At 41.1% G+C, this 60,948-nt stretch overlaps 7 protein-coding genes across 13 annotated transcripts in view; all 7 read right to left on the bottom strand.

The window, feature by feature from the left end:
• Positions 1 to 495: 495 nt before the first annotated feature.
• On the bottom strand, positions 496 to 15,308 carry taf1 (TAF1 RNA polymerase II, TATA box binding protein (TBP)-associated factor). Of its 3 annotated transcripts, XM_073479158.1 has the most exons (41): positions 15,009 to 15,308; positions 14,482 to 14,596; positions 14,243 to 14,366; positions 14,041 to 14,157; positions 13,696 to 13,818; positions 13,204 to 13,445; positions 12,863 to 13,078; positions 12,521 to 12,763; positions 12,191 to 12,440; positions 11,444 to 11,551; positions 11,174 to 11,341; positions 10,821 to 10,948; positions 10,392 to 10,499; positions 10,092 to 10,265; positions 9,830 to 10,003; positions 9,480 to 9,584; positions 9,062 to 9,262; positions 8,838 to 8,979; positions 8,042 to 8,172; positions 7,863 to 7,943; positions 7,621 to 7,770; positions 7,409 to 7,528; positions 7,044 to 7,219; positions 6,724 to 6,956; positions 6,427 to 6,634; positions 5,670 to 5,835; positions 5,277 to 5,488; positions 5,061 to 5,169; positions 4,882 to 4,980; positions 4,597 to 4,774; positions 4,401 to 4,468; positions 4,185 to 4,307; positions 3,994 to 4,086; positions 3,783 to 3,867; positions 3,610 to 3,677; positions 3,011 to 3,127; positions 2,570 to 2,677; positions 2,275 to 2,370; positions 1,737 to 1,956; positions 1,423 to 1,594; positions 496 to 1,082 (listed from the first exon to the last, which is right to left on the bottom strand). In XM_073479158.1, the coding sequence occupies exons 2-41, from the start codon at positions 14,593 to 14,595 to the stop codon at positions 860 to 862; spliced, it is 5,973 nt and encodes a 1,990-aa protein (XP_073335259.1). In that variant the 5' UTR covers position 14,596; positions 15,009 to 15,308; the 3' UTR covers positions 496 to 859. The 3 variants fall into 3 exon arrangements, with proteins under 3 accessions (XP_073335259.1, XP_073335258.1, XP_073335257.1); XM_073479157.1 differs by lacking the exon at positions 2,570 to 2,677 and having other exon boundaries at positions 15,009 to 15,307; XM_073479156.1 differs by lacking the exon at positions 2,570 to 2,677 and having other exon boundaries at positions 5,664 to 5,835; positions 15,009 to 15,306.
• Positions 15,309 to 16,700: 1,392 nt separating this feature from the next.
• Positions 16,701 to 22,290, bottom strand: fam76b (family with sequence similarity 76 member B). Its single transcript, XM_073479958.1, has 10 exons — positions 21,792 to 22,290; positions 20,901 to 20,965; positions 20,751 to 20,805; positions 20,092 to 20,247; positions 19,826 to 20,010; positions 19,603 to 19,653; positions 19,417 to 19,494; positions 19,195 to 19,330; positions 19,012 to 19,113; positions 16,701 to 17,789 (listed from the first exon to the last, which is right to left on the bottom strand). Exons 1-10 carry the CDS (start codon positions 21,876 to 21,878, stop codon positions 17,700 to 17,702), a joined length of 1,005 nt encoding a protein of 334 aa, XP_073336059.1. The 5' UTR covers positions 21,879 to 22,290; the 3' UTR covers positions 16,701 to 17,699.
• A 1,265-nt stretch (positions 22,291 to 23,555) lies between these two features.
• mtmr2 (myotubularin related protein 2) lies at positions 23,556 to 30,311 on the bottom strand. Its single transcript, XM_073480148.1, has 16 exons — positions 30,079 to 30,311; positions 28,780 to 28,882; positions 28,659 to 28,682; positions 28,474 to 28,540; positions 28,239 to 28,333; positions 28,046 to 28,144; positions 27,775 to 27,879; positions 27,604 to 27,687; positions 27,373 to 27,522; positions 27,096 to 27,284; positions 26,816 to 27,001; positions 26,340 to 26,546; positions 26,161 to 26,253; positions 25,966 to 26,079; positions 25,603 to 25,779; positions 23,556 to 25,492 (listed from the first exon to the last, which is right to left on the bottom strand). The coding sequence occupies exons 1-16, from the start codon at positions 30,156 to 30,158 to the stop codon at positions 25,328 to 25,330; spliced, it is 1,938 nt and encodes a 645-aa protein (XP_073336249.1). The 5' UTR covers positions 30,159 to 30,311; the 3' UTR covers positions 23,556 to 25,327.
• A 1,343-nt stretch (positions 30,312 to 31,654) lies between these two features.
• On the bottom strand, positions 31,655 to 34,087 carry cwc15 (CWC15 spliceosome associated protein homolog). 2 transcript variants are annotated; one of them, XM_073479341.1, is made up of 7 exons: positions 34,008 to 34,087; positions 33,150 to 33,294; positions 32,856 to 32,968; positions 32,585 to 32,685; positions 32,384 to 32,494; positions 32,133 to 32,269; positions 31,655 to 32,025 (listed from the first exon to the last, which is right to left on the bottom strand). In XM_073479341.1, exons 2-7 carry the CDS (start codon positions 33,278 to 33,280, stop codon positions 31,896 to 31,898), a joined length of 723 nt encoding a protein of 240 aa, XP_073335442.1. In that variant the 5' UTR covers positions 33,281 to 33,294; positions 34,008 to 34,087; the 3' UTR covers positions 31,655 to 31,895. The 2 variants fall into 2 exon arrangements, with proteins under 2 accessions (XP_073335442.1, XP_073335443.1); XM_073479342.1 differs by having other exon boundaries at positions 33,150 to 33,291; positions 34,008 to 34,032.
• Positions 34,088 to 38,928: 4,841 nt separating this feature from the next.
• LOC141006553 (uncharacterized) lies at positions 38,929 to 44,126 on the bottom strand. The gene is made up of 2 exons (XM_073478757.1): positions 43,856 to 44,126; positions 38,929 to 42,456 (listed from the first exon to the last, which is right to left on the bottom strand). The coding sequence occupies exon 2, from the start codon at positions 42,448 to 42,450 to the stop codon at positions 41,152 to 41,154; it is 1,299 nt and encodes a 432-aa protein (XP_073334858.1). The 5' UTR covers positions 42,451 to 42,456; positions 43,856 to 44,126; the 3' UTR covers positions 38,929 to 41,151.
• Positions 44,127 to 49,160: 5,034 nt separating this feature from the next.
• plp1b (proteolipid protein 1b) lies at positions 49,161 to 52,397 on the bottom strand. Its single transcript, XM_073479803.1, has 7 exons — positions 52,358 to 52,397; positions 51,808 to 51,994; positions 51,562 to 51,718; positions 51,172 to 51,349; positions 50,832 to 50,905; positions 49,851 to 49,916; positions 49,161 to 49,232 (listed from the first exon to the last, which is right to left on the bottom strand). The coding sequence occupies exons 1-7, from the start codon at positions 52,395 to 52,397 to the stop codon at positions 49,161 to 49,163; spliced, it is 774 nt and encodes a 257-aa protein (XP_073335904.1).
• Positions 52,398 to 60,045: 7,648 nt separating this feature from the next.
• Positions 60,046 to 60,948, bottom strand: part of nlgn3b (neuroligin 3b) — a 12,336-nt gene continuing 11,433 nt past the window's right edge. For all 4 annotated transcript variants that reach the window (XM_073479471.1, XM_073479472.1, XM_073479474.1 and 1 more), the window contains one exon: positions 60,046 to 60,948. This exon is cut by the window's right edge and continues 232 nt beyond it. In XM_073479471.1, coding sequence (XP_073335572.1) covers positions 60,385 to 60,948 — 564 coding nt within the window. In that variant the 3' untranslated portion in view covers positions 60,046 to 60,384.

Here is a 60,948-nt window from a genome sequence, read left to right as displayed (position 1 = left end):
AGTGTCCACTATAACTGTTATTAAATTATTTGTTTAAGCTTTTTACTATTCAAATCTTTCTCAATATATTTGGGTTTCTAACCATTTCCTGTTATTTTCTACATTATTATTGGAAATAAATATTTGAGATTGTCAAATAAGTCTTTAGTTCATGTCAGAGCCAACATGCCCAATGCAAGGGCTCTATAATAGGCTCATTTAAACATGGCTGACGTGATTTTCCTCCACTGAACACGGTCAACAAACGTGATCATATTTTACCGTATATGTTGCTTGCTAAGTTGCTACGCGCCTTTTGATTTGTGACTTCACCTGCACACAAAGCATCTGTATTGATCACGTGTAAAATAAACTGAGGTCGTCACTAGTGGCATTTCTTCATCACTATGTAAAGACACATCTGAACCAGAATGGAGGAAGAAGTAGAAATAAAGATACTAAATTATTAAAATGTGATGTTTTTTTAAAGAAAGAGCTGTTTGTTCATTTTCAGTATGTTTAATTATTTTTTAATGAGTCAGTTTGGTAGAAACGACCAAGTCAATTAATCATTTATGAGCGCAGGGTATGAATGAATTTAAGCAGTACAGAACTGAGGACACACTGCCGTGTGAAGATACATCATGGTAACACAAAAATCACTCAACATATAAAAGGCAAACTGCAATGTACAATGTGCTGTCTTCTCACCTATACTGTAGGTACAGAAGGAAGCTATAAACATTAACCATCATTTACAAAATAATGTACAAAACATTCTTCTGAGATATCTCATTTTCTCAGTTTTAAATCTGCAACTATAAACATCGTTTTCTTGATTCTACGTATATATATATATATAAAAAAAGGGAAAACAGAACTAGTTGTCAGAGTCCATGTCGCTGTCTCCTCCTATAGATCTGAACTCTTCGCTCTCTTCGTCTTCACTGAGCTGGACCTGGGAGAGCACAGCTGGGCCTCTCCTCCGAGCTTCATCCTCTTCATCTTCCTCCTCCTCCTCGCTGATGCCGTAGTCTTCTCCGTTTCCCATGCTAGAGGGCTGCATCTGGCTCCGGCTCTCTGTCTCCTCGTAGCTGCCGTAACTGAAACAGTAGAGACGCAAGTCAAACAGGACGATAAGAAGCGTTTTAAGTTAGAATCCTAGATTCTAATGATTTTAATGCAATCACACCCCATCTTCTCTATTTTGGTTGAGCTATTAAACACCATTTAATGTATTTTTACATGATGTAATTACTTCTCTACATAGCTTGTCTAGTGACACACAGTTATTACTCATACAAACTTGTTTTACTAGATGAAGATAGAAATCTAAATGTTTACTTTCCATGAAGATGAATTCTCAAAAGAGTAAAAAAGCGCTTGTATGTTTGTGCTAAGCTTCAATGATCTGACTGTTTTTGGCTCCAGGACCAGTTGTACCTGACATTGCTGTCTTCCATGTGAGGCTCATCAGGCCCGTCCCCTTCATATGACATCATGCTCTCTTCCTGCTCCATGCCCATGCGAGCTGTGTCTTGAGCCCTCCGTGGGGGTGCAGGTCGCACATCCAACTCTCTGTCAGAGTCGCTACCGCTTTCCGACAGGTGTATGGCTGTAGAGGACACACAACGACAACGTGAACGTTTGTAACACAATAATGCAGTCGCCTTATATTCTTCTTTAATTTCCCTGTTTATAAATTGCTTTATTTTTTAGTATAGCTGTCACTGTTTCAGTGCTGCAGGTGGACTTACAGGAGAAAGGGTTGTCGCCTTCTTCTTCGCTGGCATCGTCCTCTCCGTCAGACATGAGCAGGTCCTGGTAGAGCACGCTGGCCTGAGCCGGGCGGTTCAACCTTCCGTCCTCTTCTTCCTCCTCCTCCTCTTCGTCCTGGTCATGCAACCTTCTGCGCAGGGGCAGCAACATCTCCTCTTCGTCATCATCGTCCTCTAGATCTCCGTCTGCGTCCTCTGCCTAAAAAGACACCACAGACATATTAATCATTGACAAATAATTTTGAAGTAAGCAAACTGAAAAGTAAGGAAATATGTAAGTAAATAAAATTAAATATTTTAAAGAAAATGATACAGTTGTATTTCCTAAAACTGAGTGAGAATTAAATAAAAATACACAAATCATTTTAATTAAAAATCACCCATTTCAAATGAATCAGGTCACCCAACTTTTAAATGAGAATTTTAGGCCAAGACAATTAGGCCAACTGTTTAACTGTACAGCAGTGGTAACCTTAGATCAACAACATAACCTTTCAATAAATCAATATGGCCTTACAGGAGCAGGAGTCTTAGGTTTGCCATCATCTTCCTCCTCAAAGCCTTCAATATCCACATCTGACTCTTCCTCCCCGGGTCTTCTGAGGTGTCGACCCTGATGTGTAAGATAATTAAAGTCTGAGAACACTCTTAAAACAAAAGAACTACTCTCAGTTTACACTGTAATGTTATCTGTAATTTTATTGCGTCAGAAACAACTTTAACATGAGCCTGTAATGAAGCTGGGTGCTCTGAGGATAGTTTGAGGAGGGGTGGCATATAGTTGCAAGCCTCGTTTCTGTCTCTCTCCATACCTGCCCCCCTCTCTTCTCTGGAGCAACCACTAGAGGTCCCTCAGAGAACAGGCTGCTGGGCTCTCTGGGCAGACTCCCTGAAGCACCGCTGTCAAACAGATCAGCAGGCTGGCCAACACCACACAGAGCGGCACAAACACACACAAATGGAGAGACAGGACAAGATGGCAGGAGTGAAGGAGAAAGGAAACACTACAGTGAGGAAACTAGATTGTAGAGATAAAAGTCTGGAAAAGGAAAGTTAGTGCAGAGAACAGGTGAAGAGATACAAGGGCTGGGAGCACTACAAGGTGTGGCGAGGAGACTACTCCAAGGGTAAGTGGCAAGTTAAAAACAGCTAGAGGCCTAAAGTCTATTGACAATGCAGCCAGAGATAGATACCCAGGAAACCACCATTTGCCAAGCAAGTAAACAAAAACGGGGCCCTGGCTGCTCTCCTACCTGCGGTGTGTACGGTCCAGGTGTCATTGGGTCCAAACACTCCAAGTCTGCTGCATCAAGAGCTGCTTCTTTAGCAGTCGAGATGTCCTTCTCCAGCTGGGTCAAGTGCTCATCATACTGGAGGCACAAAAACAGGCAACTATTACAACACTGACTGATGTTTTTCCTACTCATAAATATACTATGAATTATTAGAAAGTCCATATGGAATAATTTTCCAAATTTCACTCTGAAGAGATAAACTTCTTCCCGAAGCAGGGAAAAATATATGTTGTCATTGTCTGAAATTAATCTAAGCGTGTGTGCAAATTAGATGGGAATTTAATAAAATGTGTCACAAAGTAACAAACAAGTCTTCACTGCCAATGTTGCATTTTTAAAAAAACTATTTTCATAACTAATAGGGTGTGTGAAGTGTGAATTTATTATAAATGTGCATTTTTACAAAATCTCTTCACATTGCACCCAGCATTGCTTTTGAGCTGTTCTGATAACATTGTAAAGCCCATCACAAAGTAACTTAGTGCATTAAGTAACATTAATAATTAATATGACTCTTCCCCTGCTATTTAAAGGGCAAACTAAAAGACTCATCATACCTCTGCCAAAGTTTGCTTGCACACATTAACAATGTCCAGGGCTGTCTTGGTGTACGGACTGTCTGGACCTGTGAAAGACACACAATGACTGGTTGTGATTCAAACATCTTTACGACCACTTTTTAAGAGACCAACCTCAGAGGTCACAATAACAGTGATGATAACACATTTACCATTGTACTTAATACTGTTGGTGTGGATGTGACTGACATCTGACAGGAATGCATCTCGATTCTGATATTTGTGTTTGGAGATGTTCTGTTGAAACATGAAATACAAACAAACACAGAGAATATTTTCTGTTAATTTTCTTTGTATTGTTGCTTTTTAAAATATCAAAGTGAGTATTTATGTTTGAAGGATGACACCTTGTGTGACTCTTACCTTGCGGATGCTCTCCAGATCCATGGGGGTTACAATCACCTTATAATAATCGGGCACAAACTTTTTGTTGACAGGATGGTGAAACGGCCACGACTGTAGTAAAGAGAGACAGATCAGTAACTTCTTCTGCATGTGAACTGATCAGTTTTCTCAAATTGATTGTTTGAAAATGGTAAGATGGGATGACTCACATCAGGCACGACCATCATTTTCTGGGTCACGATGTTGTCAAGGATGAAGGAGAAGGCCACTTGATCATCATCATCAAGCAAGGGGTTGATGGCTTTCTCCAGCCTCACCAGCCTGTCCTCTTTCTGCACACACAAAAACAGAGGGTTAATGGTTAATGTGGAGCGAAAAGGGCAGGAAGATGTGAAATAAGACAAAACGTTCACGTTAACACTCACCTCTTTTAGTTTAGAATCACACAGGTCGAGCATGGACTGTGCTACTTGTGTTATTGGATGTTTTGCACCTGGTGGATGAAACACAAGAGTTTGTCTGAACACTTTGATGTGGGTTGATCGAAATTGATCGTCTAACTGAAACCAGTGTAAGACCTGAGTCTGTTTTCAAGACATAAACATGTACTTCTAACTTTACCATTGTAGGTGGCGCTGTTTTTGACGATAACTTCCACTGCTTCACGGAACTCCTCCCTAGATGGGTACATTCGCTTCCGTACATTCTCCCTCAGCGTCTGCAGGTCCATGGGCCGCGTGATGATCTTATAGTAGTCCTTCACCACCTTGGCATTGACTGGCGTGTGGAAGGGATACGTCTGCAGAGAAAAGGCAGAGGGTAAAGGTGAGACAACAGAAGAGTAAAGAAGACGAATGGGTACACTGACATGTTGCAGTGGATGGATGTGTGCCTGATAGATCTTACGTTGGGGTGATCCCGCATGTCATTGATGATGCTCTCTAGCACAGAAGACAAGGTCACCATGGGGTCAGTGCGTCTTCGGTGGATGGCCTTGTGTGGTTTCTGTGAAAAACAGTGATAAGATCAGCTTACGGGACTCTCAGTGTGAAGTGTGTTGGAACAGGCTGCAAAACACTGCTTACATTGAGGTAATCGCAGTGCACAGCGCTGCCTACACGTCTCTTCTTCTTTGGTGGGAGCTGCTGCTTGGGGAACTTCAGCACTAAAGACTTCCTGCGCACCTCATCAGCACTGTAGGAGAAATAAAACAGTAAAAAAACTGCAGGAGGTAGAGAACAAAGTGGACACATTTTTCTTTTTTGAATGCTAGGAGAGGAGAATTGAGGATAATCTGTTACCTCTCGATGAGCTGTTTGCCCAGCACGATCTTGGTGCCCTCCACCTTGATCAGTTCCTCATTGTCATTGTGGATGACCGTTTTTTCCAGCTCCTCCTCTTGCTCCTCTGTCATGGCGACTGGGTTAGAAGGAGGGGCGTTGGTCTGATAGTACAGCGGGCAGAACTTGTTGGTCCTCATGTGTCCGATGGCTCCACAAGCGCCGCACTTTAGCTAGCGAAAAGAGGCAAACATTAAGGAACATGACCAATAATTTGCCTGTGCTATCTGATAATGATACTGAAAGAACTATACTATACATTGATTGCCATAGGTTTGCATTTAGCTGTGTACCAAAGAGCTGGTAAAGAAAGTAAAAGAGAGTATAAAAGCGAATCAGCAGGCTTACTTTTACCTTGAGGTCTGGTCTCTCTTTGACCTTCTTGGCCTTCTTCTCTGGGGGTCCCTTGATCTTGTCTTTCTCTTGGTTTCTCTTCAGCCTCCTGAGCTGCTCCTGAATACGCCGGCGCTCCTTCCTCATCTCCTCTCTGTGCTGCTCATCGAAGAGGGCGAACTTCCGTCTGCAACCACAAAGACACAAAGTACCGGCTGTTTTACATTCACTGGGCCAGCTGAGTTTGTGATGGACCTAATTAATTGGCACAAAATAAGCTCTCTGGTTTTAGCTTTAATAAGCTTCATTCGTCTTCACTGTAGAAAATATGAGACTTCAAGCTGACCTGCTTAAAATTTGATGTATTTCAGACATCCATACTCTTTTGAACCGTTCAGGCAATTTGGACAAAAAATCGATCAGTTCAGACGAAGAAAGGTTAATTCTCAGTTGGAACCATAAACAGCAGGTAGATCCTTGACCGAAAGTGCAAACCAAAGTGGGCATATCCTATTCTACAGGTCATTGTGTAGTGTGCGACACCCTCTGTTGATGGCGCATCTTTGATTACAACAGTTCTGCTCAAAACATGTTGACATAGTACAAATAATCCTGAATGGAACCGCTTCAAGGACCTAAGCTCTTTTGGTGGAAGAGGGGCCATAGAGAGGCACAAATTAAACATTTAACAATATGTTTTTAAATGTATATTGTCAGCAGTATTAAAAGAATTATTATAGTTGCAGAGCAAACTTTTAAAAAATGTCTTATGACTCACATGAATTCATCATCCTTGGTGGTTCTGATCCTGGTGTAGGCGTCGATGACTGAAGCCTTGCGTACTGTCTCGCAGCGGACATATTCCTTGCCGTCCTCATCCCTGAAGGTACGATAGATCTTCAGTCGCCGCCCTGTGGCCGAGGAGTTTAAGCTGGTGACAGAGGACGTGTCGTCATCCTTGTGGGAGCTGGTGGATAAGGCGCTGGCTATAGAGCAAAGAGACATAAAGCTTACACTTACAAACGCAAACATTTTCAAACATGTCCTTAATGCACTCTGACTTTCAGAAACTCACACAAGCCTTTGCGCCGCTCCTTGCGCCCCTTGTTGTCACGATCGCTCTCCTCGCCCATCAGCATCCTCTGCAGCTCCTTCCGCTCCTGCTCCTCCCTCTCACGGGAAAGCTGCGAGCTGGTCTTCTTGTTCTGCAGCATGTTCTCAATGTTCTTCCCCATCTCCTCAAAGTCGCTGTCCTCTGCTGAGCTGCTGTCGGTGTCTGTGGAGAGCACTTCTGTCGACTCTAATACTCTGTGGTGGGGGTGCAACAAAGAAACAAACTCAAAGTGTGTTCAGACAGAATCCTTATTAACATATAAACCTAAATAAGTGTCTCACTTGTTCTGCAGGTCAAAGATCCTCTGGCATTCTTCCTTGTAGCGTTCCTGGTGTTCAGCAACAGAGAAACGAGAGCCTCTGGCGAACTTGCTCATGGGTCCCTCGCCTGAACGCGCCTGCTCTGTGGACATGGTTCTCACCACGTCAATCACCTCCCAACGTGAGAGCTTCTTGATCTAACACACATACAAACACACAATCACTTTAACAAGCATGAGATAAGATGAAAAAACTTTCTTGCATTTTTCCAAAACCTCCAAAAATGTGTAAACACATAACTGCAAGCAGAGCTTTTGCAGATGTTCCTGTTCGAGTAGATAAATTACATGTCCTTCATCAGCATATCACCTTCGTCTTAGTCTTACCTCTTCCTCTGGAACACCAAACTTGCGCAGCAGCTGCTTGGCATTCTTCAGTGAGAGTCTCCTCAGGTCAGCGTCTGTTCCCGTCACCGTCTTCTTGGCAGGCTGTGGCTCTTTGTCATCCTGAAAAACCGCATAGGATCAAAGATTTCACCCTCTGTACTTACACAAAGCAGAGTATGTGGTGGAAGACTATTGATTTTAGACAGTCAGACCTTCTGTTGAGTGGGCTTGTTGGGCACTTTGACGTAGGAGAAACCCTCTCCGCAGCCTGTAGGGTCAGCCACACCTGTGACCTCCAACAGGCACTTCCCCTTCATGGCAGAAATGAAGGCCCTTGTTGTGTTCCATGGAGCTGTCCGCACCTAGGATGTATGAGACAGGATTAGCATAGTGACAATCTTCAGAGCTGTTGTTTTTTGTCTCAAGTCTGGCTGAGAAAGGTTTGGATCAATACCTCGTCATCAATCTTCATTTGAAAGTCCTCCTCGTTTTCTTCCTCTGGAGCAAAGAAGGATTTCTCACCGTATCCAGCATCCTAAAGAGGTATAATAATTTGTAGTTAAGCCATGCAACAATACTCTTAATTTCAATAATACTCTTTCTTAAGTGATTTAGAGGGAAAAACAGTGTTACCTTGAGTCTCTGCTCTGCCACCAGCATGCTATAGTAAGCGCAGCACTGCTCCGGAGAGACCATGGCCCGGATCTCCTCCTCTGTAGGCAATCTGAAGTCAGGCTTCAGCACCCACCAGTTAGAGTCCATCCCTGGCAAGAGGATACTGTTAGATATTTTCTCTTACCTGCAACCTCATTCAAAGATCATTGACTGCAGTATTATTAGTATTATAGTTAATGACAACAATCGAGATTTAGATTGTATACACTAATATTTTATATTTTGCTTCCTGCTTTATTGAAAATTTGCGCAAAGATTCGAAAAAAGGTAACAATATAATATGAGTACCTTTTATTTGTTGAGTATGTAATTCAAAATGTAACAACAAAAAGGTCTTTCCGTGTGATAATTCTATATAAACTATTATTTCATTGAATTTAGAGGAAAAAGTGCCAAATCATGATATGCTTTATTATCTGAATATGAAATTACCTGTATCAGGATATTAGATTTTGGTTATATTATATTGCACAGCCCTTAATTGTTGATGTAAACACAACACATTTGTGTCCTTATACTGTCCTTAGACTACATCTTACCTGCACAGTAAAATCCACTGTAGGTGTAAAAAGCTCTTTCCCTGCTCAGATTCCTGTCTGTCAATTCAAGGCACGCACACAGCTGAGCTCACACTGCTTCAGACAACACTCTCTATAACCTCAACATTGCCCTAATACAACACAACTGGGTTAAGGGTTAGTCCAGCAATGATAATGATTACTGAATGGTGCATGCACAGGGCGGGGAGGTCTACCTGTACGTTTGAAGTCAGCACAGAGTTTTAGTCGTTTCCTGATGCTGCTCTCCGAATGAGAGGGGAAAGCTTTCTTTATATCTTCCATGCGGATTCTCCGGGGCCGATCTTTGCTCTTCCAGAACAAGCGGTAGATGAACACCTACAGAATACAGATGTGACAGGTGAGCACTTGCAACGACAGCAACTCAAGTTTCTGGGAGAGGTGAGGCAAATAAACATACCTGTAGGAAGTCTCGGATGTGAGTGTTTGCTCGTTTGGAGTTGGGCCCTGGAACCTCATACAACGGGCACTCCTGACCAACTACGATAATGTCCACAAGCTCTCGGATGTAGTAGCCGTGTCGCGTTCGCAGGACCAAGAAATCAGTTTCTGGCATCTTGTGCAGGTAGATTGGAGCGCGGAAAAGATTGTTTTCAAAAGCCTAAAAGAAAAATTGTTCATTGTTAGCCATGATAACATAACATTTTCCTCATTTGACATTTTATCTGATTTTTTTTCTTTATCTCTCGTGTTGTCTAATGTATTTATGTTCTTATATTTTAAATCTTTCTCTTTTTATACCTTGTGTTTCCTTGTTAAAACAGTATTCAGAGTGGAAGTGCAAAATACATTTTCAAAAACGTTTTGACGTTGCTGACCTGGAGCAGCTGTCCAGGATGCAGAGAACCCAGGAATGGGGATGTGTGGCAGTACACAGTCTCTCCATATTTACAGTCGGGTGCTCCAGGATCCTTTCCAGGTTTCTGAAGAACACAGTAAACATACCATGTGTTTCAACAACTCTATCCAACAAACAAGTGACAAGTGGAATATACTAAACCATTCAGTTAATATTTCTAGAAAATACTATTTGCAACAGAGAATTTCCCCATTGTGGGATTAGAAGGGATTTAAAAAAAAAAAAACAAACAAACATTTTTTTTAAATGAAAAGGAAAAGAAGGAGAAAAGGAGAAATCAAGAGTAAAAAGAACAAGGATTAGACTCACCCTTTTGTAGTAGTTTTTGATCTTGGTGGCCATGCCGACTTGCATGATGAGAGGGGCATATTCTTCACTGTACTCTGCCAGGATCAGATCTCCATCTTTGCCTGTCAAGTCCTGTGGAGTTCGCATGAAGAACATGTCTCCACCTCCTGACGCCTGCCGCTCCTGCTCTCGCATCTATAGACACACACAAAACAAATTTAACACATACACTCAGTAAACCATCTTAATAGAGTAATACTGCTAGTTGTAAGCAGGGCTCTACCTTGGCCTTCTTCTTTATGTGTTTGAGCAGCGGCTGGACAGCATGGGGACCGGGCTGAGCCAAAGCTCCAAACGAGTACTTCTTCAGAGTCGGTCGATGAAACTGCCGCAGCTTCATGGGCCCCATGTGAGTGGGGAAGAAGGGCTGCCTCAGCTCCAGCGCGGGGATGGAGTGCTGTTTTAAAGGACAGGAAATTAAATGACATTCTTCACTTCAACTGCTTACATTTCACAAGTTATGGCTTTGTTATGGCTCTCATCTACTCTAACACTATCTTTATTTTTGTGGGCCCCTGTGTACCTGAATGATGTTGCCACCGAAGGTCCCCCTCAGGCCCTGCTGTTTAGGATAGTAGAATTCATCATTGGAGAGGTTCCAGGGGTCCTTCACTTCAGGCTGGGACATGTTCTGAGTTGAGAAAAAGAAACCTTATTCAATGAAGGTAATGCGAGTCAAACCTTTTCTATCTTTGAAATGAATTATTAGAATACCAAGATTTCACAGCACTGATATTGAAGAATTTAATCGCCTCGGGCATATGTATTCTTTCAATTTCATTACACCATAATCTGTTCCTTTATCATGAAGCCTTGATCTTCATCATAAGAGACATATTTTACCATTTTCTGTTTCAAATGACCCACATCTCCACTGCAGAAGCAGCCCTTGTAATCTGCTATTTCATATAATCAAGCATGAGCCGTCGCCTACCCTGATCAGGCGGCGTACCTGCTGTGGCTCGTCTTTTATCACTCCAGTCTTCCCCAGCAGGATGCGGCTCTTTTTGATTGCCGTTTCCTTCTTGTTCTCTTTTGATGGGGAGTGTGACGTCATCTCCTCCTTTTCATTGGGAATCTCTACAATAGGAAAATAGTTTGTCAAAGTAAGCAGACTAAAAATAAAAACATGAACGTGTATGGCTTGCAGCCATGCATCTCAGTGTAGTGACAACATGATTCTTTCAGATCTTCAGAAAGGTCACGCTGTGTATTTTACATCAAATTCCAAAGCGAGATGTCAACTTTGAAAAAGCCAAACAGAAATGGATATGAAGCCCGACAATAAAGGAATTATGAATATACCTAGGATAATATTTTCATCATTGGGATCCAGTGTGAGAACAGGTGGCATTAGCAGGTGATCCATCTCCTGGTCATCCCAGATAATGTTATCTTCCCAGCGACCGTACACCAACTCCTCGTTGTCGATGGGGAAAATGGAGAACCAGGGAGAGTCTTCTTCATGAGAGGCTGCGAAGGGATAAAAATCAAAGAATTCAGAAAATTAGCAGTCAGCTTGTGAGATAAAAAGACCTGGTGAATTTATTATTTGTACTAAAAAAAAACCCTCACCTTGACTATCATGGCTGTTTTTTTCCCGCTTGGAGCCAGAGATTGAAGAAACTTTGGGCATGGGTGGAGGTGTAGGTGGCACCAACTGGGAATTACTTCTGGTCAGACCTGTAAGATTAAACACATTAGACTATGTTTTTTAATTGATCAACAATTTTATTATGTTGATAGTCTGCTCTTTGTAAAAGTCACTTTTCAAACAAAATAGGGCAAACACTGATTGTTGAAACCTCTCAGATGTGGAGACTTTCTTCTTTTCCTTGTCTTACATACTAGTGAAATGACTATATTGGTTTTCTGGACAAAAAGCAATTTGAAGGAGATTGTGATGATAATTGTATCAACCAAATTCATGTTTAAACAAATTCTATGCAGAAGAATTGACAATGAAAATAATAATTAGTTGCCAAACTGATACAATTCTCTTGATGTATAGGCTACTCCTAAACGTTGTTGTGAGTATTTAAAAGAATGATTCATTTTTGATATCGGCAGGGATCTTTATTCTCAGTCCTTTGGTCTTTAAAATGTTCGAAAATAGTTTCACCTTTGCTCTACACACATGAAATATTACAGCACTCTGCTCCACCATCATTACCACTGTACACTGACACTTTGAGAATGTTGTGAGGTGTTAGCTGCCTATGTGTTTTGCTGCTACAATGTGTTTCAGGTTTTGTACACTATTTGCATTGCAAAAACAACAACAACACTATTTAAGTCTGTATTTGTTTTTCCTGGTCTTACCCTGCTGTGCGTTATAAGCATTGGCATTGCGGGTCATGCTAGAAGGCAGCCATCCCGCCAGACTGGCTCGCTGAGTCTTGGTGCCCTTGTGTTTTATGTCCTCCCCGTTCCAGATAATATCGTCCTCCCATTGCAGTTGAGTGACCATCAGGAAGAGCTCATTCTCAAGGGTTTGTTTCTTCTTATCTCCATCTCCATCTTCTTCATCGTTATTATCATTGTCTCCATCATTGCTGTCTTGCCTTAGAATCTAGAGATATATCATGCACAATATCAGTAACACTATCAGTGTAATTTTCATGTTATGGCTGCAGATGTTCATGTGCATACCTCAGGGGCAGTCTCTATTATTTCTTGAGGTGCGTCTTGCTTCTCAGGCTCACTGGACTCCTCGTCTTTTAGCTTGAACCCGTAGTTGAAGTTGCTTCCGTCCTCAGAGACACCGAGCATGTCGTACCACAGCTGGGCTGGACCGTATCTCCATTCTGCTACTTTAGGTCGAGACTCGGCCTCCTTGTCTCCATCACCACAAGTCTGCGAGAACTTTGATTCTACTGGAGCCATCATGGTTATCTGGACAGCACAGAAAAGAGTGTGAGGTACCGGTTACGATTACATATTGACAGAATACTACCAGCTAGTAATATGAAAACACTACCATGGGATATTTACCTCATCATCAGAGAGACACTGCTCTGGGGGTGGAGGGGCGGCATACTCGTAAATCCATCCAGATGTCTTCTCCTGACTCTGCTCGGTGGGCTCTCCTTCTGGAGGAGGGGTCCCCGGCTGAGGGTCTCGGTGCTTCCGCTTCTTCTTCCTGCGGGCGCTCCTCCAAACTGATGGCATGTTCTTTCCAGGACCAAACAGCCGTAAGAACCTAAGCACCTGGTAATACATCCGACACAGTGGGTGTTAGCGAACCCCTTCATTTTCAAATGATGATGAAATAAACCTGTAACATCTGTAATGATACATTTCAGCTCAGGACTGTGTCTGTAATGATGCTTTACCCTTCCAGGCCTGAACTCTGGGAAGAGCTCTGTGACACCTGGCAGTGCTTTGGCAGCATCTTTCTGCATGATGCCAGCAAGAGGGAGGGTGAGTCTATCTGGGGGTCCTCCAGCCCCTAAGCCCTGACAGGGACGGTCAGTTTCTGACTCAGAGTCTGAGGAGCTGCTAAAGTCAACCTTATCAGCAGTAGAGGATGGCGCGATGATGGAGGGAAGGATGATGCCATCACCTTCTTCTCCAACTGTGATGAGACAGTGAAGCAACAGTAAAGACAAACAAACTTCATCTTCAGATATTTGTGATCTAAAACACTGGAACATACCATTGTTGGTAAATGATCATGTTTAGTATCTGTTCTTCAGAGGCAAACTAAACCTGTGTGATTTCACTTCCTTAAAGGCTCCAGAATAGCAGTTCTGTAAACAGGTTAAACCTCTGTGGAAAAGGGCAATTTCTCTACAGGGACTAATTATAAGTCAACATGTCCTCACCATTTGTGCTCTGAGGGGAGGGTTCATCTTTCTTAGCAGATGTCGGAAGACTTGGCGGTGGTGGAGGAGGCATGAGCTTAGAATCAATGTCCTCGCAGTCTGCATCGTAGTCGTCCTCATCATCTAAGATTAAAAAAAATCTGTACATTAAAATAAATAATATACCTTAACACAAAGTTTAACAACATTTTGAATCCTTGGGAGGGATGAATTAAAGTTATGGTAAAACTGAAATGCTACACAGTGGAAATAAATACAAAAAGAGTTGCTTGGACTAAAAATATCTTTATAAAAATGAAAATTAGTTCAGATTTCTTTTAAAAAAGAGGGATGTAGGTTGATCACCTGTTTTCCTGCTGGGCTGCAAAGTCCCCATGGCCTGACGATACTTCTTTGTCTCATCCTCAGCAACCTCACTGATGTCAGAATAATCAACTGCATCGTCAGTACTTTTCACCCAACCTAGATGAAGAGAAATACTGAAAATTAACGCCCATCCTGTGCCTAGCAAAATTACTGCAAAGTTGCCTTTTATATTGAACCTAACCTGCTGCATCCACACTACCAGAGTCTCTGCCTTCCTCTTGATCTTCCTCCTCATTAGCAGTGATCTCTGTGATGAGTGAGCCCAGACCCAGAGTACCCAAACCAGCCAAATGCTTTTTGGACTCCTGGGGTGAGAAGACACAGAACAGAATGTAGGATTAAGTAATCGTACTAAGGGTAGAAAACAGTCCTGTGTATATAATGTAAAGCATGAATTCAATGAGTTTGGTGTACACCCACATTGTCCAGAACACTGTCATCCTCCAGCTGTCCATCTTCGTTGATGTTTCCAAAGAGGAAGCCAGTTAGAGAGAAAGGGCGACCTTGGTCGTCGTCACTGTCGGAGTCCGACATCCTAGATAGATAACATTTAGTTAAAGTTTAGTCATTTGGCCTATCTTCTTATCCTGAGTGGATTTACATACTAGTGAGACATCACTGTGGTCCTTGAATGATCCTGCATGTCTGACGCACCCACACTGAATCTCACAACATTGTAGCTACAGTAGTTGTGCTTTACTAAGGTTGCACCCTACTGAGGTTTTGATAACGATATTCATTTCATGTAATTTTCCTCGATTAGAAAAACGTTTCTTAACAACAAACCTCTTGAATGTCAACGTCTGAACTTAAGCTCTGTAACGGAGAAACCTAAACATGTAACTGAGTGCAGCCTTAGCTAGCTTCGTCCGCTAACCTTTAGCTAGGTTGTAGCTATATGGTGAAAACAAACTATCAGACTTGTCTAAGATGCAACTTGCACTTACCTTTCGGGACCTGACTTCAGATATTGTAGGCTCGGGTTTTAGCCAGCTTGCTGTATCAGCTGAAGGCTAATGTTAAGTAACGTTACGATTCATTAGCAGCTCAGCCAAGCAACGTTAGCTAGCTAATGTTAGATAGACAAAACAACTTGTAATACGTTAACTGAAATCTATGTAAACATATGTTCTGCGTGTGCCTGTAGCGACTCTGTGATGTCAAAATTAAAAGACGCATAGATTATTTTTAATTCATTCTTTGCACACGCTGTTTCGATATAAACTTTTGTTTTTATTTGTGTATGTCGGGAGCACTACAGTGCCGCCACCGCCTGCTAGGCTAGTTAGCTAGTGTTGAAATGACCCGGATGAACATGGTGAGGCGTTCATGAACTCCCCGTAACATGGTAATAATGTCACGTTTAGCACAAAGAAGCGGAATATCCAGACGTATTATTTGGCAATACAGCCTAACATAACAGAGCGCCACTGCATTTGGTGAATTTCTGCCTGCAATTGTCCTATAAAGTCTTTCATTTTCTTCTTTGTAAAGTTGTATTTTCCCTAAAATCCTCCTGTTCTTCCGTGGCGATGCATTTCACGGTATGCTTTGTAGCTAGCAGTTGTGTTCAATGTCCAGTGAGTGGTAACAATTCACTGTGAATTCGTGCACACATTGGTCATATGATGGGACGCCGGTGGCTGTAACTCAGTACATTCAATCAAGTACTGCACTTTACTTGAGTATTTCAATTTTATGCTTTTTTATACTCCTACTGCTCTATATTTATCGTAGCCTACTTTTTTTTTACTCCTCTACATTTGTCTGACATCTTTACTTAATAGTCACTTCTCAGAGGACCTTTTCCATCCCTTTCTGTCTATTGAAAACCATGTATACACATGAACATCTGTAGCCATAACATGTATGTATCTCCAAATGTTGGGATGTTGAATATTTGTGATACACTGAAGGATGAAATGTTAATTTTAGGATTATAAAATTCTACTACTTCTTTAGCAAAGTAACCCATTTCAAAATGCTCTTGAGTGAGCTGGTCACATTGCTGAAAATAGGCTGATCTTTAAATAATTCATAAATGTGGTTACTGAGGGCACCCTCGTGTGAGGATAAACTGAAAACTTTTCTCGCTGGTTGTTGCAGCTTTCCTTGTCTCGCAGCTACAGTAGGGCTTCTTTTAAATATTCCAGTGAGGATATTTTCCCCACACATAAAATATAAACTACTTAAAAGATATTTTTTCCTTATTGTATTTGTGCTTGTACTTGTAAAGTGCCAAGTAGCCGTCAACCTAAATGCACTAGATTTAAAATATATTAGTTTGTTTACATAATATATATAAGAAATCTCAAATCTTTAATCCTGCTCCTTTAATTAACCTCTCTAGACTGAAGCGTACGTCCTCAAGTAACATTATATTAATTGATATTAATAGTGAGTGTATATAACATGTTTGACAGCCTATGGATCCAAAAATGACATTTTTATTTGGGAGGATTCTTACCAGAGTGCAATCTTCAAACACACATCTTAGTATTGAATGTTTGTTGTACATATTTATAATGTAAGCACCATGTTTTAACCAAAGACTTTATACTACTATATCATAACTATATTAGGTCCCAAACATTTAAAAAAGTTAAACAGCTATATGTTCAATAAAAACAAGCACACAGTAACAGTTTAGCCAGTTTTAATAGTTTTAAAACACTTGGTTTGGAAAAAAGTACAAAAGTGATCCTGGACGCCACAGTATGAAACCAGCCCAATAATGCAAGGTGACAGGTGTGTTCCTTTAAAAAGCATCTTCTACAGACATGTTAATTTCAACTGGCCTTACCATACACATACTGTACTCACTAAAACACATACAAGCAATAGTTTAAATACAATGGCTGACCCCAGTAATACATTTACAAGTGATTCTTAAAAAACTAATTACAAGGAGGGGAAAAAAGAAGTCCGACCACAATGCCAACCGGTGTCTGGCAGTAAAATCATGCAGTATTACAATCGTTCCACTAAAGAGAAACAGCAAAAATCTGACAGCCTTTCAAAGTGTTCATTGGTTGTTTTATGAATTGTTACTGAGAGAGTACTCTACTGTTGAGCAGCAGCTCAGTGGTCACCCTTCCCACGTTTGCATACATTGTAAAGTTGCGCAGGGTCTCCATTGAGGAGAACTTGTCATCCACAATCAATTTAGAAAAATATAACTAATCACTATTGAAGAAAACCCCAAAATGTGGGATATTCTCTTAGTATGTTGTGAGGAAATAAAAAAGCTAAGAAATACATTTGAATAAATAAAATTGCATGACATCCATAAAAATGAAGTGGATACACTGAGTCGACAGAATGCTATCCACATATGCACACCATGCTTTTAGTTTTGGCCCGGCAGTGTTAAAAACGAGGGCTCCATCCTCCACCTCCACCCAAAGTCACATCCTAGGATCCAGTGGAAAAGTCGCCATAAAATATCTAAAATATGTTGACATTTAGAGAAAGGTTTCTTTGATTCAACGATTGATTTCCATGTACAACATGGTCTCTTGCTTTACCAATTAAGAAATAATCGATGTAGATGGCAATGAGGAAACACAGGAGGGAGACTTTCACAGTGTTACAACAATGAAGCCGTTCTGTGTTGTTACCCGCTGGCCGGCCTATTGTTAGGGCAGCAGCAGAGAACTTCCTGTCCGGTCAAACTTTTTTCCTTTAGAGAGGGCAGCCACTTGTTTCATCAGCTCCCTGTTCTTGGACTGAGGAAACAAATGATTAACTGTGTTAGAAATGACATGCATCATCCTGAACTTATTTTTAACACCTTAGTGTGGTATCACAATGCATAGCTACATTGCAGTTCACTTGAAATGGCTGTGATTTTAATGGCAGTAAGCACACTAGCTGGCTTTAGGACATTACAGTTTGAAAGAAGTTATTACAATCACTTATGGTAGCCATCATTCATCAAACGCTACAAGCTACATGGGTTTCCTTCAACTGCTGACTGTACTTATATAAACCCATCTGGTGCGTCAAAGACAGAGCGCACATAGACCACATCCACCACAGAGTCACACTTACAAAACAACCATAATGAAAATTTACCTCTACAGAGTTTGACAGGAAATGGCTTAAATGATGCACCCATTCGTGTCCATAACAACAGACTGAAAACTTACGCAACAAGTGATTCATCCGAGTTTCACACTAACACATACATGGCACAAGTGTGATACAGGACCAGGCACTGATGATATAACTAATAATAATACAATGTGTGTTTATATACAAATGAATGTTGTACTTGAAACAATAATCTCAGGAAGGGAGATTTAGATGGGACTAGCTTTGCTTGAGGGTATCTGTACTGGGCTTTTAAGAGCAGATAAAATAGGCTGGTATTAGTTAGCTGGTGTTAGTGAATGTGAGAAATGGCCAGGCTTTAGTAATGATTCTATTACAACACCTCATTGGACCCGGCTCATCAGAACATTTGGATTCTAAACTTCTTCAAACCCATATGACCTATAACATTGTACAAAGTATATATAAAAGTATTTATAAATATAGAAATGAGTAGTTTGTAAAAACTTGGGTAAGACAGCTGCTGATTGAAATTTGATGTGCGTCTATTTGTGCTTTGACAGTTCCAGTGCTTGGAGAGGCCGAAAGAGACGCAAGATACTATATTATATTGTTATACGACATTTGTTTTAATTAATTAAGTTTAATTATATTTAACATTGAAGGAATCCCACGTGTGGGGTTTCCAAGGTTAGTGAATCTTGATTCAAACTGTGTCATAATTGTGCAGCCCTACAGTAAATACAGATTGTATGTTTTTGAGTGCAGACTGATCATTAATTTTTTTTTTCTTTTTACACCGCCAGTCCTGCACCAAAATAACACCAGATCTTTCTCACCAAATATTCTACAAGCACTTTGCGACATGTCACTTGTGCATATGTAGTTTCCTACCTGCTGTAGCTCCATAGCATCTTTGTGTGATTTCTCCATTTGGTTCATCTTCACTCTCATGTTGGACTCCTGGTACTGAAAGTCGGCTTTCAGCTCTGTGAGCTGTAGAAGAATTTAATAATCAATACTTCAAAAAAACGTAAGAAAACCAACAGTGATGACTCATTATTGTCGAGGTGCTACCTTGCGGTCCTTCTCCAGAATGGTCTGATCCCTCTGCTGCAGAAGTCTCTTCAGTGACATCACTTCCTCTTTCAGCTGGCTGATGAGGATGAAGTTGTCTGTTCCTCCAGAATCCATCGACTGGGTGATGGAACTACTGTTGGGAGAGAAGAAAGAGCTTGAGGCCAGGAGAATAAATGTGACACTTTGTGCTTTCCCAAACAATTACAATACTTATTGTACCTGTCCCCGTTGGATGGCTTCATCTCCAGTTTTGGTTTCTTCTTTGGAGTCTCCTTCTGGATTGAAGACGATTTATGGCTGCAAAGAAAATCAAAACGTCAATGTACAATTTGTGCCTAACAAGTCAATTGATGCTTTGTTTTCTGATGTATATTAAGTGGTTCAAATGAAAAGGAAAAGTTTTACCTCTGCTTCCACAGTCCCTGCTCCTGCTCAGGACTCAAGCTCCCACTCAGCCTGCGAATGATAAGTTAGCTGTGAGTTGCCTGGATCCAATTATCTAAGTTCATTACCACATAATGGCACAAAACAGACACAAATCTCTTCATTATTCTGTGCTAAAAATCAACAGTCTGGCTCGGCATCGCAGGCACTGTGAGGGGGAGAAGTGACACAACAGATGACATACTTGTGATGAGAACTGCTGTGTCTGTGTTGGTGGTGGTGGTGATGGTGATGAGGTCTGGAGTGGTGGTCTTTCTCGTTCAGGGAAGAGGAGTTGGAGGAGCCGAAGCCCTTCCTCTGCTCCTTGGTCTTCTGCAGGACACGGCGATAGGACAGAGTGCAGAGCCAGCACAGCAGTTTCCCATCCACCTGTAAGACAGGTAGGAGCCAGTGGTTCATGAGACTCGCTTTAACACACCTGCTGTCAAATTATGTGTGTACGGTTCATACCTTTCTCCTGCCCTCTTCCTTGCGGTCGAAGGCGCACTGCTGTTTGCACTGCTCACAGGTCTGTGGGGGTCCATATTTCTTCTCTGAGTTAGTACAACGCTGGCACTTTGTCCCAATAAAAGCCGCAATGATGTTACAGTACTGGCAGGGTTTGGGCTGTAAAGACAGACAGAAGATGTGATGTTAGAGAAATTTAGACAAGAAAAATAGCTGGAATTTTAGTTGAAACCATTAAAGAAAAAAATCCAACGAAAGTCATAAACAGATTTTATAGAAATAACAGTTTTGACATTATGACATCCATATTTTGTGTTGCAGATATCAACAGAAGTTAGCATGCTATCAAGCTAGCCCTAGCCCATCCTGTAAACAACAACAGTCCCTGGGGATCCGTACTCCCATCCTGGACTGCTAAATGCATGGCTAATTGCGCTAACTAACTAGCTACAGTTAGCAGCAGTTAGATATTCTGCTGATTTGCAGCCCCCTATTTGTTTTCAATATGAATTCAAGAGGAAGCCAATTCTTACATATTACACCTCTAAGTAAGCATTTTCATGCGAGAAGACAGACACACACTAACATGTGATATGTGCGACTTATATGAGTGGATGGAAATCAGAGTAAAAGGTTTATCAGGGAATAAACTTGGTACTCACGGTTCCAAACTGTTTGACATTCTGGGCACATTTCTTGCAGATTGTATTGGTTTTGCTGTAAACAATAAACAGGGGTTAACATCCAAAGAAGTTCACTTTATTAGCATAAATAAACACTGAAATTCATCAGTGGGGGTGAATATATCTCACCTCTCCTGCTGGAACTCAGATCTGCAGTATGTGCACTTCACTATTGGATGTGCGATGCGACACTCCTGTGGTGACAAAGCAAAGGAATGTCAGTGTTCTCGTGAGCGTCTGTTGGCAAAGGCTGCTGAATAAATTCCAAAATGGACACATCGGAAAACAAGCTGTGAAATATAACCACAATCTCGATGTTTGTTGTAAAAACACCTCGTGGCTACAACATCTGTGGAAATGCCAACACCTGATTATTTGGGTGAATGCAGAAAATAAAGACTACCATGTGACTTTAACTGCCATTCTCTAATATTTGAAAAACCTTGATAGAGAAACTGCACTATAGTGACACATCAGTTGACCTTGTGCTTTAACTATCCTGTGCAAAAATATTATGAGTGTTCAAAGGGATAACTCTTTCCACTTTGTATATATAAAAGAAAAATCAGTGCACACTTACAGTGAGGCAAAAAAAATGTGGGAACAGAGGGCTTGTTATTGCATCAAGGCTCTGAGACTGCCCCCTCTATTAAAAATGTCTGTTCCTCAGCTGCAGCTCTACATCTGAAGCTCCACAAGAGCAACAAGTTGGCAAGTATGTGCACTGACGGCAGTGATTTTAGTGCTTCGTGAGTCCACATTTAGCAGGTGGCGTTATTGTGTTATTAACGTTACTCTTGAATAAACAACATGGTCGGGAGGAATGATCTAAACAAGGCTGGTTACTGTACCAGCGCTTCCAGGTTGGAAAGATAAACCCCTGTTACATAACCTGAGCCTGCCTAACTTGCCGCCCGTCGTTACACCATCACATCCAGTCGAAAATAACACTCGGACACTTTCACTCTCTGGATTGTTTGTGTCTTGTTTGTGGTCACACACAGACACAAATAACGTTACCTTGCACAGCTGCTGGCCCTGCGACAGCTCCTCGAAGGGGTACCGCTGGTTACACTTCGTACAGGCGTACAGAGCCGATGTTGCCATTCTCGCCCAACTAATGTCACCGAGCTAGAAGAGGTTAGCGGAGTCCGGCTGCAGACTGAACGGATTAACGGCGCCGTTTCCTTTCTAGCCGCTTGCTAATTGAGAGCTAAGAACACACACACACACACTATGTTGGCATCCAGCGTTAGCTAACGTTAGCTAGCTCGGCTAGGTAGGGCAACACAGAAATAGCTTAGCTGGAGGGAGAAGGCGAAGAACAATAAACTCAAAATATCTGGTAGCTCTCACTGCTCGGACGTTAGCCGCTCAGACTAACTTAATGTCGATCGTTGGTGACGCGGTCACATGGGCAATCCGCTCATATAGATCTGGCTATTTCTGTTAAGTTTCCACTGTTCTCGCCAAGAAATGTATTTTCCTGTTTTCCTTCTCTCTTTTTTGTATCGACGCCGTCGCGTCGTCGTCATGTAACCGGAAGTGGCTGAGGGCTCCCAGAAGAAGAAAGGAAACCTATCGCGACAAAACATCCGTCCGCGGGATTCACATTTTGAAATGCGCAGAGCCAATCACATGTCCGGATTCATTCAACACAGCTCCACATTCTGGATAAACATGTCATTAATTTATGCAGTTTTTAACTAATTTGCTCTCTAAATTGACGAATACACCAACTGGAAGTTCAGCCATACAAACACTGGACACGTATGTTATTATTCCACCAGGTTCGACTAGTCTTGTGTCTTTTAATGTGTAATTATTGAGTCATTAATGACACATTTTTTCATATTCTTCTGAAGTCTGCTAATTCTTAAGTTTCTACTATGATGACCAACCATGCTTCAGTTCAATTAAGGTCCCGAAAGTCACAAGATAATCACAAGTCGGAAAATACATTTGCAACATCTTTTAAATCCTACAGTGCGTGGCCATGTAGATAAATTACCATTATTTTTCATTTTTTGATTCATTAAGGAAACAAACCATTAGTGCCACTCTGTTTTTACAGTACACATACCCGTTCATTCCATACATGCAGGGTACTCATAGGCCTATTGTTGATTAATTTGTAGTATTTAATTTATAATTTTGTCTGTGTATGGCAGAGCTTTTGTGCACATCAGCCTGGCCTTTCCAGACAAGATATGTTAAAGAATGTAGCTACTATAGTATCATACTGGGTCAATGTTTAATGTCTAGGTTAGCACATCATGCTTTTCTCAGCTTCCCCTCTCCCATCCGTGTGTGACTCCTTGGAATCAGTTGCTTGTTAATTAAAGTTGCATTATGTAAGAATTTGAGTTAAAGTCATTCAAGTTAACGCAAGTTATCAAGAAGTAACAGTTTTGACATTATGACATCTTTGTATTGTGTTGCAGAGATATCTACTTAAGTTAGCATGCTAACCAGCTAGCCCCGACCCATCCTGGTCCAAAGCTCCTGTGCTAGCAGTGCAAACACCAACATCCCTCTGGTACCCGAGCCACAAGCAGGGGCTGCTAGCTGCACGGCTAACAAAGCTAACTAGCTAACGGCAGCTACAGTTAGCAGCAGTTAGTTATTCTACTGATATGCTGCCCACTCTATTTTTAGTTTTAGATACGATTTCAACAGGATGCCAATTCTTACATATTGCACTTTTAACAAAACACACCCAGGGTATGAATGTGTGTTTTCATTCAAACACCTTTTTTAATAACACAATACAAACAGAAAAAGTTGACTACTTAATATCAGCACTTTTATTAATTAAACATTTTGACGTTTGACAGGACAGTTTGACATTGCTGTTGCCTGCAGTTGATCAATTTCCAAAATCAAGTTTTGAAGCAATGACATGAATACAGCATTGCAGTGTCATCTGAACCGTTTGGAAAAACAGTCATACTTATAGTACTTAGTCATACTACAACTGTACATATTTAAAGGGCAAGAAATAAAAACCAAAATAAAAAGCGGCAGTACAACTTAATTTTAAACAGGCAAAAACTAAGAACAAAAGTCAAGGGAAGTATCTTAGTGTGTAAAGGATGCCTTACAGGCAATTTAAGGCTATAAGTCTAGTATTTATGAATGAGAGTTAAACAGCTTGAATATGACTATGCTAATGTTAAAGCCATTGCGGTCTAATATTACACTCCAGCACAGTCACACTGTAAATTTCAGACTTCTAAATCACTTTCATATTTCTTCAAGGCACTCTTTTTCTTATATTATGGCAAGACCATATTCATAATTAAATATAATTAATGCTAGTGTAACTGGGATTCTGCTACCATTTGATACCCTAGATACTGAAACCAGGGCGTAGTGTTCACACCAGACTAATGTGACAAACCGTACTGACTCCTTGAATTTGAGTCCTGTGTTTATTGCAGAGGAAAGGATAACTAACACCGTATTTACTGTTTGACCTTGGCGTTTAAAGGCGTACACATATACGCGCACGTTTTGCTAGTGTTTCTCCCAATCAGCTATTCACAGCAAGGCACAGATTAGTTCCATTATTAGTTGCTGCCTATAAATTAATATTGGCTGACACTAATCTGTGAGAAATATTCACACACAAACATTTTGAGTACATGAATACCAACTGGAAATGAACTATTGCATATTCGGCGTGGCTTATTAATATTGCATGGCGACATCTCTGATCAATGACATGAGTGTGACATGAGTGCGTTGGTGATCCATAAATATAAGTCTGGACTAAAAGCATAATAAATAATGTTAACTAGTTAGAAAAATGAAACTTACAAAACTTGTAACTCACTCAATGAGCAAAATGCCATACATGACACATATGCACTCGTAAACAAAAAAAAAGATATTTGGTCACAACAATCTAAAACTTGTGGAGACAACGCACCAACATTTTTTAATGCACTCTATGACTATTTCTTAATATTAGAAGAAGCTAACATTACAGCCCTTTAGCTACATTTCTGATTATTTAACAACTCCCAAGCCATTTAGTTTTGTTGTCGTACTATATGTTTGAGCTCAACAGAATTTTTGCAGCAATGTAGATCTTCACAATTGGTTCAACGGTATTGCTTCAAATCAAGATCTAACAAACATTTGCAGTGTAGAGGAATGAAGTGAGTGTTCCTATAAAGTGTATAAGGCGTATATAATTTACCCGCGTAATATTTTAGTGTACTTACAAAAACGATCAACACTGATTGTAGGTAGTTTGATATGCTAAACAGTACTCACTATTCCGCATACATGTCCTCTTAACCGTGGAGTACAATATGGCTGTGGTAAAGCAATCTGAGACAGACACTCTTCTTTTGCAAGCAGACTCTACATGACCTGTGAGAGATGCAAATACAGTGATCTGCTCAATTTATGTGGTAGTTTATGAACGCGGTGTGTCAACCAAAGAGGCAGTTTGGCGCGCAGGTCCGGCCTACTGATTACTACTGTATGGCACCTTCTCACAGGTGAGATTCAGCTTCTGCGACCGCCATGAGGGTCGACCTGTGTCAAACGAAGGTCTGCACCGGAGTGATGGAGCGCGTGGGGGAGCCCGCCCGTTCAGAGGAAGAGGAGGCCGAGCGATTAGTCACCTCTCGCTGTAACTCGTCCACTCTCTTCTGCAGCTCGGCACGCTTCGCCAACAGCTCTTTGTACCGCTGATGAACAGGTTCCTGGCCAAGACAAAAACATGTTTAAGGCTCAAGATTAACGACTTAACTGTAGCAAGTATGGAGTGCAGAAAATCCTCTTTGAAAACAGGTCTTCAGACACTTTAACATACCTGAGGTCTCATGCGAGGGTTCCAGCGAATGTAGTAGCCAACCCAGAGTTCCAGGTGACGTAAGCTGACTGCAGGGAACAGCACATGGTTGGAATAGTTCACATACAAAGGATTGGTAAATTCCTCCAGCTGGCTGTTTATGTACGACCACAGCGACACTGTCCTCTTGGGAATCTCCTGTCAAATAAAACATGTAGTTTTCATGATAAGATACATTTTATTGATACCACATCAGGGAAATTCATCTGTAACAGCACCTAAAGTGCCAAAAGCGGAAGGAAAAAGTGATGAATGAAAGTGAAGCAAGATAAGGACATGACAAAAATAAATCTTTTTTCAACAGAAACCGCAATCATGACTTACTTCCTTCAACCTCTGCTGTTCGCTGTTGCACAAGAATGTCCCAAACAGGCAGCTGTACAGGTGGTCCAGGATGGTGACCAAGAAGTATTCGTTGAACTCAAAAGCTGCAGGAAACTTCAAGAAAAACAACTTCATTAGTGTCCTTGTTGTTATTCTGGAGAATTTTTTCACACATCAGCAACACTTATGTCTTACCTGCCGAGTCAACTGCCACACACAGTCAATGAACTGAATGAAAACAGGTGAGCGGTCTGCGTCTGTGTGGTTCTTATCCCCATGACCGATACGCTTAAAGACAAGACAGAAGAAGAGAGGGAATCAGTGATGCAACTGGACAGGTACCTTGGTACCAAAGTGCATTAAAGTTTGTTTACCAGCTGGAAGCGGTGACCGAAGCTCAGCCACTCCTTCTCGAGCAGCACCTCAAAACCGCGGATGGTGCGGTAGTAACCGTCCAGCATGAGCATGGCCAAGGACGTGAGCTGGCCTGTGCGGTCCCAACCATCACTACAGTGCACCACCACCGAGGTTTTCCCGGACTCCACCTTGTCCGCGACCCGCAGTGCTCCTGCCATGATCAGCTACAAACACACATGCCTTGTAATATCATTATGTTACTTTTACTTTATATTTTTTGGCACTAGTGTTAGCATTTACTCCTTCTCCACTCTATATTTTCTACTCTATTGTTTCTTATTCTTTTGTTATTGTAATTTCTGGTAAAAGAATTTCTTTCAGGATTAATAAAGTTCTATCTAACTTCATTTTACATACAACAACTTGGTCAACAGGCTGAGAATCCTCATTCATCTCATAGTCCACAGTCGCAGTAATGCATTATTAAGCTCACCTTGATGTGCTCAAGCCAGTGCGTGGACTCCAGATTGGAGAGCCAGCGGGAGTCCTCGATGTTGGGGTAGACCACATCCTTCAGCTTGCGGAGCGACTCTCTCATCACATGGATGTTGTGAATATCCAAGAACACCAGCTCAGCATTTTGATACGCATCCTCACTTTCATAACCACCACCTTTCATCTGAAGAAGAAAAAAACAAAACAAGTCAAGTCAGGGTAGGAAAGATGTTTTTTCTTTTTTAAATATTCCTGTTGTTAATTAAGATCTGCAAAACCTTGTTGGCAGCAGCGTTGACACTGGGCCTGGCATCAAAAATGAAGAGTTTATGAGACTGAGCATTAGCGTCCATGATCGCCTGGAGGTATTTCTCATCCTCTTTGCTGCGCTTCCCGTTCACCCCGACCATGGGCTGACTGCAGCGCGTCACCGTCGCCTGGCTCTCTGGATGGATCCATGACAACACCTGAGAGAGCATCACGTCATATTACCACAGGTGGTCAAACACACCAGCTGCACGGGAGAGAATAATGGGATTCATGTTAAAGACTCACAGGTATCCGTCCCTTTGCTCTGAAGGCAGCCACTCTCTTCAGCTCTTCGTCCGGTATGTTGACAGGCACCGCCAGAGTCGAAGGGTAGGTGTCACAAACCTCATAGTGATCGTTTACTTTTGTTATCCTCCAGCTTTCATTGGGTATACCCTTTAAAAACATGCAAGCCACCCATGTAACAAGCTTTCTCTACGATTGAGCAAAGCAGTTTGATCGTGTGATTTCAAATACCTGTCTTTTGTATTCTGTGACAGGGTCGTACACCTTCCATCCATTTTCAGGAAAGACTTGCCCGTATTCAAAGGCAAAGATTGGCTGTGGAGAGTGGGAGAGAAACTTATCAGTCAGCGCAGACAGTGCAGAGCTTTAGTGTAAGGGACAGTGTGGCTGAGCATCACTCACCAGCCCGTTGGAAACAGGAAACGCAAATTTCATCAGCACTTCGAAAATGGACTTCCTGAGTGTGTCCTCCATTTGCTTGTGTGCAAATCGTAGATTACGCATATCCTGTGCAGAGCAGCAGGTCATGGTCAACTCAGGGATCATCAGCAGTATACGAATATGATAGTAAAGACACAACACGCAGGAAGTGGAGGTTCTTGTGATTGTAAACTTCTGATTTGCCATATAAAACAAGTGTAACTATACTAGACCATTACCAAACATAACTCACCTTGCAAACCAGCCCATAGGACACATCACGGCTTGCATTTCCAATCTTTTCCACACGACTCACCACCCCGAGTGGCAGGTCCAGCACAAACGCTGGCTCCTAGAAACCAAACGATATCCAGTATTAACAAAAGAAATGATTCCTTCAAAATATTTGCAGTGCTTCTTTAAAAAAAAAAGTTCACTAAGCATACCCTGTCGATGCATTTGAAGAAAAGTCTGTAGTTGGTAACTGTCACTGTTCCCCTCATTGCTCCAATGAAAGGACAGAAGTAGGTAATATCTTGGGCTGAAGATTAAAAAAGAATATTGATTTAGCATAATATGGAAAATGTATTGTTTTAGTGTGGTAGAAACTGCCCTGCCTGCATACTGATGCAAGCAAGCTGTTTTGATTTGAGCTGTGATTGCAGCAAAGAGAGAACCTACCCATGTCTTGCACCATTTCATTTGGAAGTAACTGTGGTTCCTCTTTGTCTGAATCTCTGAGCACCTTCTGGAAACATTACACAAAAATAAGAGCTGAACACTGAGCAGTCTCTTGACCTGACCCATCATAAAACATTATTCAAAGACACGTGTTGGTGTAGTATGTAGTTCAAAAGATAGCTTACCTTAGCAGTAGCTTTGGGCTTAACCTGAGGGTGCAGAAAAGAGGAGAGTCATGTTTCGGTCATTATCATTAACAATTAATAAAGCAGCAGGATCTTAATGAAGTACTTGCAGGATACTTACCCTGAGCTCTGGAGAGAGCTCTGCAGAGGTGGACACAGAGTCAGAGGACATGGCTGAGGGTGGCTTGGCCTGGGCAGACCGGTCAGAGCGAGAGGTGGAAGTACTGGTGAGAGATAACGTGACAAATGATCAGAGGAAATACTTTGTCTGAGTAGGGTGTAACTGCAGCTATTCCTCATTTCAACATTTTATGAGCGGAGTAGAAGCTTTTTTTTAATGTTATTTAGACTAAGTACACAGACTAGTGCTTAGTTCTTTATTTATTTGTCACTTGAAAATTAATAATCAACAGTCCTGATAATCAATTATTGTGAGAGTCATATAGCAAACTACAACGCCAAGCAATATCTGCTGTGGTTCCAGTATAGGGCTGCTAATGACTATAATGACTAGGATAACTAATGATTATTTTCATTGTCATCTAATCTGTCAGTTATATTCTTGATTAACTGATTAGTTGTTTAGTCTATAACATGTCATAAAATTGTGAAAAATGTCAATTAGTGTTTCTCAAAGTCCAAGATGACATCCCCGAATGTCTTATTTTGTCCACAACCCAAATGCATTCAGTTTACTGTCACAGAGGAGGAAAGAAACCAGAAAATGTTCACATTTAGGAAGCTGAAATTGGAATTTTTTTTCTAGATTATCAAAATAATGTATTTAGTGGTCGACACAAATCGATTAATCGTTGCAGCTCCAGCTTCTCAAACATGAGCACCTGCAGCTTTTCTGTCTGATAAATTTGTCAGTTGGGTATTTGAGTTTTTTTCACAGCTCCTCGGGCAAAACAAGTCATTTGAGGGCGTCACCATGAGCCATAAGAAATTCTGATGAGCATTTTTTTTTTCCATCATAATTTTGTGGTGCTTTGTAGTCCAATCGATTAACTGACTGGTTGAAAACATAATCAAAAGCTCAGTCGATAATGTAGCTACTAAGGATTTAGCTGTTTTGGTCAGGCTGAGTAAGCAAATACACGACATTACCTCGGACTCTGATACATTCTCAAAGGACATTTGTTGTATTTTTCACCATCTCACAGTGTAAATTACTCGTCAAGGCTTCACAGGGACAGCAGCCATTATATGGTGCCCTAATTTACTGTCAACATCAGTGGTCGTTTCATGACAGTTTGTTCACCAGCTTACGTTATTGGTGGTTTAACAGTCACTTCTGAAAAGTGTTTTAGGATTAGACATGGTCATGAAAAAAATAAAACACAAACAGATATCCTCGTGTTACTTTGAAAACTTTTATCTAGCTCTAAAAGCCGTGTGTTGTGGTGGGATTAGCTACCTGGACAATGAATCAACACTCGGCTGTCGGGAAGAGGAGCGCTTCGAGCCCAAACTGTCGACGCTCCCGCTCTTCTCCATGTTCTCCTGCCTCAAAGTATCTGGATAAACCGCAGTGTGCGCTGGAGGACAGTGTATCCTGTGAAGAATGTCTTTAAATCCCCCCTCGGACTACTGTAAATCCCCACACACAAAAGGAAGCTGCCATCTTTTCCCAGCAGTCTCCCAATCCCTGTCACAAGGAAGCGAGTGTCCGACATGGCGCCCCCTGCCGGCTGCCTCGGACATCGACCTGTGCCATGCCGCCTTCACTGCTCCTCTGAACGCCTTCGTACAATATGTTCCACCCGTTTGTTTTGAAACGGCGGATAATATTTCAAAAGGATAACCACGGGTTGCAATGCACTAAAAACTGAGCAACATCATATTCCTGCTTATTTTCTGAAAACACCATAAGTACACATCATAACTTTGTACATCTTTGCAAGGTCTCAAAGTTCCCAGTTCCATGATATTCAGTAAATGCGACATCTGTATGACTTCATTGTTTTAGTTTTTTGTATCCACTTGCTGCTGGATTACTACTACTACTACTACTACTACTACTACTACTACTACTAATAATAATAATAATAATAATAATACCACTACTACTACTACTAACACTACTACTACTACTACTAGTACTAACACTACTACTAAAACTATCACCACTACTACTACTAATAAAACTACTACTTCTACTATTACTCAAAATGTGTTAGGGTTTATGGGATACCAGATTCTTATTCTCTATCTTATTTGCATTCAAATATTAAAGGTTGAATGTGTGTATTTCATAATTTTTTGGTTTATCCCGACATTTTTAAGAAAGCATATCATTAAAATGAATTGTGATAATTAGTTCAGTGCGGCATCCAGTGCTGTACTGGCTAAAATGTCCAATGTAAACTGATAAAAGGTGAATAAACTCTGTTTACAGAGACTGAAACATAGTTTATTCACCTTTTATCAGTTTACATTGGACATTTTAGCCAGTTTTAGACACTCATTGTGAACACACTTTTTTAACTACCTGTCCACCAAGGCCTGTGGTCTTGGGTAATTCTGTCATCCACGGAAAACATTGAAACAATTATTTTCAGTTCTTGTGTTTTGTTTTTAATTCCTCCATATGTATAAACCATCCTTGAGTCCTTTGAAAGGCATTATAAAGGGCTCATTTTTACATGATTTTACATACTCACGTGGGGAAATGCATGACATTTCCAAAGACAATGCGTCAAAATTGTTCTGGATACTTAAAAATTATTATGCTTGGCATATTGTTGAATTAATGTGATTGGTAATCAGGGAAAATAATCTCCATGTACTTCCAAATTGTTAAAAAAACAAAAAACATACAGCACGTGTACACTGATAAATAGAGCAGCTACAAACAAAGGATTGTAATAGGGTTGTGATTATAGATTTCAGAAAAAACAAACTGGGTTTTACAGCAGCACTCAACTTTGGAAGGTCACTAAAAACTCCTTTCATCATTCTTCAAAAGTCAATCAAGAGATTCTTGTGAGCCATTTTAAACACAAGTCTTTGTTTATTGAAATGAAATTTTTAAAAAATCCTACAGAAAGACAAGGATGGAGCTCACCAACTCATTTATATACAACATTTTGTGTGTTGACTGTACAAATACTAATGAATTTGAATACAGAATGCAATTGAATGCCATCTATCATTCTTGGGACAGAGGGCTGAGACCAGAGAAATGAGACATAAAAAAAAGAAGAAGCAATAAATGAAGACACACCAAGTCCTTTACTTTACATATTTCTCCATAAATTTCTTGTGGAACTCTGAGCGCAGCGTGTCATTGACAAAACGTTTCTCCTTTCGTGCTTCGTCCACTCCTTTGGCGCAGTTCTTGAACACAACATCATCATCCCACCTAGAGACATATTATCAAAGTGTTGGTGATTAGTGGGAAGTGAAGAGAACATCTTTCTTTAAATAAAAATCTTATATTGTGCATAGATATGTGTGTTTGTGAGATACCTTCTTTTCACCCTGAATGTGTTCTGAGTCGGGTTCATCTGTTGTTGCTGTTGTTGTCCTGCCAAATTAATCAAGGGATTGCCACTTAAGATATTCTCCATGCGAATCCTCTCCTCCTCTGCCTTTTGCTCTCGCTCCTAAAATGGCAGCAAAAGAAACATATTCACTCAACACAACAAGGTAATATTTATCCTCTCTAAAATCATTCTTTTGTTGATTGGGCTTTCAGCAGGTCTGAAATTAGCATTTACTTTGCGTTCTTGCTCTTCAGCCCGCTCCTTCCTGATCTTCTCCAGTTCTGCCATAAGAGCTGCAGTGTCATCGTCATCGCTGTCCTCCTCAGAGTCCTCGTCCTCATCATCCTACAAACAATCAAGCATCATTGGCGAGGGACCTTAATGAATGCTAATCACCACTAAGTGTCCACAAGGTGTTGCAGTGCACGCACTTACATCAGTGAGAGGGTCATCAGCGTCCAGGTTGGCTGCTGGGATCTGATCCAGTCTGGGCCTCTTTGAAGAGGATGACGAAGATGATGACGATGTGGTGTGCTCTGGAAAATTAGGGTCAATGCACTTAGTATACATATGGATGTTTTGTTATACAGTATGCTCCTGACCATTCACCACTCCCTATTCTTTCAGATTCATTAACTTACTGTGTAATATACACATGAAGACATTTTTAATAAACGTTACGTCTAACATCGGCAGTAGGACCAACCTCTTGGTCCCCTCTCTCTGGTCTTGTCACGTGCAGCTACACGCTCCCTCTCCTCCAGCTCTCTGCGGAAGTCACGGGCACGCACCTCCTCAGGGACATCCTGGGTAGGTTGCCTGAGAACAGGGGTAGAAAATTTGGAGAGAAAAATAAATATATATATATAATTTTACTTCCAGCATAAAGTGAGCAGATAGAAGATTTTCAAACTGGATCAAATTCAGTTCCCTGGCTAACCCGCCAGCAGTGAACTCACCGGCACACTGCTTACAATCCAGAACTCAACTCTGTACTGACCTGTACTTGATCTTGGTGTGACCCGGAAGATCTCGACTGGAGTACTGCTTGGACAGGGCACTCAAATCACCTTCCCCTTTACCCCTCCCTCCTCTCGCTGGCTCAAATGTTGGCCTTGCAGCTGTAGTCATCTTTGATGGCTCTGCTGTGGCAAAACGTGAGGAGAAGAAACAAGATGAAAACCAAGAAATGTTCAAAACAGCACACACCAAGTTCCTGACACAAACATAACGCCAACTTATGAATTACTGAGCAGCCGTGCCCTCCTTTCAGTCTTTTATACTGCCATATATGTTTTAACCCAACAGAGATTATGGAGATTGGTCAATCATCATATATGATATATATATCAACATATATGATTCTCCCATTACAGTCAGACAGGATTAATGACTTCTGTTGCTGAAATCACAGATTTTCCACCTGAAACATGAATTAATATTCATCATCGGTTCATATATTAAATGATGGAAGAAACTTCAGCAATAAGCTACAGCCAGCAACAAATTAAATCGGTCAATAAGCGTTTTGGCCGATGAGATTAAAAACTGTAACGCCCCGGTTATTATTATCATGTCTTTGTGAGACACATACCCTCTATTATTGGGCAAATAATCTGGTTTCTTATTATTGATAAAGTACAAAACACAAGGTAGCCAGCTAGCCACTATAGCTAAGTTGTTAGCAGGCTAACCTGCTTAACATCGCTGTTAAGGAGGAAAACAATGCTATTTCGCCCCTCCGACTGATTGAGTACCATCAAACAACGAATAATTCTTAAAGTTGTTTTTTTCAAAGTTAAACTGAAATTCTAATTACTGTCATTTTAGTAATTAAGTTTGTATTAATAAGACTCACGACGCTGCTACCACACGACAAAAAGAAGCCCCGACACAGGGTGTGACGTCACTTCCCGTAGAAACCTGCCAGTGGAAAAGATGCATTCAAGAACACTCGGAAATGTATAAATCTACTTACTAACTAAACGAACAATTTTTTAAAAATTATTTGTCTAATTGATGCTCAAACAATGCGTTCCTGTGATTAAAGCGTAGAAGTCTTAATAAACTGAAATTATGCAGTTCTAAATCTCATCAGGTACTCTACCTTTGCAAACAGTTAGGGAGAACAAATAAAGTAAAGTAAAAATGTGCAGTGTTGTAGTGAGGGAAGAAGGGGCCAGATAGGATCAGATGATGCATTAGAATGCAACCTGTCTCTGATGTTATCACCAGCTCCAGTTCAAGGAGGTCAGTAAGCACATACATGTCTGTTATGTTACCTTTAATCATAAACCACAGTTAGTTTAAAGCATGAACATATGGGTTTTGGTTGTCCAGTTTATCATTTCAGTGTGATGTGTAATACATGGCATGGATGCGTTGAAAGTCACAAATTATGTTTTGGTTGCATTGTAACCCTAACTGCCAGGTGTTCAAGGTTGTATTATGGTTCTTCAGGTGCGTGTCAGGCAATTCAGATGGAGTACACATAAGTACACATAGCCAAAGCAAAATGTCCACAGGAAAACAAATCTATAAAGTTGTCAGTACCTTTCAATGTAAAATGTATTGGCCACAAGGGTGGATTTGTCACATAAATCATAATAAAATACATGAACAGACATAAGAGAACAGTTGGAAGTCGGTAAAAACAATGCACACACAATTGTATTCCCCTGTGTTGGCGCAATCTCAGATTTGTTAGTACAAGGAATTTCTTTTTGTTTAAAGACTCAGAAAGTTTTATTTCCTCTCCTCACTGTTGCCTTTGTACACAGCATGCAACAATGCGGTTAAGAACAAAATGTACCCTCATGTTTCTCTTAAAGAATTTACATTGAGCAATCCACCCAGTCCCATTGTACCGTGTCAGTTCTGTATACACTGTATGCGATATATCACTGTGACGACCTCCTTGTTGTTTTGATAGTGTGCTGTCGGAATACTAAGAATTTCTACTGAAGATGTTGGCTGAAGTTCAAGAATGCAAACCAGCTAGGAGGTTTTGCTGGATTCCACACAGCATCAGTATCATGTATATAAAAGGTCTTATGATACTTCGGCAGGTACATATGTAACATATGTAAAGGGGAAATACAACCAGACAGTGCAGAACAAGGAAACTATTTACAGTGTGACTGTGATTTCCTGCAAGCTATACTGTAACCTCTTTGTCTGATTTGATCTTATTCATGTTATATAGGCACCTGTGTGTGTGAGTGAGTTATTGAGAGAGCGAAAGGATGTGTGCTGTTACCTTTCTGAATATGCCTTTTTCAGGTCAGTGCATCGTAACAAAATCTCATTTATCTCTAATTGAATCAAGCCATGCAGATAGTTTTGGTTTGATGTGTCCAAGTTTGGAGATATCTGCTTCTACAAATTGGCTGTGGTGCTTACGGCATTTAAATTTCATTAAAAAACAGTAGTCAGAGTCCCAGAGGCTGTAATTAATCCTCAGACCAAACATTTCAGTTTATCAAATTGTAAAATACTAAAATCAATCTACATAAAGGACTGAGTTTAAGTTTTGGTGTGCCTGTTTAAGTTTCACTGGAGGACATGCATATTTCACTTGGATGTATTTTGGTGTAAATGACAATGAAAGGTTCTGATCAGGGAGGAGATTAAATTCCAAGAAGTTTACAATCAGGTCCCTCTTGATTCCTGTCAGCCTCCAACTGGAACAGCATGCCTTTATTTGGAACTAAGAGTGAAACAGCAGTCAGATGTAACTGATCAAATGTCTCAGCTAATGAGCCGCAGGGTTTCATTTCTGGCCACATTAATAGTTTGATAAGCATATTGTATGAGAAAAAAAGAGCTCCACTAAGTAAAAGCCAGAAAAACAATGCATGAAAAAGCTGTGTTTTTTTTTTCATTTAGTTCGGAGGAAATAGTGTTTGTGACAGTCTGGTAGATAAACAACTCTGGAATGTAACATTTCACCATTGCAGAAACACGAAACTACTAATTAAAACAACAGCACCTGTCTCCCCCACTCTATGATTGTTATGAAAAGCAACCCACCCACTCGATCAACCTGCACAGTAGCATCCATGTGTGACACTGCAGTTTAACAAGGGGTGGAATCTGTAATGAGAGGGGGGTGGGGGCTCAGGTTGTAGTGCCTTTACCTGTCTGCCCCTGTGAGGCAGAGAACCAGACGAGGCTCGACATCACTCCGACAGCACTGACGCAGCTGACCAGAACAGGTGAGAACACAGCTTAGTGCAGGAATTGATTTCACACATGCTCTGATTTCAAGTTCATTGACTATGCAGGGTCACTGCAAAGTCAGAATCGCTTTCATTTTCCATGCATAATGAATTTGACCTGGTTAATTGGTGTTGGCACATCTCCAGCGAGGCTCATTATCTGAGATTAAAACACAGAGTGTGGGTCAAAATGTTAACAGGGGCTCAGAAGGGTGTGACGGGACACTGTAAACACATTTTGGGATACAATTCTGAGCAAATGACTGAACATGGAGTCTATATAGAGCAACATTATTGCATGAATCTGTCAGGTTTTGACATAAAATGTGGTGAGCACTGAAAAAAGCATACAAAAAATCGTATCTAAATATCTAATTTCAATGTTTATACATATGCTCTTATAGAACAAAGCTGTCAGGAATGATTAGTAGCAGATGATAAATACTTAAATGTCACTTTTATGATCTGGTTGAGTTGTTTCCGTGCTGAATGCAGTATTACTGGTTGTGTCTGGGTCATTCAACAGGCCTGAAATCACTTGTGAGAAAGATAGGAAGCAGATGTCGTGTGTCACTGTTCTGCAAACAATGATAACTGTTTTATTTGTGTAAAAGTTTAAAAAATAAACCTGGAATTCTTTTTTTCCTTTTTCATCTTCAGATAATCTCATCAGGTTGAACATATCAGCATCATGGCACAAGGTAAGTCACACTTGAATCCAATATTTCATCCATTTATCTGATTCAATTTGGTGTGAAAGCATTTCTGGTACCCAGTTTTAACAGAAAGTGTGTGTGTGTTGTAGATGTTGACAGGAACACAGTGTTTCAAACCACCAGGGTGCGGACTGCACTTAAGAACGATGTCAGTTGGATCCAGGGATCAAAACAAGGAAATAAAGAGCAAGACAATGCAAGGTATTCCAATAGCGATTAAGACACAACCTCAAAAATGAAGTGTTAATTTGAAACAATAATTCAATTAATTACATAAAATTAGAATCTGGTGTTATTCTGCTTTCTTGCATTTCATGTCCTACGTTACATGTAGACTTTTAGAGAGAAATGTTGCAACAAACATGCTGCATATTAATGACAACTTCTTCTGTCTTGCAGGACGGAGCAGACCAAACCCGCTCCAGTCAGACAGAATTCATACGTCCAGCTCACAGCCAAGAAATTTGAGTGAGTGTTACAGTACAAATATTGAAAGATGTTAATATTAATGCCCGCTCTAATTTATTTTAAAAGGACAAATGCCAAAAACCATGTGACCATCCCAAATAAGGCCTCCTTGTTTGTAAAACCTGTTTGATTATGGTCTCAGATTTAATCCATCCACACTAATGCAGTGCACGGTTTGGCCAGCAGATGTTGCCATTTTTGATCATGTCAGATGCTTTGAAACAGTGAATCATTTTCAACATAATTGCTTCATAGTGATTGATGACGTGATGACATCTGATAAAGTGACATTCGGCAAATGTAATTACCAAAATTGTGTCTGAAGCAGGTGCTCACTGAATTTGTAATTTCTTTTATATATTGTACTAGAAATCTGGCAGATTTTTTGGGTTGAAAATGCAGTAAATAACAGAAACAACTGTGATATTCAATTATTCAGTCTAGTGTAGATACAATGTGTTGCTGAGTCTCATTTTAATACAAGAAACAATGTGGAGGCAGTCAAACTGAAATTATCCTTTAACTCCCGTTGGGTTGGTGAATAAAAACAAAAAAACAAAAAATGGCTTCAGGCACAAATCGCCATAAACATGAACTTAGCCCTGGGCAGCTCGGCCGCACCTATAAATTCCCACAGCACACTGCAGGCAGACCTGTTCTTTAGCTGGTTGATGAAGCATTAATCTCGAAAACAATCCTTGCTTACTGAATATTTACCCTCAAGGCACAACTGACTTAACACTTGGATATTTGCCCTTTAATACCAAGAGAGTTAAGCCTTCTAGCAAATATTATAAAAATATAAATCCCCAATTTGAGTTGTACAAATATTTAGTGATCAAGTGTTAAATAGTACTCATTGTTTTGCTGAGCATAAAAACTAATTTTCTTTCAAATGGTTTTCAATGATTCAAAATAAGGCCATGTTCAAAGTCACCTACTTTATGTTTAATAAGATTGTAAACATGTAAACATTCGTTAACTATTTACACACTAATTGATTAATACATGCAGCAGTGTTCCTGCCTGTGTATTGTTGCCAGCTGTACCTCTTGCATTGATATTACATCACCTGACTTGAAGACGTACATGACTCAGACAAACACACACATACTTGTACTTATGTACTTGTGAGGACCCTCATTTCCAAGCTCCTCACCTTAAATTAACTATTACGTTACCTTTATGGCCAAGTATTAATCTTCAAAGAGTCCTTTAAAGCTGTGAGGCTCAGCCAAAATCCCCACTTTCCAAAAATCTCATCACTCTGTGAGGTTAAATGTTCTGGTCCTCACTATGTAGCAAATACACATGCACATACATGGACACACACACCTTTGGTAATTAACAATTGAGCTTATGACAAGATGATTGTGCTGCAAAAGTATTTCAAAAATACTTTTATTCCATTTTTCTACCCAGAGCTCATCCTGTAAGGTCCATTCTTCTTTGTGAATACAAAACATTTCAGTATGAAAATACCCCTCTCTAAATTAAACAAAGGGCTCAGTTTTCCTCGATAGTTCTTCTGTTTTTTTTTAGATAATATTCCTTTTCCAACTACTAAATGGGCCAATTACATTCAGAATATGTAAACAAGGAATAACAGATTTACAAGTGAATTGAGTAAGACGTTTCAAGGACATGTTTTCATTTCCCCTCTATCGATATAAAAAACATTGTTTACCCGTCAGTGCTTTCAGTGTTTCACAGCAGGCTTGAACACCACAAAGGAGAAATCACTTAGTAACAAATTTCATGAGGAGTTCTTTTGTTTGAAAATGTTCTGCATGGATACAGAGCCAAGACCTCAATACCTAACTACACTTTCACAATGTGCTAGTTATTTATAGTCAATTGTGAAGAATAATGTGGCTAAGATTTAAATCTGTCCTTTTATCTTCATAAGCATGTCCAGAAAAATGAGGTGAATCTGTTAATATATCAGCTGCATGAAAACACACCGAACAAATAAACAGCTTGTTTGATCAGTCCAGAGCAGGATTAGAAAAACTACCCCACAGCATACACTTTGTAGACTAGCATGGGGTTGGGCGATGTCTACTGAATTGGCATAGGAAGATGCACGCAGTGAAACATCGTGATGGACAATGACACTGTCATTGCTGCTCTGACGGCACCCTCCATCTGTCTCACACAGCAGAGAAAACTGTCTCCTGTCACCAACGAGGGGAGTTAGAGCAACTCTCACATGCCTGCCAGGCCAGCAGCCGACATTCCGGTGTCGGGTCGAACAGTCTTCATCTCTGCACCACAAGCCCATAACTAGGCCTTGTTCAGCCTCAGAAGCTTGAAACAAGACTAGCTGGCTAGCTATACTCAGGAAGAAAGAAGAAAAAACAAGAAAGGGCAAATAACAGCCAATTGAAAGAAATAAACTAACAGCGGCTTGCAGAAAAATACACCATGGCCACCAATGTAGTGGAGAGTCTTGGGTGCGCAGGTTTGATAAGAAAATGATAAATGGGACATGGAGGCGTTGACTGTCAGCCACTGGCGATGGATGATGGCACTGTCTATCAGCCCAACCCTACTAGCCTACCGTCAGGCCAGACATATTGCTTTTAACAACGCGTTCAGGTATGCATGATGGCTGGCTTGCATATCCTCCGTCCGTTTGTAGCGGTGGTCGCGCATGTCCTCAGAAATTAACGCTATGCATCAACAAGATGCAATATGCACATAAACATTGGGAGTAGTGTAGCTCCAGTATGGGGGTGTGACAAGTCAGCTAGCACGTCAGCGGCAGCACAGACAACAACAGACACAACTTTCATTTTACTCGAACTTGTTAATGTGAGTTAGCTTAGCTAGCTGGCTGACCATCAATCACACACAAGACAAAAGGACAGAGCTTAAGTTCATTTGTTGTACAGCAGCAGTTCAAAATCTTTTTGGATTGTGATCCTCTAAAATTAAGCAACGCCTGCTTCTGATCACTCCTCACAGGAAAAGACCCTTTTCACGGCAGACATTTTGACTTATCAAAGCAGGAAAAGCACAGGTGGGAGCAATAACATTCACGATGGCTCCAGTGTCCCAATATGTCATGTCAGTAAGTGAGCATGCACAATACTAGAGCCCAAGAACTGGCGCACCTAAACTGAATGCAGCCATCATTAATTTATTGAATTTCACCTGTGCTTTTTCTACTTTGACAATTGACACTATTGTGAGTCATTTTTCTGCCTCAGCTTGTTTCATTTGAATGGTTTTTAGAGGTCTGAAGAGGTGAAAGTATCCAGTATTTTACAAGACAAATACAATAAATATAGAAGTCTAAAAGAATATAGAAATATATATTTTTCTTTCTTATACCTTAAATAATCTTTTGTCCTCTAGACCCCTAGTTGGGACCCTGGCCCGCTGTTGTGCAGCATTTAAACATTTTCACTCAACAACACAATCTGAGCACGTTGAAATAATATCAACACAACCCTTTCTGGTGAACTCTGCAGTGAGTCTGTGGGAAGGTTTGCACGGTACTCTAGCACGAGTGTCCATTCAGTTTTTGTTAAATTATGCAGTCAGTCTCTTTCCTCAAAGCTACTGACTGGTAGTCTTAGGTAGTAATGAGTTAGGAGGAGGGTCCAGCAGCTGTGAGGTCTCCCACAGAGTGCATCCCCTGTGCTGATGTGGACAAGGAAGGTCCAGCTGCCGGGCCCATTGCGTGGGACGGCATTAAATGACCCTCGTTAATGGCGAAGTGGTTCAGCGGGTACATGCCACATTTCCTAAAGCCTTCCTTCACAGTCCTGACACCCTCCTCCTCCTTCACTACCTGATACGTCCCTTTAAATACACCTGAAAACTCCTTCTTGCTGACAGCAAAGTGAGTATCAGTGGCACAACCGTCACCTATAAGCGCTGCAAAGCGCTGCTTCAGGAGGAAAAAGAGCCCCGCGTCAAATGGCTGCAGGATGTGAGAGCAGTGAGGTGGAAGGCACAGAAGGATGATGTCCTCCTTACGTGCTGCTTCCACCACCTCAAGGTTCACAGGAGACTTGTGGCCATCAAAAATCAGCAGCAGTGGACGCTCTTTCGGTGCGTGCAGAAGGAAGTGTTTGAGGAACCATTTCTTGAAAAGTTCAGAGTTGACACACCCCGAGTCTGACCAACCATAGAGGGCATTTGGAGGTCCTTGTGTCTTGTAACATACTCCCCCTGGATAGGCTTTTGAGTAGATAATGAATGGGGGAATGTCCACTCCAGTCGCGCTAAAGCAAGCCAGGACAGAGATGTGGTCCCTCAGGCCTGGTGCTGGCTTGTAGCCCAGACTGGCAGATTTTGGGAGTATCACCCTCTTCCTGCCCAGCTGAAAGCCCGTCTCGTTGCAGTTAAAGATTTGGTGAGGCTTGTCTCTCAGTCCACGAGTGTCCACGACAGTGCTCAGTAAATGAAAAAACTGCTCCACTGCTTCCTTCCTCACACACACCGTCCTCCCACGGACAACATTGTCCGCTGGCTGAATGGTAATATTCTTTTCTTGCCGTTTTCTAAAATTGAGCCACCAGGTCTGGCCCAGTTTAGAAAACGCCACCCTCCGATGCTGCCGCTTATAAATGGATGATGCAAAGGACACTAGCTGTTGCTTGGTCAGTGGAAATCCATGCTTGGACATGTATAAAGAGAACTCTACCAACAGGTCCTCGTCTGCAGATGTTATAAGCTGGGCCGGCCCGCTGCGACTCCCTGGTGCCACCCGTCCACTGACTCTGTCCCCCAGTGAAGATTTAGGGACTCCAAACTCCTTGGCAGCTTGTCTTACCGTGCACCTTCCAGACTTCACCTCGATCAGTGCACGCTCCATGGCTTCCTCTGTCCATTTCTTCTTCTTCTTCCTCCCGATTTTGTCAAGATGATTTCTTGATGGCATTTTTTTCTAGGATGGCACAGGAGATGCAGGAATGAATAATGCATTAAGCAAAAGTGATTCACACAGAAAGACTGAACACCTTAAGTGCTTTTCATCCTCCTTCGCCTACACTTTGACCTTGCCAGCACACAGCTATCCTGACTGATAGGGGGTAATACCTAACTTCCTTATTCTGAGCCGAGCTTAGTTTACAAGATGGCTGTTTTTACTGTGGTTTCTCACAGGTGCAATGCTCAAAACCCAGAGCAACAGAATGTCCTGCACCCAGCACTCATTTTCACTACATACAGTTCATTAAGTCTCATTCTCAGGTCACTAAATACCAACGCTTCACAAAGCATCAGTATTTGGGAGTGAGACTCAATAATTGGTTGTTGGTGTTCAGTCTGTACTTGGGGTTGACCGATATGGCTTTTTCCGGGGCGATACCGATCATTAGAAATCAAGGAGACAATAATTGGAACGATAATAGGAGCTGATATTCATTTGCAGTTTAATTGAAACTCTGTCAAATTTTTGAAAAACCAGTGATAAAATAAATACATGTACAATTTAGTCAAGTACTGTTCTTAAGTACAATATTAAGCTACTTTAAATACTTGAGTATTTCCATTTTCTGCCACTTTATATTTCTTCTCCACTACATTTATTTGATACATTTACTTACTGGTTACTCTGCAGATTCTGATTATTTAATGTTTAAAGGTTATTAATTATTGTTGTGTGCGGGACATTGTGCGAGAGGATGCTGCAGCAGAGCCAAAGCAAAACATTTTTATATTTGTTTATTTTATCAGCAATCTGACAGAAAAATTAGCGATACCAATAATCTGTACAACAAAAACCAATCATACACCAACCCAAAGCGTTTGTATTTTAAGATCTGAAAATAAAACTCAACAATCATCTGTCTTTTTCTCCTCAGCTGATTCTGATTTATCAAACATGTAATAAAGAGACCGCCTTAGACCCTCTAATAATGCATTTTTGCTACAGGTGCATCAAAATGTGAAATACCTGCAATGCTGACTAGTTAAACTCATACGACCTGTTTTTTTAAAATCACTTTCATTCCTCTTATTCTAGTCCAGGTTTTCTTGAGTGATTGGTCCATACATGGTCGTTTTTATATGTTTTCAGAGTTAATAGTTTCAAACCTTGACCAGTATCGAAAACAATCGTTCTGCTCTTCTTACAGTAAGTTTGCTCGTGACTGTCGGACAACATTAAGAGCCATAACAACAAAGCATTAGCACAGAGAGCCTAGTGTGAGCAAGTTTCCCTTACATTCCCCTTTCACTGGAGACCCAGACGCTAACCTGGTGACATGTTGGTACTGAAATGATGGTCTACTTGTATTTTATTTCATGCGTAGGGAAACCAGTGAATATCCCATCTGACTTACTGGTTTTGTGGGGTCGTCGTGTTAATGTTGTAGTGGGGTTGTGACCACGCCGCACACCGTTACGTTACTGTTTGAAAACTAAGCTTACAGTCACTTTTCCTTGTGGTTTTGAGACTAAATTAGGCTTTAAAACACAGAACAGGTGTCTGTGTTTATGCTCCCGTCGCTGCTACACGTCTGTCGGTCACAGGAAGTTGAAATAACGCGGTAACGTTTACTCAAAAAGCCGCACACTTTCCTACTTAGTGCCTAGCATGAACCAGCTACATAACAACACGCCAGAGGAGAGCGGAACCGAGCCGGAAGCTGGGTAACAGCGCCTTCAAAATAAACGCTCACAACTTCCGGTCACAAAAATAAGTGTCTAACTGCAGGGGCATTCATATAAAATCAATAGATTACATCACAGAGCTCAATGACGTGAAACTAAAGCTGTAAAGTTGTTGGTAAATGTTGTGTAGCACCATATCACCTCATTAGATACAGGGCAATTGGTATCAAGACATTGGTGTACTTTGCTAAACTGATTAAAGCAAATGTCAGTGTATCCAGGTGCACCATGACCTTACAATCTATTAAGAGTTATATCATTATCAAGGTGTTTTTCTTTTGCAGGCACTAGTCCAATTTTGTTTACCCCACATCTACTACCAGCAATGTTAATAAATGAGAGGCACAAACTGGGGCTAAATTAACTCACGCAATTATCTAGATCACATTTCTTGTTCAAGCAAACAGCAACACCCCCTCTCTTCAGTGCAGCGTGTTTGGTGGTATTCACATTGTTAATAAAGATTGTGTTGACATTTAAGGTTGAATTTGTCTGCTTTGCCTCATGAATCAACGTAGCTGGCCCTATTTTTTATAAGCTGGTGTCCTATATGTGTAATTTGTTTTACCTCCAGAGCAGGTCAGAACATTTCCCTAATGTCCTAATGTTGTATATTTATCCCTAGTATAAAAAAAAAGAATAGAAAAGAAAAGACTGTAAACACTTTGTTATGGAGCATTTGGCTTTGACAGCAATTTTGAGTTATAACAGTTTGAAGCTGATGAAATCTTTCCCTGGTTGAGAGAAATTCATTAGCAAGACATAATTTTCATCAGCTTTGTAGTCAGTTCTAAGGTTATAAATGCCAAGGTCCTTTTCAAGGTGTGCTTCTTATTCTTACCCTGTAGATCAGTCGATCCTCCACCGAACCCTCCTCTGCAAAACACGGAGTTTATTCCATCTGAAGGGTATGTATGTGCTGAATTTGAATAAAAACTATGCAAAGTAATAGCTGCCCCTCTGCAAATCCACATGTTTTAATAATTGCATTGTTAATCTCAGTAATATCTGAACATGTAAAACAAAAATTGACTGTTAGTGCTGGATATATAAATTCTGCAAGTCTATTATTTTCTGTTCTTTCTTTCAGCGATTCAGCTAATCAGGAAAATTGTGAAGTTGTTCCTCCTCATAAAGATGCTCAGCCTGAGGGGTCAACAGTGGAGACCACAGATGATACAAAGTTAGTATATGAGAGCATCTGTCTACTGTAACAGCAAGTACATTTAAAAATGCTGAGTGTAGGGACTTTTGTTATTATGTCTTTTTTTGCATAGTTGGGGATAAGCAACTCCTTCTGTTACAGGTCCCAAGCAGTCACAGATAAACCTATCCAAAATGGTGAGGCACAACCAGGCACATCTGTAGAGAACACAACTGCAGAAAACAAGGAAGAAAATGCTGATACAGCAGTTGAGTTGTCAAACGTAGAGCAGAGTGAGGGCGCTGCTGAGGTCTCTGCAGATGTCCATGTAGAAGAACATGTCCAAAATGTCGAGGCACAACCAGTTTCTTCAACAAAGGAAAATCCAGAATCAGTGTCTCCTGTGGCGCCAACTGAGCAACAACTTGTCAACACAACATCAGAAATCAAGGGAGAATATGCCAATACAGCAGCTGACAAGTCATATGTAGAACAAAATGAGGTCAAAGTCTCTGCAGATGCTCATGTGGAAGATCCTTTTGCAGAAACCTCAGCTGCAACTGACACAGGGGAGAATAAAGATAGTGCTGTGGTCCCTGCTGTGCTTTTAGTCGAACCGAAAATTGAAGACCAACCTTCAACCGAAACAGAGCCAGCAAAAGCAACAAATGTGGAGAATTCAGGAGTAGAATCAACTGTACAACCTGCAGAGGGGAGTAGTGAGAAATGTCCTCCAAAACAGGCTGCAGGAGAAATAGTTAAAGCTGTAGATGTGGCTGTGGTGGAGTCAGCACCTGACAAGAGTGATTTGATTAATACAATGCCAGGAGGAGAGGCTGTTCTTCAAGACAGTGTGGAAACAGTCCCCGACTTTGTGGCAAATCCGGTATCTGAATCGCCCACTCATCCTGCTGCTGAAGCTGCTACAGACAGGAGTTGTGAGACAGGTCCTTCTGCGGAAACTGCTGAAGCTGTAGTTGAGGTTAAGGTGGAGTCATTGCCTGCGCCACTGGCTCTGACCAACACAGCAGGAGACGAAGCTGCTTCCCAAGACATTGTGAAAGAAGTCCCTGACTTAGTGGCAGATACTGTATCCAAATCGCCCACTCAACCCGCTGCTGAGGCTGCAGTTGAGCCTGTAGAAAGTAAAGTTGTGTCTGCCGCCTCAGCAGAGCCAGTTTTACAGACCAGAGCTGACGAGGTTGTTAAGTGTGAAGTCCAGCCTGTTCAGAGCACTGTTGCGGAGCAAAGTGTCCAGCCAGCAACTGAAAATGCATCAGATCAAGTGGTGGAGTTGAGCATCATGGATGGACTTGAGCCTGGAACAGCTTCAAATGATAATTTATCTTACAATGCCATGGAACTGACGGATGCATTAGATGTAGATGTGAAGCCACCCGCAAGTGACGCCGCTCCTGAACCTGCGCGAGATCCAGAACAATCCCACACCAAGGAGAAGCAACTGATCCAACAGTCTGATCATACCAACAGGTGAGTAAGCCCTTATGAGAAGGACCATAATATTTACATGTTTGCGCTTATAAAATAAAATGCATCTTATTCTTTGCTGATGACTATTTTTTATAGCTCTGAAATGTCTCAAAAGTCCGTAGAGGAGCAACAATCCACACGGACGCTGAGTGAACCCAGGTAATGTCTCATTTTAAAGACAACACTATTAAGAAGTTCTTCTTCTTCTTCTTCTTCTTCTTCTTCTTCTTCTGTTTTATTTCCAGGCCATCATTAAAGGTGCATGCTGCCACCTACTGTAACGGAGTGTATAAATTCATAACCTTATAAAGAAGTTTTATTCTTGATAAACCTGTTTCATTTAAATCTGCTGTAAGTGTCGTCATCGTTTTGGCTAACTTCCTGTCCACTTCGCAGGAAGCAATCCCCTCCCTCCTCTCTACAACGCCACACTTGCACAACTCCTTTTGTTGTTGTTGTTGTTGTTGTTGTTGTTGTTGTTGAGGCAGCTCTCTTTGCCTCTGGCCTTTCTTCAAGCCTTTTTCTTTGCTTGGCCTGTTTGGTAGTATAAACCGTCACTGGGAGCGTTGGAATTTGTGGCTTACCCTGTTCCACCTGCTCTCTGAGCATTCATGAGCAGACAGGACCGCCTTTTTATGGAGTTCTCTGTCCTGATTGGATAAAGTGGGCAGGGATACCAAAAATTTTCTTTTCTCTTTAACTGCATGGCCAGGAGGAGGAGAGACATGGGCTACCCACCAAACACTCTGTAACAATGACTACTGGTGGAATATAGAGCTATTTAACACTTATTTTAATAAAAACTTTTTTAATAAAAACTTTTCAAGTAATAACCTCTGAACCTGTAATTGTTTATCCTTCTTCTCTAGCAGTTGTTTGGCGCTCCACTCAATTTGGAAAGTTCATAAAGTTCAACAAGATAATCTTTTCTCTCTAATGCAGGAATACCAAGGCTGTTTGTTCATTCTGTGACAAAACCATTGAGGGAAGAGTCAAGCTCATATTCAATGAACCTCTGATGGACTGCCACCCCGATTGTCTAAAGGTTTGTTCTGTTCTCCTCTTTCATATCTGTGGGTACATATTGAATGACAGGCCCATGTCATGTATAATGTTAATTTTCTGTGTGTTTCTGCAGTGTGGCGTGTGTGCCAAGGCCCTGGGAGATCTGCTGACCCCCGTGTTTTTATGTAACCAAGTGATCCAATGTGATGGCTGCTTTGCGATAGCTCTCAAGACCTGAAGCCTAACTGGGACAAATATGTCATCAGACAAGACCCAAGGCATGCTGTGATTAATGTGTTGTTTGGACTGAGAAACCTCACCACTGTTGCCTTAACTCTGTATTCTGTCTTTTGAACCAATTTCTGAAAGTTTTTTAGGACATATAGCGTATTGCTAGGATTGAGAATTCTGTAATGAAAAGGTTTGGCAGCATATTTTTATTTAGTAACTGACGAAGATGCTTCAATGGAATACAATTTTTAATTTTCTTTTGCTGTATATGGTTAAAATAAAATCACATATTCTTGCCTCAGATGTAAATGGTTTATTAATTCAAATGAGCATACACAATGAAACCCAGCTCAGTAAGTAGCAGGGCTGCACATCAAACTCGAGTCACCTGGAGGCACATTATGGAAGCATCAACACCTCAGTAACATAAAATCTGCTTATTTAATGCATTAACCTAAAAAAAGCTCCAGGAAAGTGGATACAGGTCTCTGCACAGTGGCATCTAAACAAAGCAAAAATGCATTATGAGTGAATGCAGAGTGCATGTGTTGTAAGGGAGGTGAGAGGGTACACCTAACCCTCGCTGAGAACTTTTGTACATTCAGCTTCACTTGCTTTAGTTCACAAGATGGTGATAATGAAGCGGCGGCAAAATCATATTCAGAACCAATGTATGCATCAGTAAACACTAAACAGAGGGCATGCAGTTATGATTTGCGAGGCGAGCTGTCATTGCTCTTAATTATTCATGAAACATCATACATCGCGATCTGACGACAGCATCAGCGGCAGTGAAGCTTCACAACAAAAGAATCAAACATGAGATACAAACTTGCAAGAGAAAAAATGAACAACAAAGCCAAGAGAATCATCTGAGGGGAGGATTTGAGGAGGAGACCAGAGCTTGCGGCTGGCTGTGAACGATCTTCATCTCTCTGTCTGTTGTTCATACAAAAAGTGATGAGAAACACGTCTAAAGAAATACTATAGCAGGTGATCCAGTTTTGGAAGTTGCTGTTTCCAAGAGGATGAATGGAAATCTAGTGTTGCATGTGTCAACTCATAGCCAGAGGCTGGGGTTGACCGGGTTGGACATGTTGCACTTAGCGGATCCCTTTCCTGCCCAGAAACCGCAAGACTGCATAGTTGTAGGTGGTGGCAACCATGTACACGAACTGTAAAGGAAGACATTGAGATGGAGGTGAGAAGAGTAGAAAGTAAAAGGGATGAAAATATGAAGAAAAAAAAATCTTTTCAAGGGTCGGTTCACCCAAATCATAGAAAACATGTTTTTCTTACTTACTTGGAGTGGTGTCTAGCCATGCAGATATTTTTGGGTAGGAGTTGTTCAGGGTTTGAGAAATCTTTTTCAGAGATTTCTGCTGCCAGCCAATTGCAAACAAGTTTTCTGGGATTTTGTTTGTGGTGAAAACTGACTTTGATGGTGTTCTTTTTACTGCAGATAATCCACATACTTTGCTAAGTGTTCGTAGGGAACTATTCCTTTGGCAAAAAGCATTTCCACTGAAAACTGTTCATAGAGAGGCACTAGTACCAAAAACATTCCATTAATTTCCATTGTACTGAGATGGCAGCAGTAATCTCAGAGACGAAATATCTCAAAACCTGGCCGACCAGATAAAACCAAACCAACATGCACGGCTAAATACAACTAAATGTGTAACTTTTTTTTTCTCCGTAATTTAGCAGAACGGACCCTTTAAATGTGATTCCAACTGGAAGTATTTAAAAGAAGAAGCTTAAATGTGACCACTGACGAAGCAATTGCTCACCAGTGCTAAGAGAGTGATACCGGCACCAGCAAATGCAGCAATGTACAGGTCATAGGTGACGTAGAACTGTAAGATAAATCAAACACAGGTCAGTTTAATATACATTCAGAGAATTTAACCCATCTCTTACATTACGGAAGCCTTGAGAGGCAAATGAAAAAAAAATGAAGAAAAAACAGATCCATTTTCTGATCGAGGTTGCTTCTGTGTACTTAACAACAGGTAAAAAGGTAAAACATTTTCTCAGTTAGTTTATTTATTCTGCAAAAACAGGTAAGAAAAAGTTTAAAAAATATATTTTTTGTTTTTTACAGGATCATTTTGTGTTTTTTCTTGCTGTAATACTTCGGCCACAGGAGGCTGAGGCGCACCACTGACCCGTGCTCTAAATAGAACTAAAAAAATTCACGTTTTCTTCCAGGTGAGTTTTAATTTCACAGTGCACTCTAAACACAAGGTACATTAGTGTGTGTTAGCAAGTAATGTAGTGATGACATTACTGTGGAAGTAGCTGATAAGTTAGCCATGCCGATTCCTCCCTTCTAATTTTCCCCCTTGAGAAAAAATAAGAACAGGGGGCAGTGGTGCACTAAAAAAAAAAACACCTACCAAACAATTTTTTCCCACCTGTTTATCAGATTAAATAAATACATAATGAATGAATGAATCAATAAATTACATCAATAAATAAATTACAATCAAGTACATACATAAATTCATAAATACATAAATAAATAAGGAACTTACAACGATTATCCTTGCAGAGAGAGAAAACAATATATCAGACTCAGATCTTTTTTCCTCACTTGCCTTGGCCTTCCGTACTTGTATGCGTGTGTCATAAAAGATATTTACATTCACAACCATTCAATTATAATTGAGAAGAGACTTTACATTCTTTCTGCACACTGGTTTTAATGTGAGGATGCTGACATGAAATACTAAACTGTGTAAAGTGGAGTATTGGATTCATCTACTCACTTCGCTGGTTTTGCAAATAGACGCCAAGGTCATTCCACAAGCCTTCCCTGGCATCGCATTCCAAGGGAGCAGACCTAAAATGAAGACATGACGTAAGTATCACTCACCATTGCTGAATCATGATGAGTTATTTTGACGCACTCCAGTTCCTTCTTGCTCACAGCATATCAGAGACACAGCAGTTAATATTAAGATAAAAGTGTCATTATCTTCATTATTTCATAACTTATGCAACACCCAATTGTGCATCCACTCTCTGATGATTAATTCATTGCTTTCACGGGCGCATTAACATTCTCATCAGGGGGACATGCGGTCAGTCTTTATAAGAGCAACGCACCATACTGCCTGGCGTCCATGCAAATCCAGCCGTGCTGATTAATGCTGGGGGTTGTTTCAGCCAGGATGTTGATGTTGTGGCAGGTCTGCTCCATGTTGAACAGGAAGAAGACTGGTATGGCGGTGAAGGCGAACACGGCCAGCCAGATGAAGGCCAAGATGTACGTCACTATGATAAACTGTTGGAATGAGGAGTGCAGTACGTTAGGTCACAGAAATGTGGAGCTGAGGTTTCATTGTGATGAATGTGGTGTCTTTAAATCAGGTATCAACCATATTTCACTGGAGAAATAGAAGAAACAAAGAACATTTCATTGAGCTTTAAACAAACCAGCATTCAGCATCTTAACAATGACCTGACGTCATCTCCCCCCCTCCTCCCTGCTCTCACCGTCAGGCTGAGGCAGCGGCCGCATTGGGTGCTCCTGAATTCACCAAAGGTCTGCTTGACGGCGCTCGTGGCGTAGAAGCCCTCAGCCAGCAGCAGGATACCATAGAGGAAGAAGAAGGATGCCAGGCCGTAGATCACGTACTGGAAATATTTGATGCTGGGATAGTCACAGGGAGACGTCAGGTCAAACAGCAAAATCAGGTAAAAAAAATCAGAATTCAGAGAATTTATTGAAGCGTCACTCACAAGGAGGCCATGACCGCAAAGTCCTGAACATTGCGGGCGAAGTAAGTCTCGACCAGGACTTCAGTCTGGGTCAATGCTTCGTGCCCGCAGCCACAAAATAACGCCATGCCAGCATAGCATAGCAAGGTGGCCACCAAGGATGGATAGGGCACTGCCCCAATGCACCGGATACAGCAATCATAACAACCTGAGGGGGCATAATAAATCAGCACACAGGCGGCACACACCGCACATATAACCACACAACACATCTACGCCACGGCGGATAACTCTTTCACCCTGTGGGGGAGCTATGAAGAAGGCCTCGCTCTGTCTGCAAATCCATGAGCATACACCAAAAAAACCCCACCAACAGGCAAGAAAGCAACAGAAGAAAAAAAATTAGTTCAAGCAGCGATTCCCAATAAAGCGTCCCAACAAAAAAGCAGTCACCACTGACTTCACGACAATCTCACACACTTCTTCCAGTGTAAGCTGCGCTGTTGAAGCAGGTAGCAAATATCCACAGTGTTAATAAAAGCATTGGCAGAAATGGGATAGAGGAAAGCACCTAAGGCTTTGCAAAGCCAAGGCTGCCTGACCGGAAACATTTGCTGCTTCTGATCCTGTACTCTCCCGCGACAAGAAAGATCCCAGTGCCAACCAGTGATGTACAGTGCTGCCTACAAGGTATTGCTATAGTATAATAAGCCTCCCTGCGCTGACTTCATCCGTGTGTGAAAGCTGCTATGCTTCTACCAACACTACTAACTCCTGGTCCTGCCCTCTGTCTCCAGGCGTCACCAGGCGAGTGAGAGATGGTGGTGAACACTGGTTTCAGGGGTCTGAAGAAAGAGCTTCTTTTTGTGGCTGCAGATACAATATCCATTGTCTTTGCCACGATCAGGGAGGAACAAAGGGCAGCGATGTCAAACAAACAAAGACCATAGTGCCACAATGCACACACACACAAACACACACAGTAGTATGTGGTGGCAGAGTGGTCACCAGGACAGTCTCGACACCACTGGGCACCTCAGGCCATCCTCCATCCACAGCTGGTTGAGTGTGGTACCATGGCACTGAGTGTCAATGCAGGCGGGGGCTGAGTTCAAGTGTTCAAAGAGTGGGTGGAAGCATAATGAACGAGAGGGGCAATTTGAATATTTTCACAACAACAACAACCCCACTCAAAATTTGAGTAATGTCGCCACACGTTCTGAAACTTCTCAATTTGATTAAACATTTGGATCATTTTTTACAGATTATGGGACTGTAGTTGGAAGGAAAAGAGCCAGTGAGTTAAACAAACTGCTACCAAAGTATAAATAGTAACAGCAGGAAGACTGCTAGAGTCCCATTAATGATACTGCCTGCAGACGCCCACACTTCAGCTCTGCCCGGCTGCAGTGGTGGCTACAGTGACAGAGTGATACAGGCCATCACAGCTTCTATGTGAAATCAGTGCAAAAAGGTGCATTTACAGTAGACGCCAATAAACAGTCAGATTTTAAAGCTGTTAGGAAATGTGTGAAAGTTAGCACACATGTTGTTTGCAAGGGAGGAAAAACGGTTAGCAGAGCTTGTTTGGGTCCGCAGTTCTCATGCAAATGTGCTGATTTATACCCGTCACACATGTGGGAGTATCTGACCTCTTTCACACGAGTGACCTGGCATGACCTTGGCATGATGAGAGGCCGTCTGATTCCAGTCTGGTTCATGGTTAAAAGGGGTTAAAGGAGGTAACGAGGAGTTCTTTGTGTATTGAAAAGTAAGTAATCCTGGCTGAGACCGTGTGCTGTTTTCTTTTCAGTCTTCAAAAATCATCACTTTGTGTTAAAATATGTCATATATTAGGACATAAGGGGCAAAAAGTGAATAAGTAGTAATCAATAATCCATATATGGATATTAAAATACTACTAAAAACCCATAGGATTAAAGCAGCAAATCTTGCCCACAGTGGGACAGAGGGCAACATGATGTCTAAGGACAGAAAGGACATATTAAAGGCAACATTAGTAAGTTATTGAAATTCACATTTTCAAATCACGTTAATAATAGATGATAAGAGTTATTAAAAATTCTGTGCACTCACCCATGTCCAGAAAGAAGTGCTGGGGTTATTGAAGTTTTGCTGCTTGGCTTTGTGACTGTGATATGAGGATATGAGAAGTTATTCCCCGCCACTCCTATATGAATCTGACTCGCGCTTTTGTCTCATCAACAATAGATAGACCACATCTCCCCGAGTCACATCTTAAAGTCACAAAGTCCCATTTCAGCTGCCAGTCATTATTTATAGAGCCGTGGGTCCAGGATTGGGGACAGAGAGCAGCTCACAAATTCAAATATGAGTTTGTTTCTTGGTATTTGGTGATTTTTACTGTGTTTTAGCATTTTTGACTATACTTATGGCTTTCTTTGATTACTCTAAAATATGTTGGTGAGATAAGTTTCTGCACACAAACCTTATACAATATATCAGCCACAAAGATTGAAGATTTAATCAATTTATACAATTTGGCCATGCAGTCTAAAGTAATCTCTATTGAATTTTTAAGGCCAAATTTTTAGTTAAATATGCACAATGCTAATCAACTAACACAACTATAAAATATATTTTTTCTTGTTTCTTATTATGCATATTCTTTTGGAGGGTGCATCTCATGAGCTTTCAATACCTCATCTGTCTATCATCAACATGCATGTGTCGTGTGGCTGCACACACACACATGCTAGATGTCAATGAACAGCTCTGAGGTTCCCCCAGAGCAGCATCACAGAGATGAGAGGTGTGCACGGACAAAAGAGTGAAATAAATCGAAACGCCAGTGACTGACATGGATGAAGTTGACTAACAAGGGTGACATTGACGGTCGGGTCCAGCTGCTGCCCTCCTTCCCTCCCTCCCCCATGTTTGACCCAGTTGATGTCAAAGCTGGGATCAGTACAAAGGAGCCAGTGTCGAGTGGGAGAAAACACCATGCTATCTTTTTTTTTGGAGAAGCCCCTCATCCTATTTTTGCCCGCCATTTTATGCCCATCACAAAATGGAAATAACTGATATCGAAGACATGAATTATTACCTTATTATTTTACGTTATATTGCATTAAATGAAATCAATATTTGTAACAATCACTTGCTAAAGGAGCTACAGCTGCCATTTTACCAGAGAGGCCTGATAATCGTCCATTTAACCACTGGTGGAGATTGCCCCCCTGGTGCCCTATGTTAAAAAAAAACAAAAAACAAAAACAAACTCTGTGAAAGTGTCCTCTTGGACTACCATAGAGTTGTCAGCTCTACGGTAGATAAAACATGGTAAAGTGCCCTCGCCCTCTGGAGTACCCTTCCAGTGGACAAAATGTGATAAGGTGCCCTCTAGGGTGCCCTTCCAGTGGACAAAACGTGGTAAACTGCCATCACTTCACTAAAAATATATCATGACTTTCTGTGTGCTGGTTCCCGAGCACAAGCAGCTGGTGCCCTTTATATATTTTTTGCCCCTGCCCCTCAAACAGTCCGCCACTGCATTTAACCATCATCTGGTCCCCTCGAAAATCAGGACATTTGAGGCACTGATCTGTTGATGAGCGTAAATTCACTCCTCTTTGGGGGGAAAAAAATAGCCTTGTGGATTTGTAAATTGTTTGGTTTGAATGCAAGCCTTTTGTTTGGTGGAAACCCACAGTAATAACAGATCTAGTAATTAGTATGTAGAAAGGATTAATGACATCAGCCTCGTTAAGCTGAACTGAAGAGCGGAGAGGAATGACGCCTTTGAAATCTCAGAGAAAACCATGCGAGAGAGGGAAAGAAAGAAGGGGGGGAGAGAAGAGAAGCGTTAATTAACCTCTGTAGTGTATGTGTGTAGAATGGTTGTCAGCTTTACTCGGGAGATATGAATTAGCAATAATGTTGACAATCAAAGGACAGGATTAGGTGGGAGGACAAGTCTAAGAGGCTCACTAGCCTGGGTGACATGAAGGGAGCAAATTCCTTAATTTATGAATAAACTTCGTATCACAAAAGCTGATGCAGATGGTGATCGGGGATGTGAGCGGCTCGGGTGATGAATTATTGGGTAACACATAACAAGACTGCCTGACAGTCATTAGTTGATGCATGAACTGATGTTGAACTAACATGTTACTCTCCAGGCTTTAAAGTTAGCTGCAAGTACTATAAGGATGCATATATATTTGCATAATCAGCTATCATATGGCACCTATATCATGGACAGCAGGGACTACATTGTGGTTCTGCTATCAAAGGACTGTATGTGACTGTGTATGTGTGATATAACACAGTGCTCTATCTTTGACTCGTCTTTGTTTGCTGTGTGATTGATACACTCGCCAATATTTACGCACTGAAAGTGGTAATGTGCATGTGTTTATTCAGGGGAGGAGGGGGCCCTGTAAAAATATTTGCACCACATTCTGTCCCTGTTATGGTAATGTGCGTTAGGTTATCTTGTGACAAAACTAACAAACAGGCATCAAACAAACAAACAAACAAGCACTTGGAGGACAAAAACACGTCAGGCTCAGTCAGAAGTGAATTGCATGGCAATGACCTCCTGTGGTGAGGACCTAAATTATTTGTTTTACCGCATGATGAAATTAAAGGGAGGACCGAGGCCTTCTCCAGCAGGGTGTTTGTTTGTCTTTCATGATAATCTCAGACTCTGCTGGCTGCGTGTTTGAAGCCTGGGGAAACTGCCACCAGGCACTGTGTCCAACATTTTTAAAGATTAACCCTAAAACTGCAGCAGCAATGAGGGGCATGTATGGCCCATTATGAAAAGATGGACAAAGAATTATGTTATTGTTGGAGGTAGTAGTCATTAGTAAAACATAAAGTTATCAGTGATAAGCAAGTATAATAAAGAAACTCAGTGAGATTGGATTGCAAAGTCAGACACAACAAAGGCTGACCAAAAGTGGACATTTATGAGTATCTAAGGAATGTCGATGTTGTCTGATGATCGCCTCAAAGATTCTAGACATGAGATTTTGAACATTAATATAGCAACAACAACTATTTGCTATGTAAATATATAGTAGAGTAATGGCATCCTGAGCAGAGAATGAAGTCTCACTCCCTCTGTTTGCGTTATAATCCAAGTTTCTCTGTTTTTGGCACTCTGGAATGAGACGTAAAAGAGGCTGGTGTCAAACCCGTCAAAACCGTGCAAATGCGTAATAGTGGGAAAAAAGTGTTTTAAACCTTACTTTGGGGCAAAATCACTCCAATTTTTTTTCATCAGATTTGACTGGTAATACTGTACATGCAGTTTTTATGTCTCGTTGACGATTGAAAGTGCAGTTGTGACTCGTGTTAGCCCGAAATCACTGCCCCGGGCTGTAGCCAAGATGGCTGCACAAGTGGAAAAACTGGACTAAAAGGAGTACAAGCTGCTAAATGGCTCCAACTTGACTCAGAACTGGCTTTTCTTTTCCTCCATGCGTAAGTAACTTGATGGTTATATAATGTAACAAATCTGTTTTCATTAGTGCTTGAGTAAACATGACAGCTAACAAGCTGTTATAATATTGCTATACAAATGTTGCACTCACTATGTCCCCAACTGTTGTATTTGGCTCTTAAAGCAAGACTTACTTGTGCTGAGCAACAGCCACAAGTGTCAATTACATACAGCATTAACAAATGGTAAAACATAGTGTAAAAGTAGCAAAAATAGAGAATGGTCATGAAGTTTGCAGACTAACTGAGTAGACTAATGTCAGCAACACAGCATTATATGTACTTTGAAACGGTAGCTAACGTTAGCTAACAGAAGCTGTAGTAAAACCTAAACAAGGGGGAACAAGGATTCACTTTATTGCTAAGTAATAAAAACCACTGCACAAAGTTACAACACAAAATTATTTTGCCCCTTTCACTTGTTCTCCTTGTTTAACTCGAAGCAGTTACCTCTCATGGCAACGGGGGGCCACCATTTTATGGAAGTTATTTTAAGTGGTTTTGTTTTTGCAAAACAATTCCATTTAAAACTTTATGTTGGATGGACTATAGTGTCAAACATGTCCTCCTCTCCCTGTATTTGATATTAAGTCCCTCTGGTCCCACAGTGCAATGCAGTCAGCCTTAGCTAACTCAGCGCTAACAGCTTATAAGCTACCAAATACTAGTGGTAATGCTGGTTACCAAAGGTTAAAGCTAACATTATCAGACTGTATAGTTACTAAACATAATGTTAGTAGTACCCAACCATATTTTTAAATGCTACATTATTCTTGTAACATTATTATTCTACATTATCCTTATTCTTGTGTATTTGCTAGTAGCTAATAGCCTAGAATCAGAAACTTCTGCTTTGCACTGTTGGCTGGCCCAGAAGGATTGAATGGTGCCAAACACTTGCGAAAGACATGCCTTTAATCACTGGAATGTTTAGTACCACAGAAAGGCGTAACATCTGTGGATTAATATGAGCAATGGTATACAATTATACCATTAACTAGCATTAATATTAGCAAGATATAAAAACCCATCATTATTATATGAAAATCACCATTTTCGTGCTCTCAGGAGGGCGGCTCATGTACTCAACAACATCTTGTGACAGGAAGGACTATTTTCAAGTATACTCATGTAGACCTATCACTGATATATAAAACATGTATAACATTTTGACTTTTTTTTAATCATTGGAAAATGACAATCATACACTTTGGCAATTATGGGCTTAAGTGGGTGAAAAGAGGACTCCACTAATTTGTCATGGCATTTCTTGAATATTGTCAGACTCATGATGGGCAGTTAGAAAAAATATAAAAATTGATGCAGCAGAACCAGAGAAGCCCCCTTTTTTTATTCCATGCATTCTTCATCCTTCCCAAAACCTGGAGCCTACATTACATTACCCCACATTGCCACGTGACCGCTGACACTTCAGTCAGAAAGTCGGTTGTGCTGGTAGCGGCTAATGTATCCTCGAGCCACTGGCTTCAAGCCGAGAACAGAGATGGGCTACAGAAGTCTGATAAACTCACTTCTTTCCAACTCCACACCCCCGGATTTGATTTATTTCCAGAGTTTTAGCTCCAAACGATTTATCAGATTTTTTTATAAGGTCCCTCGGGAGCCACAAAAGGCTTGATACAACTTTTTTCACATAGGCAGTAGTACTGCTCAAGACCTTTAAGTAGACTTCGATGTGTAATTCTTATGTATTATGAACACATTTATAAATATCCCTTGAAACTAGTAGTTTTAAAAGGAAACAGTGTCTTTACTTATTATACCATCATTATGCAAATAAAGTGTGATCAAATCCCAACCTTTGATTCATCAAGACTCATCTTTAGATCCAAAAGTCTTTTAATAGCCGTCTCATTTAGATTAAACAACATTATGATAGGTTCAAAGAAATCAAAGCTTCATGTCCATCATGTCCGTTCAGTAAAGAGTGACCGCTGGATATATCTCGGTACGCACACCGGGGTCCAAACCACTCGGAGAAGGAGCAATATTCTGTATGTTTCATTAAACTCCTTTTAAAATGTGAATACTTGAGTTGGTATACATACAATTACAATGTAATTACATTTATCTTTCTGAAGACCTTACAGTATTCATAAACAAACGACAAATAAAATGTAGGTCTAAGTTTATTCTGTACAAAGAAGCCAAGCCAAAAGAACCATGAGTCGGTCTGAGTAGGAAAACACATTTAAAGCAATTCTATTTTTAGAGTGAAGCAGAAGTTATAGTCCTACAATGTATTAAGCAAAAGTATAGACACGTGAAATAAAGGTATTGCAAGGATACTCAAATAGACTACAATAGATTACACAACACTACATATGCAAAACTGAATGGTTAATTTTAAACAATGGCTAATTTACAGTTTTGTGGCGCACTTCTTAGCACACACACCCACGCACTCACACCCAGTCGCACACCCACACACACATGCGAGTGCTATATTTTGCACTACCAGATAGAAATTTTTTGGATAAATTTTCACCACATGTGTGACCAGTAAAATTTCAATCCGTTGTCGTAATGACTCCACAGTAATCCTTAGTGAGCGAGTTACAAGGCATTTTAAAGTAATTACAGTAAAAATACATTTTCATAATAAGCAATGTACCATGAGAAATATGTATAAAATAGCTTGATAATAATAATAATAATAATAATACTGCTTTTCAGCTCTTCCTAGATCTCATCTCCGTCCACCACGAGTTGAATGTCACTTTGTTCCACGAGATCAAAATAGATATCACAGAGTAAGAAAAAGCTTCCCATACAAATCCAACTGTAGAAACATTATACTAAGTTCTTGCTAGGTAAAGTTCCAAAAAAGCCAAAGTGGAAAATGAAATGCACTTTTTATCTTTTTTGACTGCCTCTGAAAATGATTATTATAAAATGACTCTGCAGTTAAGACTTCCTATTATGAGAGAGCAAAAGGCAGGATGTTGGCGGTTGTACACCTTTGGAAAAGACAGAACGAACATTTCAACCCTATTTTACCTACACATCCTAAATACAGCTTTACATTTCCGTGTTTTACGTACGCACAGTTCCCCTCGACATCTCCTCTCGCCTCCTGCCAGGCTATACCCGTGTGGTAGAGTGGGTGCTGGGCAGGCCTGCAGAGCTGTAACCGGCGGGGAAGGTGCTGTACGGACTCATGTTGGAGAGGCCCATCAGGGAGTTGGGGATCATAGTGATGTTGTTGGGTGTCATCAGGGGGATGTCGTCAGGGGAGCGGCGCTGGCTGAGTGAGAAGTCCAAGCTTGGCGATACGTGAAGGGGATTGTGAAGGGCCTCGCACTGGTTCCTCTGGGTCGACAGGGTCTCGTCTATAGTGTTGGTGTGGCTCACGTTGTTGCCCTTGGTGTCACACTGGGGACTGGGCTGCTGGGATGTGTCCTGTCGACTGCGCTTGTCCTTGCGGTAGTACAGAGCAGCAAAGGCCAGGACGTTGAGAAAGAGCAATGAGGCCCCTACAGCGATGGTGACGCTGAGCTCTGTGGAGTAATCTCTCGGGTTCGGCATGATCAGAGGACCCATCTCCCTCCCACCTTCACCATCATTGTGGGCAGTGGATACAGGAGGTCGGCCAGTGCTGCCGGGTCTCTTACCATTGGACTGGGTGGGATCCAGCGGGGTGACCTT

Source organism: Pagrus major, chromosome 13 (genome assembly GCF_040436345.1).
Source record: "Pagrus major chromosome 13, Pma_NU_1.0".
Lineage (NCBI taxonomy): Eukaryota > Metazoa > Chordata > Actinopteri > Spariformes > Sparidae > Pagrus > Pagrus major.
This window is presented reverse-complemented; position numbering and strand designations above follow the sequence as displayed.

Coding starts and splice junctions, on each gene's coding strand:
- taf1 (XM_073479158.1), bottom strand. CDS start 14,595: ATGTCGGACTCCGACAGTGACGACGACCAAGGTCGCCCTTTCTCTCTA. Junction 12,764..12,862: donor AGTGTCTCTCTGATGATGAG/GTAAATATCCCA, acceptor TGTGCTGTCCAG/ATAACCATGATGGCTCCAGT. Junction 8,980..9,061: donor ACATCCGAGACTTCCTACAG/GTATGTTTATTT, acceptor TGTATTCTGTAG/GTGTTCATCTACCGCTTGTT.
- fam76b (XM_073479958.1), bottom strand. CDS start 21,878: ATGGCAACATCGGCTCTGTACGCCTGTACGAAGTGTAACCAGCGGTAC. Junction 20,966..21,791: donor AGGGCCAGCAGCTGTGCAAG/GTAACGTTATTT, acceptor TTGTCACCACAG/GAGTGTCGCATCGCACATCC. Junction 20,011..20,091: donor AGGAAGAGGGCAGGAGAAAG/GTATGAACCGTA, acceptor CCTGTCTTACAG/GTGGATGGGAAACTGCTGTG.
- mtmr2 (XM_073480148.1), bottom strand. CDS start 30,158: ATGGAGAAGAGCGGGAGCGTCGACAGTTTGGGCTCGAAGCGCTCCTCT. Junction 27,880..28,045: donor CCTATGGGCTGGTTTGCAAG/GTGAGTTATGTT, acceptor TGCTCTGCACAG/GATATGCGTAATCTACGATT. Junction 27,002..27,095: donor TCAACGCTGCTGCCAACAAG/GTTTTGCAGATC, acceptor TTTCTTCTTCAG/ATGAAAGGTGGTGGTTATGA.
- cwc15 (XM_073479341.1), bottom strand. CDS start 33,280: ATGACTACAGCTGCAAGGCCAACATTTGAGCCAGCGAGAGGAGGGAGG. Junction 32,686..32,855: donor CAGAGAGAGGGGACCAAGAG/GTTGGTCCTACT, acceptor CTAATTTTCCAG/AGCACACCACATCGTCATCA. Junction 32,026..32,132: donor ACATTCAGGGTGAAAAGAAG/GTATCTCACAAA, acceptor ATATGTCTCTAG/GTGGGATGATGATGTTGTGT.
- LOC141006553 (XM_073478757.1), bottom strand. CDS start 42,450: ATGCCATCAAGAAATCATCTTGACAAAATCGGGAGGAAGAAGAAGAAG.
- plp1b (XM_073479803.1), bottom strand. CDS start 52,397: ATGTTTCCGGTCAGGCAGCCTTGGCTTTGCAAAGCCTTAG. Junction 51,719..51,807: donor TTTGCGGTCATGGCCTCCTT/GTGAGTGACGCT, acceptor TGACTATCCCAG/CATCAAATATTTCCAGTACG. Junction 51,350..51,561: donor GCCGCTGCCTCAGCCTGACG/GTGAGAGCAGGG, acceptor TCATTCCAACAG/TTTATCATAGTGACGTACAT.